The sequence below is a fragment of the Salvelinus namaycush genome, chromosome 1 (assembly GCF_016432855.1).
Source record: "Salvelinus namaycush isolate Seneca chromosome 1, SaNama_1.0, whole genome shotgun sequence".
NCBI classification, from domain to species: Eukaryota; Metazoa; Chordata; class Actinopteri; order Salmoniformes; family Salmonidae; genus Salvelinus; species Salvelinus namaycush.
In genome coordinates this window covers 19,385,141-19,457,229 of record NC_052307.1, presented here as the reverse complement: position 1 = coordinate 19,457,229, position 72,089 = coordinate 19,385,141, and the positions used below count along the sequence as shown (strand labels likewise).

The 72,089-nt window shown below is 42.5% G+C and overlaps 3 protein-coding genes across 3 annotated transcripts; all 3 read left to right on the top strand.

Moving 5' to 3' along the window:
• The first annotated feature begins 53,660 nt into the window (after positions 1-53,660).
• LOC120050841 (collagen alpha-1(I) chain-like) lies at positions 53,661-60,217 on the top strand. Its single transcript, XM_038997373.1, has 32 exons — positions 53,661-54,005; positions 54,123-54,176; positions 54,259-54,312; positions 54,608-54,661; positions 54,753-54,806; positions 54,924-54,968; positions 55,095-55,139; positions 55,489-55,596; positions 55,822-55,875; positions 56,004-56,057; positions 56,219-56,272; positions 56,396-56,503; positions 56,608-56,661; positions 56,837-56,944; positions 57,057-57,110; positions 57,235-57,288; positions 57,377-57,430; positions 57,538-57,591; positions 57,723-57,830; positions 57,915-57,968; positions 58,061-58,114; positions 58,243-58,296; positions 58,444-58,497; positions 58,620-58,673; positions 58,842-58,895; positions 59,019-59,072; positions 59,178-59,231; positions 59,420-59,473; positions 59,603-59,656; positions 59,778-59,795; positions 59,934-59,987; positions 60,140-60,217. Exons 3-32 carry the CDS (start codon positions 54,307-54,309, stop codon positions 60,215-60,217), a joined length of 1,758 nt encoding a protein of 585 aa, XP_038853301.1. The 5' UTR covers positions 53,661-54,005; positions 54,123-54,176; positions 54,259-54,306.
• A 116-nt stretch (positions 60,218-60,333) lies between these two features.
• On the top strand, positions 60,334-62,711 carry LOC120054221 (collagen alpha-1(II) chain-like). The gene is made up of 5 exons (XM_039001675.1): positions 60,334-60,495; positions 60,674-60,780; positions 60,896-60,976; positions 61,123-61,305; positions 61,442-62,711. Exons 1-5 carry the CDS (start codon positions 60,336-60,338, stop codon positions 61,598-61,600), a joined length of 690 nt encoding a protein of 229 aa, XP_038857603.1. The 5' UTR covers positions 60,334-60,335; the 3' UTR covers positions 61,601-62,711.
• Positions 62,712-62,907: 196 nt separating this feature from the next.
• LOC120054209 (endoplasmic reticulum mannosyl-oligosaccharide 1,2-alpha-mannosidase-like) lies at positions 62,908-71,059 on the top strand. Its single transcript, XM_039001673.1, has 14 exons — positions 62,908-63,218; positions 64,965-65,099; positions 65,642-65,750; positions 65,839-65,954; positions 66,080-66,231; positions 66,432-66,544; positions 66,810-66,989; positions 67,514-67,662; positions 67,894-68,082; positions 68,565-68,755; positions 69,592-69,712; positions 70,021-70,215; positions 70,384-70,515; positions 70,758-71,059. The coding sequence occupies exons 2-14, from the start codon at positions 65,004-65,006 to the stop codon at positions 70,959-70,961; spliced, it is 1,947 nt and encodes a 648-aa protein (XP_038857601.1). The 5' UTR covers positions 62,908-63,218; positions 64,965-65,003; the 3' UTR covers positions 70,962-71,059.
• Positions 71,060-72,089: the final 1,030 nt, after the last annotated feature.

Genomic DNA, 72,089 nt, shown 5'->3' with positions numbered 1-72,089 from the left:
TATCTCCGGTAAAGTTAATAACGATTCTCCGTCTTGAATTTGATCGTTTATTTACCTATTAGGGTACCTGAAGTTTGATTATAAACGTTGTTTGACTTGTTTGGAGAAGTTTATTGGTAACGTTTGGGATTCATTTTGTATGCATTTTGAAGGAGGGAAACCGGTGGATTATTGAATGAAGCGCGCCAGCTAAACTGAGTTTTTGGGGATATAAAGAAGGAATATATCAAACAAAAGGGCCATTTGTGATGTAGCTGGGACCTTTTGGAGTGCCAACAGAAGAAGATCTTCAAAGGTAAGACATTTATTATATCGCTATTTCTGACTTTCGTGGCGCACCTGCCTGGTTTAAAAATGTTTTTCATGCTTTTGTATGCGGGGCGCTGTCCTCAGATAATCGCATGGTGTGCTTTCGCCGTAAAGCCTTTTTGAAATCGGACACAGCGGCTGGATTAACAAGAAGTTAAGCTTTATTTTGATGTATGACACTTGTATATTCATGAATGTTATATATTTCTATTTCTGTCATTTGAATTTCGCGCTCTGCAATTTCACCGGATGTTGTCGAGGTGGGTTGCTAGCGGAACGCCTGCGCCAGAAAGGTTTTAACATTGGGTGAGACATTCTTACTAATCTGCTAGAGAACTATTTTGGATTTAAGTATAACTTTTGTAAGACTGAAAACTTTAGTGAGAGGTCTAAAAACAAGCTGCTAGGTGTAGACAAGGCCAAAAGCAAATAGGTAAACTGGGAAATGACTAAACAGTTAATCAGGGTGATTTTTCCACAAATAGACAGGTATTTTCCTTTCCATGGTAGCAAGATCGTATCTATTTCTGCTAACTTTCTATTGAAGGAAAAAGGAAACCGCACACTGCTCTTGATAGATTCACTGATATTTAATAAGCTTACGTTTCGGCGTCACGGCATTCGTCAGAGCTAACTTTCTATTAAAAATGTATTGTAGTGAGATAATTTCTTTCGGGATATGTCCACTTCACTGTCAGACCATTTTATTGATAAACTACACAATAATATAGTACACTTATCATAATTTAGTTGTAATCAAGAGGTTAGAACAATTATCTAGATCCTCTATGAGGCTGTGGAGGGATCCAAATTGTGTATTTTTTAAAAACAGTAATCATCAGCGTACAATGACACCTTTATTTTTAACCCCTGGATTTCTAGCCCCTTGATATTATTTTTGGATCTGATCTTAATAGCTAACATTTTGATAATAAATAGATATGCCGATAGTGGACAACCTTGTTTTACACCTCTTGACAGTTTAATACTTTCTGAGAAGTAGCCATTATTTACTATTTTACTCCTAGGATTACTATACATAACTTTAACCCAGTGTATAAGAGATTCTCCAAAATGGAAATATTCCAGGTATTTATATATAAATTCCAGTCGTACTTTATCAAAAGCCTTTTCAACGTCAGGTATGAATATCAGGCCTGGGTTCCCAGATTTTTCATTGTGTTCTATTGTTTCCAGTACTTGTCTTATATTATCTTCAAATTATCGTCCATGTAGAAAACCTGTCTGATTAGGATGAATAATATCCGACAATACCTTTTTAATTCCTTGCGCTATGCATTTTGCTAGAATTTTGGCATCACAACACTGAAGTGTAAGGGGCCTCCATTTTTAATGGACTGGATGTTTATATTTACCACTTGGGTCCTCTTTCAGTAATAATGAAATCAGACCTTTTTTTGAGTATCTGCTAATCTACCATTTTTATAGGAGTGGTTAAAACATGCTAATAACGGTCGTCTGAGTACATCTAAAAGGTTTGGTATACCTCAATTGGTATCCCATCCAGCCCTGGTTTTCCCAGACTTAAAGGCTTTATTTGCATCAAGAAGTTCCTCCTCTGTAATTTGGGCTTCACATTAGTCTTTCTGTACAGCTGTTCATTGTATTATTAATGATTATTTATTAATAGAAAATAAATTCTTACAATTAACTTTGGTTAGTGAAGATAGAGGAGAAACGAAAACATGTGCTTAAAGTTCTTTGCTTCCTCTTTCAAAATATATTTTGGTGAATCATGGGTGACTGTCTTTAGTAACAAGTTTCAGTAAATTATTTTTGGTAGCATTTTCTATGTTGAAGATAAAAACAATAATTGACTGCATTTTTCCCCATATTCGATCCAGCTCGCTTTATTCTTTTTTTTCACTCCTGCACTGACTCAATTCTATGCACACACATTGGACTCTACCCACACACTCTCACATACTTACAATGACACCCCAACGTATGAATATACACACACACACTACATACTCCCACACACACATAACACGCGCACACATGCATACTGACGCCACACACACACACTCACCAAATACACTGCTGCTACTGTCTATTATCTATCCTGTTGCCTAGTCACTTTACCCCTACCTATATGTACATAGTACCCCTGCACATAAACTCAGTACTGGTACTCCCTGTATGTAGCCATGTTATTTTTACTCGTTATTGTTATTCGTTATTCACTGTGTATTTATTCCTTATGTCACTATTTCTACTCTGCGTTGTTGGAAAAGGACCCGTAAGTAAGCATTTCACTCTTAGTCTACACCTGTTGTTTTCGAAGCATGTAACAAATGAAATTTGATTTGATTTGATTTGATTGACTTGACTATATCTTTACTTCACTTTCAACTGACCTCCATAGCCAGCCCTCTCTACAGGGCCACATTTGGTTTGTGTGGGTTTGTTACTTAAATCCTCCCTAACCTGAATTCTATCGCTGTCTCCTGGTCTGGTGGTCTGGGTCCTGACATCAGCGACCTGGCTCTCCAAACACCAGTCAGAACTGTGAAAAGCTCCACTAAGAGCTGCAGTGTCTTTTCAATTATGGACCGACGGTTCGGGCCAGGGATATCCAAGAACAACAGTTGGCTGAGCTGAGGTGCTGAATGGATTTAGCCTGGCAGGAGTCAGACAAGGGCTGGCCTGTTGGAGACTAAGGGAGATCTGTTGTGGTTAATAACAATCACTGACTTTCCTTGGCACCATTAGCTAGCTCATGGGAAACCCGAAATTCCAAGTAGGCCATTTCATTTTCTACCTTGATTTCAGATGCAGCAATTTATAATTGATCACAAATTGGTTTAGGCAGACAGAAATGACATACATTATACTATCATGATCTGCCTGCCTTGTTGCTCTGAATATACCATTTGGCATTATTTCATATTCACAACACACCAACCCCGACCCAAAACGTTTATTGACCTCTATGATGTCTATCCAGATTAAAATTAACACGACATTATTCTCAAATGTATAAAGGGGGCATATGTCAGTCTGGATTTCCTTTATAGATGCCAAATGCAGAGTATTGCTTTACTTTGCAAACACACTTGGTGGATTTGGCTGCAACAGCACTGACATTCAGACCTAGGCCTACCTCCTTGCTTTGAGAACACACAGGGCTAGTGTTCCCTCAATTATTGTTGAAACTCACAGATGAGCCCTCCCCACACACACCATTTATGATGTATACTCCACCTACAGTGAGGAGACCATTGAAATGTTTCAAGTTAAACCTGCATCTCATGACCGCATTGTAAAACTCTTGTTAAAATATTTTTGTCCAACTGCAGCAACTAGAGGAGCAGCTCAGTAGCTCTCAGGCTCACTCAGATGTAGTTATTGTCTGTGATGCGCAGTGCAATGTACTGTAAGAATGATGGATTTCCTCCTGATGGTTTTCAAGTGCACAGTGCCATGGCTGTCTGGCTCCGCCAGGGCAGGTTCTACACAGCTGGAGCCCTGGCATACTGAAGGCATGCTGTAATGTCATGTTGTGGCAGTCTGCCCCCCTAGACGCTGTCAGCCCCTGAGGAGGACGGGGCAACACAATGCACAAGGCCGGCCCTGGGGGGTCAGCACGGAAATCATGTGTCAACATCAGAGGTCAAGTCCTATAAAAATCTACAAAGTACTTACTTGACAGACTTTATGCCAGCTCCATTGGTGGGATGCTTGTGCTTTGTGCTTGTAACAGTGAACTATGAAAGACTATTTGGGTACATGTCATAAAATACTAGGCCTATAAAAGGCATTTTTTGAGAAATCCATCTCAACGGAAATGTTAAGAAACCAGTAAAACGTGATCAGTGGCTATGATTTGTAAAAAGGTTTAATAGTAAAACGTGATTAGTGGCTATGATTTGTAAAAAGGTATAATATTATCTACTGACTTGTGTAGTAGGCTAGTCTCTTGAGGCAGCCTTAAAGATACACTATGCAGAAATCTCTCTGCCATTTCCTGGTTGCTAAAATTACAACAGTTTGCCTAATTTCAGTTTATGTGACAAAACAATCAAGTAGAGTGTAGAGAATCATTGTACCATCTAAACATCTGTGAAATATATTTTCCATAACCAAATATATTATATTTTCAGCTGTTTAATGCTGGTGTACAAAACCGAAAATAAAAGACGCAAAAACAAAACTTAAGAACGGGAAGCATAGAAATAGTGCACATAGAATGTGGTCCCGTGTGGCTCAGTTGGTAGAGCATGGCGCTTGCAACGCCAGGGTTGTGGGTTCAATTCCCACGGGGGGACCAGGGTTCAATTCCCATGGGGGGACCAGGATGAATATGTATGAACTTTCCAATTTGAAAGTCGCTCTGGATAAGAGCGTCTGCTAAATGACTTAAATGTAAAAATGTAAATGTAGAACAGATCTACCACTTCTTAGACTTGCTTTCAATGAGAATGATAGATCTAGAACACACATTTCTATGTGAATTTAGACCGGTCGCCCAAAAAGTTACATATTATAGCTTTAACATTAAAAGTAGGTGATTTTGTTCTGGGTGCCGATATGAATACAGTCAAATCCAAAATGATTGTCACCCTTGATTAAGATGAGCAAAAAAATCTATATTTTCCAAAAAATGGGACAATTATATTATTTTATACTAATACAATTGCTCAGAGAAAGAGATTTTGTTTAACTAGTTTTAAAAAATCTCAAAAATTGAAGTGTCTAACTTATTGGCACTCCTAAAGATAAAATCTAACAACATTTCATTTGCATTCATATTAGCTTAAGGAACTGTATTGTGGCCTATCATGGCTTCCTATAGAAATGAGGTAACAGGCAGGTAAAAATCAATTTGTCATCCATCACCCTGGGGAAAGGCAAAGAACTCACAAATGATAAATGGTTTTTGACTTTCATAAATTAGACAATGGATACAAAAAACAAATAAACCTCAACACTATTAGAGCAACAATTAAGAAGTTTAAAACCACTGCAAAAGTGGTAAACTTGCCTGGAAGAAGACCCACGTTTATCTTGTCCCCACACACCGCGAGAAAGATGGTTTGGGAGGCAAAGAAAAGAACAAGGGGCCACAGTTGGAGAATTACAGAACTTGGCCACATCTTGGTGTCACCAAGTCTCCAAATCTACAATTAGACGACACCTCCATGCCAATAGGCTCTTTGGAAGGTTTGCCAGAAAAAAGCCTTTATTGAGAGCAATCAACAAATGTAATCACCTGGAGTTTGCTAAACTGCATTGGCACTTGGATTGGAACTGAGTGCTATGGTCAGATGAGACAAAAATAAAGCTTTTTGGCCACGCATACCAGTGGTGGGTTTGGCGTCGAAATAAGGATGCATAAAATTACCTCATACCTACTGTAAAATATGGTGGTGAATCTTTGACGTTGTAGGCTGTTTTGCTTCCACTGGTCATGGGGCCCTTATTAAGTAAGGTCAACGGCATCATGAACTCTACCAAGTACCACAATTAAATGGTTAATTGACCACAAAATCAACATTTTGCAATGGCCATCTCTGCACTAGAACCCCATTGAAAACCTGTGGTTTGAATTAAAGAGGGCAGTCCATAAGCGCAGACCAGAGCATATCAAGGATCGGGAAAGATTCTCTATGAACTAAGGAATGGTCTAACATCCCTCCCAATGTGTTCTTCAGTCTCATAAAACATTATAGAAAAAGGCTAAGTGCCGTTATCCTCGCAAGAGGAGGAATTGAAAACGGGTGCCAATAATTTGAACACCTATCTTTTTCTCAGAGCAATTGTATTAGTATAAAATAATATAATTTCCCCCAAAATATTTGGCATACAATATAGCTCAGTATTTGTATTATTTATTTTAAATGCTCATCTTTATCAAGGGTGCCAATATTTTCAGATTTGTCTGTTCAGTATATCAGCACCTTTATAGTCTTAATTTTTTAGAAATCCCCTGATTTCCTAAGAGTTCCATTAAGCAGAGGAATTCATTGTGGAAATGTACAGTACAGTGGTTCAAGCATCTTGACATGATCTCATGGTGAATGTTAATGCAAGATGTGGTGGATAGTTGAATCCCTTCCAAAAAGATAAAGTTGATATTTGGCCAGAGGCCATGAAAGAAAGCTTTTGACAGGTCGATGTCAAACCAACCGCCGCAGTCTCAAAACTCTCCATGTGTGTTCAGCACCCTGGATTCATTAAATAGGAGGAATGTGCACCTTCTTACTGTACACTGCCTCTGATTCCATCTCTCAACAAAGAGCTCGTTAATATTCTCACTCTATGTAGAGTTGAATACTTTAGTTGCAGTCAAAGCATAAGCCATGCATAAAGAAATGTGCCAGTAGGCTACATATAAATAGGCTTCAGTTGAAATTAATTGTGTTGCTGAAAAGACCAGGTTTTCTAGGGAACCAACAGGTGTTTTCTAGGGAATCAAGTTGTCATGGTAACATCTGGGAAATACATCACAAATTATTCTGACTGAGGAACAACTACCGGATGGTGATAATGAGTTGTGAATGTACATTTCTTGGCAGAATAACCTTGGTCTTTTTTTTCTTTACATCTTGAATTCTCCTTCCCTTGCCCTAGCTGGGTGTGTTCAATATGAATCACCTTTTCTCCAGGGAGTCTGGGAACAAAACTTGTGTTTTTATATCCCATTCTTCTGTTGTTTGAGATTTTTCCGAAATGTGTCTAGTAAGTGTCATCTGGCTTGTTTTCCTTCGAGCGCCTCACCCGAGAGGGCTCTGTTTCACTTGATTGACACTGAAATATCATTGCCATATTAGGGTCTCCTGTTGGACTTCCTGTCTCCTGCAGAACAAAGTTTGTGGAGACTTTTTCCCTCTTTGGCACTGTACTGTGAATCGCTTTTAAGACTTGCGATGTCATCGAAACATCTCTAAAATGGTTGATTTAAGGAATGTTGCTAGAATGGCTGGTGAGCAGTGAGTTTACATTTTGACCTTAGCATATGTGGATGTTGGGTCTGAGAGAGGCCTCTGCAGTCTGCAATCAGCTGAGATCAGCATTTGGGTTACAGTTTAAAGAATACTGTATGTTGGATGTGATGTTCAGTGGAGTCATTCCTACAGTATCTGTCCATATAGGGGAACCTCTTGCCTTTGTTCCTCGCATCTGCTTCCCAGCAGGCCTACAGAGAGACAGCCAGTGCTCCTGCTAGGTCTCACCAGTCAGACAGCACTGAGATAGACATGATATATGACTTTCAGACTGTCTCTGTCTGTCCTCCAAGTGTGGCGACACCTGTAAAAATAATATGCCAGAGCACTTATGCACAGCATGGCTTTGCTCTGTCTGTTATCTGACATAGCATTCAGCAGGGGATTCCTTCTGGCTAACATAGATGAGAACATGTTCAAAGTGACTAAAGTAGTGCATCACTGGATTTCAAAACATCCTTGTAATGTTTTCATTTGTTGTACTTAATACATGAACCATATGGTATTAATTAGTAGTAGTGTACAGAGTTCTTGAAAGGAGGCCTCTCGCTAACCTCTACTTTTCAGTCTTGGCTACTGGGCTGTGTGTGGATGTGCCCTGTGACAGACTGGACAGACAGAGTAGTGTGAGAGGCTGTGGGAGCCAAAACCAGGAAGCAGACAGACAGACAGCTGATGGATGGGCTACAGAGCATTTCAGAGCCCTCCTGTAACCCAGCGTGAACCCAGATCCAGGCAGCTTCGGAGCCATAAACCCCTCACTGCACTGCACTGCATGACCTGGTCCTGGTCTCACTGATGGACTTAACAGGACATGCCCCAGGGCTCACAGCTCATGACTCTGCTCAGGTCCTAGCAGGGCAAAGCTCAGTGCTATCCCTCATTCATTCGCCATTTGTCACAGACCAGAGGCTTTATTTATCAAAGGTGCATGTGCACAAAAAAGACTCTAAACCTCAGTTTTCACGCAGAGGTTGTTGGTATTTTTAATTGTTGAACTTGACGGGAAAGTGTGTATCTCTACGCAAATCTCAGACCATGCTTACGCACAACTTCCAGTGGTTGATCAACTGTATTGCAAGCAAATACTGTTATTTTGGGGGAAATGGAGTTGTTTGATGTACGGGAATTATAATAATGCTAGGCTAATAAAAACATTCAAATCAAACTTTATTTGCCACATGTGCTGAATACAACAAGTGTAGACTTTACCGTGAAATGCTTACTTACAAGCCCTTAACCAACAGTGCAGTTCAAGAAGAAGAAAATATTTACCAAGTAGGCTAAAATAAAAAGTAATAATAAAAAGTAACACAATAAGAATAACAATAACGAAGCTATATACAGGGGGCACCGGTACCGAGTCAGTGTGCAGGGGTACAGGCTAGTTGAGGTAATCTGTACATGTAGGTGGGTGCGAAGTGACTATGCATAGGTAACAAACATACAGCGAGTAGCAGCAGTGTACAAGGGGGTCATGTAAATTGTCTGGTGGCGATTTTTATGAATTGTTCAGCAGTCTAATGGCTTGGGGGTAGAAGCTGTTGAGGAGCCTTTTGGTCCTAGACTTGGCTCTCCGGTACCGCTTGCTGTGCGGTAGCAGAGAAAACAGTCTATAACTTGGGTGACTGGAGTCTCTGACAATTTTATGAGCTTTCCTCTGACACCGCCTATTATATAGATCCTGGATGGCAGGAAGCTTGGCCCCAGTGATGTACTGGGCTGTTCGCACTACCCTCTGTAGCGCCTTACGTTCAGATGCCGAGCAGTTGCCATACCAGGCGGTGATGCAACCGGTCAGGATGCTCTCAATGGTGCAACTGTAGAAACTTTTGAGGATCTGGGGACCCATGTCAAATCTTTTCAGTCTCCTGAGGGGGAAAAGGTTTGTCGTGCCCTCTTCACAACTGTCTTGGTATGTTTGGACCATGATAGTTCGTTGGTGATGTGGACACCAAGGAACTTGAAACTCTCGACCCGCTCCACTACAGCCCGGTCGATGTTCGGCCCGGCTTTTCCTGTAGTCCACGATCAGCTCCTTTGTCTTGCTCACATTGAGGGAGAGGTTGTTGTCCTGGCACCACACTGCCAGTTCTCTGACCTCCTCCCTATAGGCCGTCTCATCATTGTCGGTGATCAGGCCTACCAAATCAAATTCAAATCAAATCAAATGTATTTATAAAGCCCTTCTTACATCAGCTGATATCTCAAAGTGCTGTACAGAAACCCAGCCTAAAACCCCAAACAGCAAGCAATGCAGGTGTAGAAGCACTGTGGCTAGGAAAAACTCCCTAGAAAGGCCAGAACCTAGGAAGAAACCTAGAGAGGAACCAGGCTATGAGGGATGGCCAGTCCTCTTCTTGCTGTGCCGGGTGGAGATTATAACAGAACATGGCCAAGATGTTCAAATGTTCATAGATGACCAGCAGGGTCAAATAATAATAATCACAGTGGTTGTCGAGGGTTCAACAGGTCAGCACCTCAGGAGTAAATGTCAGTTGGCTTTTCATAGCCGATCATTGAGAGTATCTCTACCGCTCCTGCTGTCTCTAGAGAGTTGAAAACAGCAGGTCTGGGACAGGTAGCACGTCCGGTGAACAGGTCAGGGTTCCATAGCCGCAGGCAGAACAGTTGAAACTGGAGCAGCAGCACAGCCAGGTGGACTGGGGACAGCAAGGAGTCATCAGGCCAGGTAGTCCTGAGGCATGGTCCTAGGGCTCAGGACCTCCGAGAGAGAGAAAGAAAGAAAGAATTAGAGAGAGCATACTTAAATTCACACAGGACACCGGATAAGACAGGAGAAATACTCCAGATATAACAGACTGACCCTAGCCCCCTGACACATAAACTACTGCAGCATAAATACTGGAGGCTGAGACAGGAGGGGTCGGGAGACACTGTGGCCCCGTCCGACGATACCCCCGGACAGGGCCAAACAGGCAGGATATAACCCCACCCACTTTGCCAAAGCACAGGCCCCACACCACTAGAGGGATATCTTCAACCACCAACTTACTATCCTGAGACAAGGTCCAAGTATAGCCCACAAAGATCTCCGCCACGGCGCAACCCAAGGGGGGGGCGCCAACCCAGACAGGAAGATCATGTCAGTGACTCAACCCATTCAAGTGACGCACCCCTCCTAGGGACGGCATGGAAGAGCACAAGTAAGCCAGTGACTCAGCCCCTGTAATAGGGTTAGAGGCAGAGAATCCCAGTGGAGAGAGGAAAACCAGCCAGGCAGAGACAGCAAGGGCGGTTCGTTGCTCCAGTGCCTTTCCATTCACCTTCACACTCCTGGGCCAGACTACACTCAATCATAGGACCTACTGAAGAGATGAGTCTTCAATAAAGACTTAAAAGTTGAGACCGAGTCTGCGTCCCTCACATGGGTAGGCAGACCATTCCATACAAATGGAGCTCTATAGGAGAAAACCCTGCTCCAGCTGTTTGCTTAGAAATTCTAGGGACAGTTAGGAGGCTTGCGTCTTGTGACAGTAGCGTACGTGTAGGTATGTACGGCAGGACCAAATCGGAAAGATAGGTAGGAGCAAGCCCATGTAAGGCTTTGTAGTTTAGCAGTAAAACCTTGAAATCAGCCCGTGCGTTAACAGGAAGCCAGTGTAGAGAGGCTAGCACTGGAGTAATATGATCTAATTTTTTGGTTCTAGTCAAGATTCTAGCAGCCGTGTTTAGCACTAACTGAAGTTTATTTAGTGCTTTATCCGGGTAGCCGGACAGTAGAGCATTGCAGTAGTCTATCCTAGAAGTGACAAAAGAATTGATAAATTTTTCTGCATCATTTTTGGACAGAAAGCTTCTGATTTTTGCAATGTTACGTAGATGGAAAAACGCTGTCCTTGAAACAGTCTTGATATGTTCATCAAAAGAGAGATCAGGGTCCAGAGTAACGCTGAGGTCCTTCACAGTTTTATTTGAAACGACTGTACAACCATCAAGATTAATTGTCAGATTCAACAGAAGATCTCTTTGTTTCTTGGGACCTAGAACAAGCATCGCTGTTTGTCTGAGTTTGAAAGTAGTACCACTGTTGTCGTCAGCAAACTTAATGATGGTGTTGGAGTCATGTTTGGCCATGCAGTCGTGGGTGAACAGGGAATACAGGAGGGGACTAAGTACACACCCCTGAGGGGCCCCAGTGTTAAGGATCAGCGTGGCAGACGTGTTGTTGCCTACTCTTACCACCTGGGGGCAGCCCGTCAGGAAGTCCAGGATCCAGTTGCAGAGGGAGGTGTTTAGTCCCAGAGTCCTTAGCTTAGTGATGAGCTTCGTGAGCACTGTGGTGTTGAACGCTGAGCTGTAGTCAATTAACAGCATTCTCACATAGGTGTTCCTTTTGTCCAGGTGAAAAAGGGCAGTGTGGAGTGCGATTGAGATTGCGTCATCTGTGGATCTGTTGGGGCGGTATGCGAATTGGAGTGGGTCTAGGGTGTCCGGGAGGATGCTGTTGATGTGAGCCATGACCAGCCTTTCAAAGCACTTCATGGCTACCGATGTGAGTGCCACGGGGTGGTAATTATTTAGGCAGGTTACCTTCGCTTCCTTGGGCACATGGACTATGGTGGTCTGCTTGAAACATGTAGGTATTACAGACTCGGTCAGGGAGAGGTTGAAAATGTCAGTGAAGACACTTGACAGTTGGTCCGTGCATGCTTTGAGTACACGTCCTGGTATCCGCCTGACCCAGCGGCTTTGTGAATATTGACCTGTTTAAAGGTTTTGTTCACATCGGCTACTGAGAGCGTTATCACACAGTCATCCAGAACAGCTGGTGCTCTTGTGCATGCTTCAGTGTTGCTTGCCTCGAAGCGAGCATAAAAGGCGTTTCGCTCGTCTGGTAGGCTCGCGCCACTGGGCAGCTCACGTCTGGGTTTCCCTTTGTAGTCCTTAATAGTTTTCAAGCCCTGCCACATCCGACAAGTGTCAGAGCCGGTGTAATAGGATTCAATGTTAATCCTGTATTGACGCTTTGCTTGTTTGATGGTTTGTCTGAAGGAATAACGGGATTTCTTATAAGCATCCGGAGCTCTAGCCTTTAGCACGATGCCGATGTTGTCTGTAATCCATGGCTTCTGGTTGGGATATGTACGTACAGTCACTGTGGGGACGACGTCATCGATGCACTTATTGATGAAGCCGATGACTGAGGTGGTGTATTCCTCAATGCCATTGGATGAATCCCGGAACATATTCCAGTCTATGCTAGCAAAACAGTCCTGTAATGAAGCATCCACGTCATCTGACCACTTCCGTATTGAGCGAGTCACTGGTACTTCCTGCTTTAATTTTGCTTGTAAGCAGGAATCAGGAGGATAGAATTATGGTCAGGTTTGCCAAATGGAGGGTGGGAGTGTGGAGTAAAGGTGGTCTAGGATTTTTTCCTCCGTTGGGTGCACATGTGACATGCTGTTAAAAAATTTGGTAAAACTGATTTAAGTTTTCCTGCATTAAAGTCCCTGGCCACTAGGAGCGCCACTTCTGGGTGAGCATTTTCTTCTTTGCTTATGACCTTATAGAGTTGGTTGAGAGCGGTCTTCTTGCCAGCTTCGCTTTGTGGTGGTATATAGACGGCTACGAGTAATACAGATGTAATACAAATCTCTTGGTAGATAGTGTGGTCGACAGCGTATCATAAGGTACTCTACCTCAGGCGAGCAATACCTCGAGACTTCTTTAATATTAGACATTGTGCACCAGCTGTTATTGACAAAAAGACACACACCCCACTCCTCGTCTTACCAGAGGTAGTGTCTCTGTTCTGCCGGTGCATGGAAAATCCCGCCAGATCTATATTGTCCGTTTCTTCGTTCAGCCACGTCTCGGTGAAACATAATATGTTACAGTTTTTAATGTCCTGTTGGTAGGATAATCTTAATAGTAGGTCATCAATTTTATTTTCCAATGATTCCACGTTAGCAGGAAGAATGGAAGGCATTGGGAGTTTGCTCGCTCGCCTCCTGATTCTCAGAAGGATCCCCGATCTGCGTCCCCTTTACCAGCGTCTTATCTTCACACAAAAGGTGTGGATCTGGGCCTGTTCCAGTGAAAGAAGGATATCATTCTCATCAGGACTCGCTAAAGGAAAAAAGTTTCTTCCAGTCCGCGGTGAGTAATCGCTTTTCTGATGTCCAGAAGTTATTTTCGGTCATAAAAGACAGTAGCAGCAACATTATGTACACAATAAGTTAAAAAATAAGTTACACAAAATGCAAAAAAAATAACAAGTGCACAATTGTTTAGGAGAATGTAAAACGTCAGCCTTATGTTCTTCGGCGCCATCTTTTCAGTAATTCCAAAATGGCGGCCTAACAGATGCGTTTTCCGTTGGTAAGAAGATCGCATAGCATCATCATAATATATTGTAACAGCCTTAAACCAACACCTAGCGACCTCATAAAGGTTAAGTTGTTCGCTTGACAGTCGCTGGACCCGGGTTTGAGTCCTAGTCGGGGTTACACCTTAAATTCGCTAGAATATAAATTGTACATTTATTATATAGGCCTAAATCAAAATCATAATGCAGGGCATGTCTCTCCTTTTCTGACATGACTGGTTTATACCCGCTCATTCAATCGCCAACCATGCTAGAAAGTAAATATACTGTATGTACAAAAGTATTTGGACATTCCTTCAAATTAGTGGATTCAGCAATTTCAGCTACACCCGTTGTTGACAGGTGTATAAAATCGAGCACACAACCATGCAATCTCCATAGACAAGCATTGGCAGTAAAATCTCCTTACTGAAGAGCTCATTGACTTTCAACGTGGCACCGTCATAGGATGCCACCTTTCCAACAAGTCAGTCTGTCAAATTTCTTCCCTGCTAGAGCTGCCCTGGTCAATTGTAAGTGCTGTTATTGTGAAGTGGAAACATCTAGGAGCAACAAAGTCTCAGCCGTGAAGTGGTAGGCTACACAAACTCACAGAACGGGACCACCGAGTGCTGAATTGCATAGCGCCGTAGAAATTGTCTCTCCTCGGTTGCAACACTCACTACCGAGTTCCATATTGCCTCTGGAAGCAACGTCTCTTCCCAGAAGAGTGGAGGCTGTTATAGTATGCAAACACCATATTAATGCCCATGATTTTGGAATGAGATGTTTGACGAGCAGGTGTCCACATACTTCTGGTAATGTAGTGTAGACCAGTAGCCTAAGACAGTATGGGTAGGCTACAGTATTGCTGTGCGATAGGAGCGCGACATAATAGCCTATTTACTCTCAGAGCCTATACCAAGGCAGGAGATAGAAACAAAATCATGTATTGATAAACAAAATATTGAACAACAATTCATCTTTTGCATAGAAATGTAGGCTGTAGGCAGCATTTACTTTTAAATTGTTCAATAGACAATTAATCTTGCTGAATGCGTGGCCAGTGTTTGGCACTCGCTATAGGCAGCATGCATTATTCATTTTTTTAAAGTCACTGCTTAAGATTACAACATTCTGCCCATACCTCTACAGAAATGGGATCAAATTTGCCATTTGCACTTTCTTTTATGAACTGTCATGGCCCAGTTTCAACACCTCCAAATCATGCAGCAAATTAGGTCATTTTTGTCACCCTAAAAGGTGAATGGAGATCGTTTTCCAGGCGGGGTTGTAACACTCATTTATGATAAATGAAGTATGGCTCTGATTTATCAATGAAAACTTGTATATGTTGCGTGCAACAACAATTATTTGTTGCGCATGTGAATTCTAGAATCTCCACCACATACACCAGATTTTTGATAGAATTGTATGCATGGTTGATACTGTAAATGAGGCCCCAGTTGTTGTTGCATGCTACTGATGAGTGATGTAGTCTACTGCATTTAGAGTGGTTATGTGGATTTACTAATGGTTTAGTAATGGGTTCGTTTTGGTAAATTAATGGTTTATTGTTGTAATAATTGTTCTAAAAAGCCAGGGGCCTCATTTATAACCATTGCATACATTTTACACTAAATATCTGCGCGCGCTATTTCTGAAAAGACTGCGCACGCACAGATTTAGATTTATAAACATGGCACATGCCCTACATACACACGTTTCCCGTTATAAAGGAGACCTGTCGAAGAACTGTGCGTGCGTGAAAGAGCATTATAACTAATGCCCACTAAATACAACATGCTTACCATGAAATGCTTACTTAATTCAGGATCGGACCCGTTTTTTTCGCCTAAAATGACATACCCAAATCTAGTCGGAAGCTCAGGACGTGAAACAAGGATATGCATATGCTTGATACCATTTGAAAGGAAACACTTTGAAGTTTGTGGAAATGTGAAATTAATGTAGGACAATAAAACACATTTTTGTTCCATCATCTTTGAAATGCAAGAGAAAGGCCATAATGTACTATTCCAGGTTAGGTGCAGTTTAGATTTTGGCCACTAGATGGCAGCAGTGTATGTGCAACGTTTTAGACTGATTCATTGAACCATTGCATTTATGTTCAAAATGATGTATCAAGACTGCCCAAATGTGCCAAATTGGTTTATTAATACATTTTCAAGTTCAGAACTGTGCGCACTCCTCAAACAATAGCATGGTATTCTTTCACTGTAATAGCTACTGTAAATTGGACAGTGCAGTTAGATTAACAAGAATTTAAGCTTTCTGCCCATATCAGATATATCTATGTCCTGGGAAATGTTCTTGTTACTTACAACCTCATGCTAATCACATTAGCCTACGTTAGCTCAACCGTCCCGCGGGGGGGGGACACCGATCCTGTAGAGGTTTTAAGAGCCCTTAACCACCAATGCAGTTTTGAAAAGTAACTAAGACAAATGTGCTAAAAAAACTAAAGGAAAAATAGTACCACAATAAAAAGACAATAACGAGGCTATGTACAAGAGGTACCGGTACCGAGTCAATGTGCAGGGGTACAGGTTAGTCGAGGTAATTGAGGTAAGATTGACATGTACAGTTGAAGTCGGAAGTTTACATACACCTTAGCCAAATACATTTAAACTCAGTTTTTCACAATTGCTGACATTTAATCCTAGTAAAAATTCAGTGTCTTAGGTCAGTTAGGATCACCACTTTATTTTAAGAATGTGAAATGTCAGAATAATAGTAGAGAGAAAGATTTATTTCAGCCTTTATTTCTTTCATCACATTCCCAGTTGGTCAGAAGTTTACATACACTCAATTAGTATTTGATAGCATTGCCTTTAAATTGTTAACTTGGGTCAAACGTTTCAGGTAGCCTTCCACAAGCTTCCCACAATAAGTTGGGTGAACTTTGGCCCATTCCTCCTGACAGAGCTGGTGTAACTAAGTCAGGTTTGTAGGCCTTCTTGCTCACACACGCTTTATCAGTTCTGCCCACACATTTCTACAGGATTGAAGTCAGGGCTTTGTGATGGCCACTCCAATACCTTGACTTGTTATCCTTAAGCCATTTTGCCTCAACTTTGGAAGTATGCTTGGGGTCATTGTCCATTTGGAAGACCCATTTGCGACTAAGCTTTAACTTCCTGACTGATGTCTTGAGATGTTGCGTCAATATATCCACATAATTTTCCTGCCTCAGGATGCCATCTATTTTGTGAAGTGCACCAGTCACTCCTGCAGCATAGCACCCCCGCAACATGATGCTGCCACCCTCGTGCTTCTCAGTTGGGATGGTGTTCTTCGGCATGCAATCCTCCCCCTTTTTCCTCCAAAAATACAGATGGTCATTGTGGCCAAACAGTTATATTTTTGTTTCATCAGACCAGAGGACATTTCTCCAAAAAGTACGATCTTTGTCCCCATGTGCAGTTGCAAACCGTAGTCTGGCTTTTTTTATGGCGGTTTTGGGGCAGTGGCTTCTTCCTTGCTGAGCGGCATTTCAGGTTATGTCGATATTGGACTCGTTTTACTGAAGATATAGATACTTTTGTACCTGTTTCCTCCAGCATCTTCACAAGTTCCTTTGCTGTTGTTCTGGGATTGATTTGCACTTTTCGCACCAAAGTACGTTCATCTCTAGGAGACAGAACGCGTCTCCTTCCTGAGCAGTATGAAGGTTGCGTGGTCCCATGGTGTTTATACTTGCATACTATTGTTTGTACCGATGAATGTGGTACCTTCAGTCGTTTGGAAATTGCTCCCAAGGATGAACCAGACTTGTGGAGGTCTACAATTTTTTTCAAGCAAAGAGGCACTGAGTTTGAAGGTAGGCCTTGAAATACATCCACAGGTACACCTCCAATTGACTCAAATGATGTCAATTAGCCTATCAGAAGCTTCTAAAGCCATGACATAATTTTCTGGAATTTTCCAAGCTGTTTAAAGGCACAGTCAACTTAGTGTATGTAAACTTCTGACCCACTGGAATTGTGATACAGTAAATTATAAGTGAAATAATCTGTCTGTAAACAATTGTTGGAAAAATTACTTGTGTCATGCACAAAGTAGATGTCCTAACCGACTTGCCAAAACTATAGTTTGTTAACAAGAAATTTGGGGAGTGGTTGAAAAAAGAGTTTTAATGACTCCAACCTAAGTGTATATAAACTTCCGACTTCAACTGTAGGTAGGGGTAAAGTGACTATGTATAGATAATAAACAGAGAGTAGCAGCAGCGTATGTGAAGAGTGTGAAGGAATGTGAACTTATGTGTGTGTGTGTGTTCTGGGGTCAATATACATGTAGGTGTGTTTTGTGTGTATGTCCGTGTATGTGTGTGTGTACGTGTGAGAAAGGTATGCAGGGAGAAATTGGAATACTTATGGCAACATCACATACAGTGGGGCAAAAAAGTATTTAGTCAGCCACCAATTGTGCAAGTTCTCCCACTTAAAAAGATGAGAGAGGCCTGTAATTTTCATCATAGGTACACTTCAACTATGATAGACAAAATGAGGGGAAAAAATCCAGAAAATCACATTGTAGGATTTTTTATGAATTTATTTGCAAATTATGGTGGAAAATAAGGATTTGGTCACTTCTTCTTTAAGAGGCTCCTCTGTCCTCCACTTGTTACCTGTATTAATGGCACCTGTTTGAACTTGTTATCAGTATAAAAGACACCTGTCCACAACCTCAAACAGTCACACTCCAAACTCCACTATGGCCAAGACCAAAGAGCTGTCAAAGGACACCAGAAACAAAATTGTAGACCTGCACCAGACTGGGAAGACTGAATCTGCAATAGGTAAGCAGCTTGGTTTGAAGAAATCAACTGTGGGAGCAATTATTAGGAAATGGAAGACATACAAGACCACTGATAATCTCCCTCGATCTGGGGCTCCACGCAAGATCTCACCCAGTCTGGTGGGGTCAAAATGATCACAAGAACGGTGAGCAAAAATCCCAGAACCACACGGGGGGACCTAGTGAATGACCTGCAGATAGCTGGGACCAAAGTAACAAAGCCTAACATCAGTAACACACTACGCCGCCAGGGACTCAAATCCTGCAGTGCCAGACGTGTTAAGCCAGTACATGTCCAGGCCCGTCTGAAGTTTGCTAGAGAGCATTTGGATGATCCAGAAGAAGATTGGGAGAATGTTATATGGTCAGATGAAACCAAAATATAACTTTTTGGTAAAAACTCAACTCGTCGTGTTTGGAGGACAAAGAATGCTGAGTTGCATCCAAAGAACACCATACCTACTGTGAAGCATGGGGGTGGAAACATCATGCTTTGGGGCTGTTTTTCTGTAAAGGGACCAGGACGACTGATCCGTGTAAAGGAAAGAATGAATGGGGCCATGTATTGTGAGATTTTGAGTGAAAACCTACTTCCATCAGCAAGGGCATTGAAGATGAAACGTATCTGGGTCTTTCAGCATGACAATGATCCCAAACACACCGCCCGGGCAACGAAGGAGTGGCTTGGTAAGAAGCATTTCAAGGTCCTAGAGTGGCATAGCCAGTCTCCAGATCTCAACCCCATAGAAAATCTTTGGAGGGAGTTGAAAGTCTGTGTTGCCCAGCAACAGCCCCAAAACATCACTGCTCTAGAGGAGATCTGCATGGAGGAATGGGCCAAAATACCAGCAACAGTGTGTGAAAACCTTGTGAAGACTTACAGAAAACGTTTGACCTCTGTCATTGCCAACAAAGGGTATGTAACAAAGTGTTGAGAAACTTTTGTTATTGACCAAATACTTATTTTCCACCATAATTTGCAAATAAATTCATTAAAAATCCTACAATGTGATTTTCTGGATTTCTCTCTAATTTTGTCTGTGATAGTTGAAGTGTACCTATGATGAAAATTACAGGCCTCATCTTTTTAAGTGGGAGAACTTGCACAATTGGTGGCTGACTAAATACTTTTTTGCCCGACTGTATCTAAAGCGATTGAGATTATTCTGAACAACAGTGCATACCCCCATACCCCCACCCAGTACGAGTAATGTTGCTAATTACTATAATGACAGATGTCAAGCCCTGTCTGATAGTGCACCGCTGACCACGCTACCTTGTTGTGAAACTATTGAAACGGTACAATCAGACTATTTCCCAGATACATGCAATTTTACCCTTGAAGAGGTAGATCACTTTTTGACTTCCCTACCAAACAAAAATGCTAATGGATCAGATGTCACTCCCATGCCCTCCCATGCCCTCATGCATATCTTCGATGCCTGTCTGATTAATGGAAAGGTACCTGACTCATGGCATGGAAGGGTGCTTTTATCCACAGAATACCCAAAAAAGTCAATGTTCCAGATGATCCATCTATGCTGAACAAAAATATAAACACAACATGTAAAGTGTTGGTTCCATGTTTCATAAGCTGAAATAAAAGATCCCAGAAATGTTCCATACGCACAAATGTTATGCACAAATTTGTTTATATCTGTTAGTGAGCATTTCTCCTTTTCCAAGATAATCCCTCTGATTAAACAGCATGATCATTACACAGGTGCACCTTGTGCTGGGGACAATAAAAGGCCACTCTAATATGTGCATTGTTGTCGCACATCACAATGCTGTAGATGTCTCAAGTTTTGCGGGAGTGTGTAATTGGCATGCTGACTGCAGGAATGTCCACCAGAGCTATTGCCAGAGAATTGAATGTTAATTTCTCTACTATAACCCACCTCACACGTTGTTTTAAAGAATTTGGCAGTACGTCCAACTTGCCTCACAATCGCAGACCATGTGTAACCATGCCAGCCCAGAACCTCTACATCTGGCTTCTTCACCTGTGGAATCGTCTGAGACCAACCACCCAGACAGCTGATGAAACTGCTGAGTATTTTTGTCTGTAATAAATCCCTTTTGTGGGGTAAAACTCATTCTGACTGGCTGGAAGCCATTACTGGCTCCCCAGTAATTTCCACAACAATTAACATAAACACATGTAGCATCTCCTGGCTTCCATGCATAGCCTACAAGCCACTGATGCAGACCTTTGGAACATCTACATTTTAAAAAGTCTAAAAAATCCATTTAAAATAGCATACACCCCTCAAACTTAACTCTGGACCTCAAAGCCAGTTTCACTGCATCTTTTCATTGTTGCTCACTCTCTAGTTAGGGACTGATTTAGACCTGGGACTCCAGGTGGGTGGAATTAATTATCAGGTAAAACATAATGTTTTAGGCCCTGAATTGGCTATGCCATATGGCTGTGGGCTACACTAATTAATTTAGTAGACACGATTTGCTTACAATTCTGTGGCATTTTTTAAAATTATTTTATAGTACGAAGAATACAATTGAACATAACTGAATGAAATAGAAAAGATCTTTACTCCAAACGATTTCCAAGGAAGTGCGCACATGCGGCTATTCTGTTTTGAGCAGTAAGCAAAGAAACAGATCTTCCTATATGCGTTGGCTTATATGTTTAGATTTTTAATACATTGTAAGGCTGCATGATGCGACTCTAATGAAAAAAGTTGTATGAAAAGAATGAGCTCTGATTTGTTTCTTGTGCAGGCTGCACACACTTCATCAGTCTCTCATTCACAATTTGACAAGCACTTGATAATATTCTCATCAGGGCTCGAATTTCTCGGCGGTATCCCACTTGTGTTGCTGTAATGCCCCCTAAAAAATCCATACCTTTTCCTGGCTGCCGTGCTCCGAAGCATCTCTCACTCACATGGCTCTCTCATATATCTCAATTCTTATCCCTATATTCTTAGCCCTATATGAAACCATCACAGTCAGAAAAGGTAAGGAATTTATTCTGCAATGATAATGAAATAAATAATCGGAAGTAGATATCAAATTATTTTAGAATGTGAAGATAAAATTAATAGATTTGCGCTCTTCTTACTAACAGCAAATTATTGCATCTTGTTATTATATTTAGCTATCTGTTTTTTGTTATGAATAAGTCATCACCCAGTGCATTCGGAAAGAATTCAGACCCCTTGACTTCTTCAACATTTTGTTACGTTACAGCCTTATTCTAAAATGTATTACATCGTTTTTTCCCCTCACCAATCTACACACAATGCCCCATAATGACAAAGCAAAAACAGGTTATTAGAAATGTTTGCAAATTTATTTAAAAAAATACAACGTAAATATCACATTTATGCAAGTATTCAGACCCTTTACTCAGTACTTTGTTGAAAGACCTTTGGCAGCGATTACAGCCTCAAGTCTTCTTGGGTATGACGCTACAAGCTTGGCATACTTGTATTTGGGGAGTTTCTCCCAATCTTCTCTGCAGATCCTCTCAAGCTCTGTCAGGTTGGATGGGGAGCATTGCTGCACAGCTTTTTTCAGGTCTCTCCAGAGATGTTCGATCGGGTTCAGGTCCAGGCACTGGCTGGGCCACTCAAGGAAATTCAGATACCTGTCCCGAAGCCACTCCTGCGTTGTCTTGGCTGTGTGCTTAGGGTTGTTGTCCTGTTGGAAAGTGAATCTTCGCCTCAGTCTGAGGTCCTGAGTGCTCTGGAGGAGGTTTTCATCAAGGATCTCTCTGTACTTTGCTCCATTCATCTTTGCCTCGATCCTGACTAATCTCCCAGTCCCTGCCGTGGAAAAACATCCCCACAGCATATGCTGCCACCACCATGCTTCACCGTTCGGTCAAAGAGTTGAATCTTGGTTTCATCAGAACAGAGAATCTTGTTTCTAATGGTCTGCGAGTCTTTAGGTGCCTTTTGGCAAACTCCAAGTGGGCTGTCATGTGCCTTTTTCTGATTAGTGGCTTCGGTCTGACCATTCTACCATAAAGACCTGATTGGTGGAGTGCTGCAGAGATAGTTGTCCTTCTGGAAGGTTCTCCCATTTCCAAAGAGGAACTCTGGAGCTCTGTCAGAGTGACCATCAGGTTATTGGTCACCTCCCTGACCAAGACCCTTCTTCCCCGATTGCTCAGTTTGGCTAGGCGGCCAGCTCTCAGAAGAGTGTTGGTGCTTCCAAACTTCTTCCATTTAAGAATGATGGAGGCAACTGTGTTATTGTGGACCTTCAATGCTGCTGAAATACTTTGGTACCCTTCCCCAGATCTGTGCCTCGTCACAATCCTATCTCGGAGCTCGACGATCAATTCCTTTGACCTCATGGCTTGGTTTTTGCTCTGACATGCATTGTCAACTGTGGGACCTTATATAGACAGGTGTATGCCTTTCCAAATCATGTCCAATCAATTGAATTTATCACAGGTGGACTCCAATCAAGTTGTAGAAACATCTCAAGGATGATCAATGGAACTAGGATGCACCTGAGCTCAGTTTCGAGTCTCATAGCAAAGGGTCTGAATACTTATTTTTCATACATTTGCAAACCCTTCGAAAACCTGTTTTTGCTTTGTCATTATGGGGTATTGTGTGTAGATTGCTGAGGAAAATTTTTATTTAATCCATGTTATAATAAGGCTGTAACGTAACAAAATGTGGAAAAAGTCAAGAGGTCTGAATACTTTCGGAATTCTCCATTTGCACAAGGCTACTAGGCTAATGTTGCCTTCTTGCAATGCAATGCTTCAACCACTAGAAACTTTGCGTATGCGTGGTCTAAAGTTTACGGTAGGATAAGCACATTCTCATGTCAAGTACAGTTTTTATAAATGCCGACTTTTGCATGAAAACTGGCGCACATGTTTTGGGGCATATTTTGTGCAAACACAACTTTTATAAATGAGGCCCCTGGCAATGTCATTTATATACACACAATGCCCAGAGGTGTTGGGCTACCTTCTGGCTACTTTGGGTCACCGTTTTGTATTTAAATATTATCCTTCTGAAAAAGGGGAAGTTAGAAAATATTTGAGGGATTTACTTTTTATTGGAAGAGAATGTTGGGAATTTGAAACAAGAATTCAATAGGTACAATGTTCTGGTGAAATCTGAGAGAAGAGAGTTCGTACAGGATTAGGGCCCAGGCTCATAACAGTATAACAGATGCCATTCCATATGTGTATCATCTCACTCTGGGGAATGGTGCATAACAAAACTCCACTGCAAGCCTAAAATGTCACTCATACCATTCATAGCCATGAATGCACAATCAACAAGGCCTTGAGGAATTTGAAGATCTGATAATCTGCAAGGAGGTCAAGAGTGATGGAACCCCAATTAGGACCCATTATTAACATTTTAGTCATTGTGCAGACGCTCTTATCCAGAGTGACTTACAGGAGCAATTAGGGTTAAATGCCTTGGTCAAGAGCACATCGGCAGATTTTTCACCTAGCCGGCTCTGGGATTCGAACTAGTGGCCTTTTGGCTACTGGCCCAAAGCTCTTAACTGCTAGGCTACCCTGTAGGGACCCCACTACTAATCTTATGAACTGTGAAGAGATATAAAATAGATTTAAAGTTACAGTGTTGCATGACCGTACTGTCTTATAGGCTATCCTATGTTTGAGTTAAATAATGCCATGTGACCCAGCAATCCCATCAGAAAGTGCCCTAGTCAGCCAGTGCACTCGATCCATCCTTGATTACCTTTAAGAGCACAATTAAGGGAAAGAAACACAGCTTTTATTCCCCTTTATTCCCAAGACAAACATAATGGGTCCCACAAGACTGAACTTCAGTTAACCATCCATGTAAATGAAACACATACCAGTGCAGGGGGAGCTAATTGACCATTAAATGGCAACTGGAGCCAGACATTAGACCCCAAGGCTTTACTGAACTCTCCTAGCTCAATGGACTGAGATTACTATTTGGCAGTCAACACTGAGTTCCTGTCTACGTGTTCCTAACAATTTACTAGTAATTCAAGATGAACCAACCAGAGTATACAACCCTGGCAACAATTCCCTGTTCGATTTGCCAGACAGACATGACAACTGAAGCATGTTCTGTCCCTGTGTTGGAACATAGGCTACAAGGCATTTTCCAATAGCTCCAATCTGTCAGTCTGTCTACACAAGAGGATTGGGGTCAAGTAAACTCCTTAGGTAATAGATGTTATCCCCTTCCTCCAATGATAATGCAGCCTGCTCTCTCTCTCTCTCTCTCTCTCTCTCTCTCTCTCTCTCTCTCTCTCTTTCTCTCTCTCTCTCTCTCTCTCTCTCTCTCTCTCTCTCTCTCTCTCTCTCTCTCTCTCTCTCTCTCTCTACCCACTCTTGACACTCTGTGCTGGGCCTGCCATTGGGCCTCTGTCAGGTCTTTGAGATCTAGGCAAACACAACTCTCAAACACAACTCTGCCAATACAGGAAGTGTGGAGACAAGATAGGGTTTGTTTGTCTTGCAGATTCTGAAAGACAGTTTTAGGGGGACAGGTTTAAAACACATTATTCAGCTGAGTTTATCTCCCAGTTTCCCAGCCTAGATGTTTAACTTTGTACAAAAGCACACTCCACTCTACTGTGGTCTTTGTTGTTAGTTTGTCAGGTATTTTGTGCAGTTCCCTGTGGTGTACAGATGCGCTGTAGTGTTGGCACTGGCAGGGACCTATAATCTCCTCTCCACTTTGTTCCTCTCCTCCTGTCTCTCCTCCTCTCCTCATGTCTCTCCACCTCTTCACCATCTCATCTTTTCCCGGTTCCTCTCTCAGCACATGGACTCAAGATGCTTGTCAGAGTTTTTCCATTCCCACCTGTATGCAGGTCATTCAGTCGGCTTTGAAATTCCCTTTTCCTACTCCACAGATATGGCTGTGTTCCCTTTTGTTAGCCTGTACATGTCATACTGAGCTGTTTAAAAAGAGCCGCTGACGACTCTACTGCACTGTCTAGGTAACAGCATGGACCCACCATGTTACCTGTTTTCTCTGAGAATTGGGTTCAACAGAGAATATGGACTTCTAGACATGTTGTTCCAAAGCCCAACTAGCCAACAGGTAGTTTTCATTTGAACCTTTTCTAGCGGGAGAGACATGTTTTCAGCTGTGCCAGTATGTGGTAAGTGGGGGTTTCTCAGGTAAATGGCCTTTTCTTGTAATCTCTGATTCAGGATTTACGTTGATACGTGCATAAGAAGATGTGTACCGTTTGATAATGTTGTATTACAAAAATACATACTCCACATAATGGAACATAACAATACAGTAATCAATGGATTAGGCTTAATACAGGCATGCTGGAATGTCCAACCATAAGCACCTTGTTTTCAACACCTTGCTCTGTTCAGTACCGTGCTGTAGCTGTACAGTAGACTATATGCCCTGGTGAGTTGTGGAATGCTGAATGTGGCTCACAGCAGGCTTTTCATCACGTTATCAGAGAGTAGTCATGTGTGACTGGAGTCCTCCAGGCCTGGAGGGAGACTGCTGCGCTGCGGGCTGGTAGTGTGAGAGACAGGAGACTGAAAGATTAATGTGATCTGCAGTTAACATGGGAGTGTTTTCACCACACACACATGCACGCAGGAACACACATATGCACGCGCACACATAGTCACAGACATGCCACTGGAGGTTGGTGGCACTCTAATTGGGGAGAACGAGCTCATTGTAATGACTGGAGCGGAATAAGTGAATGGTATCAAATACATCAAACACATGTTTTCCAGGTGTTTGATGCCATTCCATTTGCTCCATTCCGGTCGTTATTATGAGCCGTCCTCCCCTCAGCAGCCTCCTGTGACACACACACACTCAAGATAAGGAACTTGTAAGTAAGCATTTCGTTGGACGGTGTATACCATGTGTATCACGTACATATGACTAATAACACTTGAAACTCAGAAAAAAAATCCATGGCCTTCCGTATGTATATCCGGGTTGTTGTGGTGTGGTATTTGCATCCCTTGCCTTTGCAACCATGAAAAACACTTTAAAATACAAATAAGTTACACATCCTACATGTTTTTGTTTATATTTAACTGTTTTTCAATGATAAAATAATGCAAGTCCCTTATACTGCAAAACTTTATGTTTATACATTGATTAATGTACTTAAGATTAGCAAATTGACTTGTCCCAGTAGTGATGTGTAGAGTTGTAGTGACATGTTTTGTGGATTTAGAGATATCTATTATTTTGAACAAAAGTATTTCATATATTGTATAGATCAATAAAAATAAAGAAGGCTATTAAAATACTTTTTTATTACTAGTATAATGTCTGTCCCTCAGTTTTATGTCATTGGTGTTATAGTGAGCATTCCCTCCAGTGTGCAAACAGTTATCGGGGGAGGGGTGTTACTCAATTTAAATTAATGGAAATAACACTGTGAGCAAAATGATTAATCATATACTTTTTATAACTTATTTTGGAAGGGTTTATGACCTTAGATTTGATCATCTGTGGCGTCCATTTAAGAAAATCCTCAATAACCTCAAATGTCTCAATGATGTTACCATAATTGGTTGTGCTACTCCTACTGGTAGCACGATATTATGGTAAAAATGATTTAAAGTCATTAAGCTGCCATATTAGTTGATTTAGAATGGGAAGATGTACCCAAAAACATTTAATAAATAAAAAATCTAGAAAAATCTAAGTTTTTCCCCACAAAAATCTAATCTAATCAAATTGTATTGGTCACATACACATATTTAGCAGATGTTATTGCAGGTGTAGTGAAATGCTTGTGTTCCTAGCTCCAACAGAGCAGTAGTATGTAACAGTGCAGTAGTGTCTAAAAATGCCATGTCCAAATGCTACCGTAATTCAAGAAGGACCCATCCACCAAGAAGAAAGGGTAAAATCTGATATTTTTGGAACTCTTGGCATTGAAGAAGGAGAACCCTGAGGCCTGTGATGTCTTGATCCTCTCAGTACACATATACGGTGCCTTCGGAAAGTATTCAGACCCCTTGACTTTTTCCACATTTTGTTAAGTTACAGCCTTGTTATAAAATTGATTAAATCGTTTTTTTCCTCCTCATCAATCTACATACAATACCCCATAATGATAAAACAAAAACAGGTTTTTATAAATGTTTTCTAATTTATAAAAAATATAAAAAACAGAAATATTACATTTATATAAGTATTCAGACCATTACCTCAGTACTTTGTTGAAGCACCTTTGGCAGCAATTACAGCCTTGAGTCTTCTTGGGTATGACACCTGTATTTGGGGAAAGGTGAACCTTCGCCACAGTCTGAGGTCCTGAGCACTCTGGAGCAGGTTTTCATTAAGGATCTCTCTGTACTTTGCTCCATTCATCTTTGCCTCGATCCTGACTTGTCTCCCTGCTGCTGAAAAACACCCCCACAGCATGATGCTGCCACCACCATGCTTCACCGTAGGGATGGTGCCAGGTTTCCTCCAGATGTGTTGCTTGGCATTCAGGCCAAAGAGTTGAATCTTGGTTTCATCAGACCAGAGAATCTTGTTTCTCATGGTCTGAGAGTCTTTAGGTGCCTTTTGGCAAACTCCAAGCGGGCTGCCATGTGCCTTTTACTGAGGAATGGCTTCCGTCTGGCCACTCTACCATAAAGGCCTGATTGGTGGAGTGCTACAGAGATGGTTGTCCTTCTGGAAGGTTCTCCCATCTCCACAGAGGAACTCTAGAGCTATGTCAGAGTGACCATCGGGTTCTTGGTTACCTCCCTGACCAAGGCCCTTCTCCCCTGATTGCTCAGTTTGGCCAGGCGGCCAGCTCTAGGAAGAGTCTTGGTGGTTCCAAACTTCTTCCATTTAAGAATGATGGAGGCCACTGTGTTCTTGGGACCTTTAATGCTGCAGACATTTTTTGGTACCCTTCCCCAGATCTGTGCCTCGACACAATCCTGTCTCGGGGGGCTCTACGGACAATTCCTTCGAACTCATGGCTTGGTTTTTGCTCTGACATGCACTGTCAACTGTGGGACCTTATATAGATAGGTGTGTGCCTTTCCAAATCATGTTCAATCAATTGAGTTTACCACAGGTGGATTTCAATCAAATTGTAGAAACCTCTCAAGGATGATCAATGGAAATAGGATGCACCAGAGCTCTATTTCGAGTCACATAGCAAAGGGTCTGAATACTTATGTATTTTTCTTCAGAATAATTATTTTTAATACATTTGCAAACGTTCTAAAAAACGTTTTTTGCTTTGTCATTATGGGGTATTGTTTGCAGAGACAGGGGACTGAAAGATTCATGTGATCTGCAGTTAACATGAGAGTGTTTTCACCACACACTCACATGCACGCAGTCTATTCTTATTTAAAATAGAAGTGACACAGTGCATGCCTCCAGCACCATTTTGTGGCTCCATTACTGGTAACGTCTTGACGGCCGGAGCTCCTCTCTCTGCAGCGGTGATGAAGTGTCTGTTTGTTCATCATCCTTCATTCAAGGCTGTTGCTGTCCTGGGCTGCTGCCCCAGTCCTCACTCAAAAATAAATGAGCAATATTAGGGCGTCATTTCTCACCCACTGTGTGCACTCAGAAAATACTGCTCTCTATGCTCCTGCTCTGCTAAATGATTAGACTGGCTCTACTGTGACTACATGTGGAGAAGTGCAGTCTTTAGGGGAGAATGAGACCCGGATGGAAACGCTGTTCAATCTGTCATGTCGGCCAGGGTACTCAGTAGTGAAAGAGATGTAGTGAATGGCTGCTGTCTTGTCCTGTTCTTCCTACAGAGAAGGTGAACGTGTTGGAGCACCTGTCCCAGCTGGTCATCAACACCACTAATGTATCCTTATCTGTGGGGACCCAGAGGTGTCCGACTCTTCACATTGGCCTGTACGCCACACTGGCAATGCCCACACACCAGGCATTTGGACCAAGGTATTATTCCAATTAACATACTATATTATATTATACTGACGTAAATTAACATTTTGTTTAAGTTATTTATATTGTGCTACCTCACATATATTGTGCTCCCTCCCAGGTTTGTAGATGAGTTCAGTGTGCTGATGGAGCTGCGTAGTGTTCAGCAGGAGGAGAGTAGCCTGGTCACCGTGCTCAGTCCCTACAGCCACATCCAGCTGCAGCTCCGTCTCAGCCCACACACGGTCACCTTCGTCTCCACTCACCACAGACATTACGAGTACGTTGTTAGTTTCACCTCCTAGTTTAGATGAATTCTGTCTTTCTGACTTTTTGTACAGTATAGTAAATGAAGCTGAGGTGCTTTGCTCCACTTGCAGCTAAAGACAATAAGTCAAGCAATACAAGTGAAGGAAATTAACCTCCCATTCCGTCCTGTCCCTCTAGGTTCCCAGTAGGTATGCTGCCTGACGGCCAGTGGCACCAGGTCTCTGTAGGTGTGTCCTCCAGCTGGCTGGCCCTCTATGTGGACTGTGAGCTGGTGGAGAGGGTGAACTGGGCCTACCCTGGACAGGACATTACCACTGATGGTCTGCTGATGCTGGGGGGCATCATAGAGGGCTTTGAGACTCCATTTGAGGTAAGGGTTTCTCGGATACTCAAATGTCACTCCCACTTTCGTCTACAGTATTCACTAGTAATGTAACAGTATATAATAAATAATAATCTGAATATTTTTCTATTCCTCATGATTTCAAGCACTAGATATGTTCAGAGAGAAGGTGCCTGCCACTCGATGGCAGTAGAGAGAAGTTAATGTCCCGTCACCAATTACTAGGCAGTTGTCAGCTTGACTTACTCGCTGAGAATGATTTCACTTAATTTGCTGTTGGTTTTCTGCAGTTGTAATACTATATATCATAAATCAAAAATTTATTTTTCGAATTCAATCATACAATGAAGTTTGTCATCTTAAGTTATGTGACAAAATGTTAACAGAAATTGTTTTAGGGAATCTGGTCATTCTCTGCCTGCTCATTAATCCTCCCAGAGAGAGTTTACTGATTATCCTGAAACCAGCTTCTCTTCACTTTAATTTAATCCAGAGCCGTTACTCTCAGTGCCAATTCATCACGGACAGACACAGGCAGGGTCTGGTTGCCATATCTGGCTCTAGTCAGTTCCTATATTACTATCACTGTACTGTCAAATTATCTGGATGATCTCAGCCTACTGTACTGCAAAGACTAAAGGTTGGGGACAGAAGAGCTGGCTGGGCTGGTTGGAAGGGATAGCATGGGAACTTCATGGTCAGGGTTGGATTTCCATGGGTATTTACACTTAGCTGCCTGTCCAATTGACCTGTCCTAAAGAAATCTCACATAGATCAGTGAGATAATCCAGTACTTTATACTGTGACTGTTGTAAGTAATTAGGCTGGGTGGAAAGTGGAAAGTGGAAGGTGAAGCCTTCCTTACTGTGTGTCTGAGGGATCTCCTCACCTTTCAGCAACAGTGTTTCAGGTTTCTACCTGTCTGTCTGTCTCAGGGTGCTCTGAGACAGATGACCTTTGTGATGGGTGACCCCGACGCAGCCAGACACCACTGTAACCTCCACCTCCCTATGTGTGACGGACCGGACCCCAAAGCTCCACGCTCCCCAAGAACACCCCACACACACCAGGTACTAACTAACTACAGAACTTTGCAGTCCTCTCTGAAATATCAAGATATTTTATTATTATTATTATTATTATATTTCATAAAAAATTAAGACAATATGTATGTAATTTATACTGGGATTAAAAACGAGACAATTTATTATACAGTATGCCATTTAGATCTATTCTTTTACATCTACTGCCTTTTAATTTTTAATTTCTTAATATTTTAGGATGCCGAGTTGTCCTCTGGTGACCTGCTAGATGACTTGACAAACAGTACAGGGAGTTTCAGAGAGAGTTCCACAGATAAAGGGGATGCTGTCATGGTAAGTACCTTTGATAGGGAGATAATTCCATTGTCATGTACAGTAGTTGATGTAAAGCCTTGTGTGTCAGCCCAATTTAGACAAAAGCCACTGATTTGCCTGGTTTTAAAGTCTTTAATCTCTTTTGAATGATAGTGCATTAGGGGATAATGGGTCCCTCACATGTGCTTTGTACAGGCTTCCAGTGTACCAGTAGTAACAGTTGTAGTAATCTATGCTTACGACACAATAAAAGGCAAATAAGTGACAGATGTAGTGGTTGGTTAGAGATATTGCCTGAACAATCTGGGAAGTGTATCATTGATGGAGGTGAGGTGAGGAAATTCCACTGATTTCTCATTTGTCCCCATAAACCCCTAGTTTTATTTTCCTAATGGGGAAGGCTGTGATTCATTAGAGTACTGGGAACAAGCCTGGTTCAACGCCGGCCACTTCAGAGCAGTGTGTGTGTGCTGAAAGCAGCGCTGGCTTTGACAAATGCCCCATCAGGGAGGGATAAGGGGCTGCCCTGGCCCTGGGTCTCACACACTAGACTGCAGCTCACAAATACATCCAGAGTACTTTTACCAGCTGTCCTCAAATGTCATTACCCACCGCGCAGGCTCTTTACTATAGGCTTAAAAAGACCAAGTGCATACTTCAGTATTAGCAGTGTATACTAAACATTGGACAAGACGTTTTCCTCATTATTGTTATGTTCAAGTTGACATTTCTTTGCTTTATTGAAATCTGGTTGTCCGTGGCAGTTCTAGACTTGATGATGCTCTGTTTAAATGGTCTTTGTTAATCTGTTTTACGTACACAGGATGTTTGAGAAGTGCATTAAGGGTTTTCACTGTTTTCTTGAACTGGCCTTGCTTGCTGAGAGTCCTCAAATGCCCAAAGTAACATACCTTTAGTATAACAATGACAATTTCACCAGTCCATACATGTCTTAGATCATCAGTCAACCACTAAATGGGGGGGAAGTACTGAGTTGTATCTTCAACTCAAAGTGTTAAGACTTGCAGTCGGCCTTGTGAGCTCCACTTCACTTGTTGAGAGGTCAAATGACACAACATTTTTCTTGTCTGACCCCCATAATACACCCACAGGATGTGTACTCACTCTCTCCTTTTAAGATGAGCGATATGGGCCACAGAAGGTGCCGAAGAGCCTCTGGATCATAATTCACAAGTACTGAAACTCAGGATCAGATAAGGTCTATTTCCATTATCCATTACCTTACAACCTCTGTGCTGAAAGTGAGGGGAATGTTGATCTGATGTCCATGCTGTCACTAATGCATAGGTTAACCTGCTAATGAACCACCATTAGAGGATTACTTTACAAAGGGCAATAGAATAAAAGGTGAGTTTGCAAGGGCCATTTAGTACAAGTCAAGGCAAAATCTAGATCAGACATCAGCCCAAGAGCAATACCATTTAAAACTTGCCAACTATTTCACGCAAACCACAACCTCATGACTCACAACCTTATGTGGTGTTTTATTACATTGTATCCCAAGTAGCAGGTTCCAAATAACATTTATTGACTGTTCTGCCATCTATCAGCATATGAGATTGGGACATTCATCCACAGGTTTGTCGCTGTACTGCATGCATCCACCTATGGTAGCTTATACTGTAAGTCACGTCATTGAAATGGCAAAAGGGAGGAACAAGAAAGAAGCAGTCATGACTCATGGTTGCCAAGCTACTGTACCTCACTAGTGAGCAGAGTAATTATGGTCCAGGCTTGTGGGAGTTCTGTTCTGAGCTGGTACTGTATCACACAGCTCTGTGTTCTCATCTCTCGTCCACATTGGCAGTCCTAGTCTATCATCTGCGACTTTGACCTCAGACCACTGAAACTTGTAATCATATTCACTGGGCTATAATTTAGTTAGCCAAATAAAAAAATATATGAGAAGAGAGGGAGGCGCTGAAAAAAGGGTTGCTTTATTACTAGCCTATTGTCTCCCATCTCTATTCACACCCTTGCTAAAATGTACATGAGAAAAATGTGTTCTCTCACCTTATGTTTTAATGGAAACCACATACTGCGGCCTGGCCTCGATGTGGTAAGTGTAGACAGCAGCTTATTCCATAGACAGAGGCGCTGGGAGCAGTTAGCAAGCCTGTGTAGATTGGTGATGGGACTGATGCAAGTTCATTTGCTAAGGGATTTTCCTCTTATGTCTCCAGTCTAGTGAAAATGGGGAAAACCTCAAGAGATTTTTCCCACTCTTAAGTAAAGCATATTCTGTAGTGGTTTCCCTTGGTTTATGCTATTGCCATGGTTTCTCATTAATACCCATAATCCCTCCTTGTGGTCACTGCTGCTTTGATTCTGAATGCTGTAGGTCTCCAGCTTAATCGTTTTCTTCAATCAAATTAGCCTCTGTCAGATCATTAGCTGATCATAGCTGTGGTTTTTTATATATTACATCTGTCTCTGTGGCCTCTCTGTGCCATTTTAACAGCTCTGAAGTATCTTTACCAGCTACAGTATGTGTGTGATCCTTCCTATTTTACCACCAAGTTATCTCATTCACAGCTTGGTATGTTTAATCATACAACATTAGTGCATACATTCATATCACTTAGTAAAGGAAGTCTAGTGGTGGAAGTCCTAAGATCCACCTGGGCCTCAGCAGCCGAGATAGAGTGATGAGGTGATGGTCATCCATCCTCTTGTCCCCTGGCTTAGCCTGGCACACCCTATCCCACCACACCCCACACCACCATCACCCCATCCCACCCTACCCCACCCATCCCACCACACCCACCCCACCCCATCCTACCCCACCCAGCCACCCAACCACCCCACACCATCCCACCACACCCCATCCCACCCTACCCCACACCACCACACCTCATCCCACACACCCAGCCACCCCATCCCACCACATCCCATCCCACCCAGCCACCACCCAACACCACAACACCCCACACCACCACACCTCAGCCCACCCACCCAGCCACCCACCCAGCCACCCACCCACCCCATCCCACCACACCCCACCCACCCACCCAGCCACCCCACCCACCCACCCACCCACCCAGCCACCCCATCCCATTCTACCGCACCCACCCAGCCACCACACCTCACCCACCCAGCCCCCATCCCGCACCACCACACCTCATCCCACCCACCCAGCCACCCCATCCCACCACACCTCATCCCACCTAGCCACCCCATCCCACCACACCACACCACACCCCATCCCATTCTACCCCACCCACCCAGCCTCCACACCTCACCCAGCCAACCCCCATCCCATCGAATCCCAGCCACCCCACACCACCACACTCCACCCACCCACCCATGCCACCCCACTCCATCCCACACCACCCCACCACACCGAGCCAGCCTACCCAGCCGCCACGCCACGCCACACCCCACCACACCCCATCCCAGGCAGCCAAGCCGAGCTGTGGGTGGGAGACTGGGAGTGGGAGCTCAGCCCAGGGTGTGTCTATGTGTTCCTGCTCACGGGGAAGGCACTGGGAAAGAGCACTGCATACTCTGCCAGGGAGGACTCCTGTGGACTAGGAGGGGTGTAGTAGGAGTGGTGCTCTCCTATTGTAATGTACTGTAGCCATGCAGTGTTTTACCTGGATACTGGGCTGCTTAATGCTGGATTCTTTCCTACTTGGATTGTGTTTGGAGGGTCAATGGAGAGCATCTTACACGGTAGGGAACCATCAGACCATTTAGATACTGTAGGCAGAATTCACTAGTTCATAGTTGTGATGATCAGGTTGTAGACTTTAATGTCAAATACATTTGCTGCTGTGCTCACTACAGTAACACTATTGTCCCCAGGTGATAAATACAGAACTGCTTAGGAATCCCACTATTGTGATTGTGTTGATGTACTGTAGCACAGTGTATGTATGTTCATCCTGGTTATTTGCCCATGGTTTGTTTACTCTACGTCTATGATAGACATTGACATGCTTGTTTTTGCCGTATAAAGATTTTATTTGCTGTTATTTCGTTCATCATGGGATATTATACTTTAGCCAGAAGACAGAGACTCCTCTAAACAGATCCATATGAAGCAAGGTGCTTCATTGCCAGCACATGTGGGTACATCCTTAATAAACAAAGGTTTTCTTATGGCCTTGTAGAACATCAGAAATTCTGTAATCTGTAGTGATCTATCCTAAAAATAGAATGTGACAACAACAGAAGACACGGTATAGAAATTAAACTCACAGAACAAAGGGAAACGTCAAATATACATGCACCTTATTAATTCTAGGAACCTGGAACATATTTTGACCCCACTGTTCCTGTATCCTTCCTGTATTACATCATGTGTTCACTCTCTTTTTACTCATCTGTAAATATCCCATTTCCCGCTCTACTAATTCTACTACAGGACACGTCCTCGTAACATCTCTGATGACTATATAAAGCTGGGGATGATGGAGTGTATTTGCCCAGCTGCATTTTTAGACACATGGCCGGTGAAGATCATCCTCATACCTGTGTCTAAGCCTTTGATTTATGGTCCTCCATCATAATGTACTGTTAGGTCAGCCAGTTGGATACAGATTCCCCCCTGCCTGGGGGCCAGTGAGCTGGACCTTCCTTCAGGAGTCTTTCACATGGTGCTCTGTCATACTAAAGTCTCTGGGTGACATGGTCTTTGTTTATATCTTCCAGTCTGACCCGTAGCGATGACCTTGTCAGCTACACGTCATCCCCCTAATGAAACCATTTTCTGACTGCAGAATGCACCGGTCCACATTCAAACCTCACTGCTACATGATACAGGAATGATGCACTCATCTCATCAGTCAACCATTGTTCAGGAAGCATACAAATAGCTAGATAGGTTTTGTTTCATTTATATGTTAAATATGTTTAGCTGTTACACAAATGATCTGTCAGCAGTGTTTTGTGTTTGTTTGCACTATTGGAAAAGTTAATTGTATTTGATGGATTTCTAATTCTTTGTGTGTCTATCTGGCAGGATGTGTTTAGAGATACATGCATGATTTCTGACTTTATAATCAATGTGTTTGTAAAGTATGAACTGTATTATACTGAGATGAATACCAGGGATCCATTATTGCCCACTGCAGAGATCAAAGAGTCTGGACTATAGAGTACTGTATTCCCTGGCCACATGCTCACCTCCAGTTCACACTGTAGAGCAGAGCTCCAGCCCAGACCCAGAACCAGAACCCCAGACCCCACTCACTCACTGCTGCAGCCACTGGCAGTGGGACAAGTATGGTGTCTCTCTGTTAGATGTTAACAGTGTATTTTCCCTTAGTGTTTCCATACGGCATCAAACCTCCTAAAGTAAGATTGTGCCTGATGTGTGCAAGGCTCTCACTAGCAGTCTCGTTCTGTTAGTGCCCTGCCTCCTCCTCCAATACAGTGCTTCCACTCTAGGGCTCAGCCTGGGGATGAAAGGCAGAGCTATAGGGAGGTTGGGGAGATTAGTTGGACAAATAGTTTCAGGCCCAGGGAGATCAAGTATCCGCTCATCAGAGAGAGAGAGAGAGAGAGAGAGAGAGAGAGAGAGAGAGAGAGAGAGAGAGAGAGAGAGAGAGAGAGAGAGAGAGAGAGAGAGAGAGAGAGAGAGAGAGAGAGAGAGAGAGAGAGAGAGAGAGAGAGAGAGAGAGAGAGAGAGAGAGAGAGAGAGAGAGAGAGAGAGAGAGAGAGAGAGAGAGAGAGAGAGAGAGAGAGAGAGAGAGAGAGAGAGAGAGAGAGAGAGAGAGAGAGAGAGAGAGAGAGAGAGAGAGAGAATGCTAGCTTATTACAGATAAAGGCCCATTGTCTGCTGTAGGTGAGGCCAGTGTGAGGTAGACTGGGTGCACTCACCTGGGTGCAGTTATCTCTCTAATGTAATCCCAGCTTCTCTTTGAAGTTCATGGTCATTAGGCCCAGACTTAATAACCAATTTGTATACTTATGTAAGTGATGCATAGCATTGTTTATAGTAAAAAACGACGAGTACTGTTTTTAAATCATTTAAGTACTGTTTTTAAATGACCATTATAAATAATGGTCATTACAAACTTTAGAAGCCTTTTTAAAACTCAAATACAGTATAACTATGCATTTTCTGCTGGAACAATCTCAGCAACAAAAGAGTGATCAAATTAAGATCCTACATCTGTATGCACCTTTTATGTTGAGGTGAAAAAAGGAACATGTAATTGTGGAAATGTCTACCTATTTAAAGCTGTTTCAGTCATTTGTTGTAGTTCATTTGATGGAACTGTTTGATAGAGATGTATCATTCTGCAACCATTAACCATAGTTTTCTCTTTCTCTCTTTGTAGAATCCCTCCCTCCCAGAAGGCAAGTCTCCTATCTCCCAGCACGCAGCCACCCTACAACAACAAGGGAATGTGTTTGTGGGAGTTGATGAGGCAGACCCCTCTATCCTCACCCTACACCACACGGGTACAGGTGCCCGTGGCAGCAATTCCCCCTATACAGTCACTGCCTTGGATGAGAACATCACCACAGATGCAGAAGACAGACCACAACATGACATCATCGACCTGGACTCCCCCGGCCCCTCCCCCAGTTTCCAAAGGAAAGGCTCTGGCCAGAAGAGCCCATCCCAGTCTAGTCACCCTGACCCCAGTGTGCTCATGGAGGAGAACCTGTTGCCTCCTGCGGGGTCAGCAGTGGAGCAGGGAAGGATTAGTAGTGGCTCTCTCACACAGAGGGGCCAGGGGAACAGTGAGGGGGTCGGACAGGCTGGTTCTGACCACACAGGCTTGCTGATAGTGGCACCCAATGAGGGTGATGTCATAGTCGGATCTGACAACAAGATTTACAGGCTCCTGAGTGGCCCTCCAGGGCCAGTTGGCCCTCCAGGAGAACAAGTAAGAATCTCTTAGGGACAGTTTTTAGAGTTAGAATGTTCATAGAGGTATTTGTTTTCAAAACTCAGATCTTTTAAATATCACTAGGACTTACACACCACATAGAATCAAAGTCAGTGATTTCATAAAACCAAAGTGATTTTCTGAACACATGATTTTACAGAGAGAGGAAGCAGAATAAACTGAAATATGAGTGGGTGTCTTAGAATAGGGAATAGTCATCCATTTGTTCCTCATGAGAAGTACTGTATGTCTTCACGGGTTTATTCAGCTATGGTTTTCTTGTAAAACAATGATATCTTTGTCTCTATTGGAAAATGAAAACATCAGTGGTTTAATAACTGTCTTTAATTTGAATTCAAATATTCCCCACTGCAGCTCATGTAATGCAAAAAAAACCTCCCTTTAATCTTTTGATTTTTTATTGCTTATAAGTACAGGTTACGGAAATACTGTACAAACGCTGTGGTTAAATCTACCCATATGACATGGACACAGACTGATTCATAAGCATTCTACAAAATTACAGGAGAGAAAATAAACATCTCAAAAGATGTGGCAGTAATATGCTACTGCAGACCAAAATGTACACTTTGCCACTCTGTTGCATCATCTTTAAGTTCTATTGCCAAACCGTGATCTTTGCCTGTTGTTCCAGTATTATTATAACTTCCTGTAAATATCTATCCCTATGTTCACCACATTGTCGTGTTTACAGGGATGTGCTGGCAAAGAAGGCTATATTGGGTTCAAGGGAGACATGGTAAGGGAATAGATCACTGGTGAAATAATTGTTTTGAAAATGTTTCAGTAATGCTGCTGAATGATGAGTAAACCCCAAATGACTTATGGATGTAATTTTTATGGTAAGTACAGTATGTGAATGAGTTTTTTCAGTGTGTGTGTTTGTTCTATACAGATGAAGGATCTTAATTTCAGCCCATTTTCTACAGCAGTAAAATAATCCTGCAGCAACAGAACATTTGAATTATTATGTGGATTATAATTAATTAAGATTTTTGTAGGGGTTGATACGTTTTTCGTAAGGGAAAATCGTCTGAAGTTTCAAAGTGGAAATTACAAACTTCAGAAGCCTTTTTAAACCTCAAATACACCATTTTATATTTCCTGCAAGGCAGAACAGTTCTGCAACAGGGTGATCAAATTAAGATGCTACATCTGTACCCGTTGGGACTTGTACTTTGTTGATCACAGTGGTGTAAAGTACTAAAGTAAAAATACTTTAAAGTTCTACTTAAGTAGTTTTTTGGGGGGTCTGTACATTACTTTATTATTTATATATTTGAAAACTTTTACTTTTACTTCACTACTTACCTAAGGAAAATAATGTACTTTTTACTCCATACATTTTACCTGACACCCAAAATTAACATTTTGCATGGCTAGCAGGACAGGAAAATGGTCCAATTCACGCACTTATCAAGAGAACACCCCTGGTCATCCCTACTGCCTCTGATCTGGCGGACTCACTAAACACAAATGCTTTGTTTGTAAATGATGTCTGAGTGTTGGCGTGTGCCCCTGGCTATCCATAAAAAAATATGTAAAAGAAAATGATGCCGTCGGGTTTGTTAAACATAAGGAATTTGAAATGATTTATACGTTTACTTTCAATACTTAAGTATATTTTAGCAATTACATTGACTTTTGATACTTAAGTATCATATATTTAAAACCAAATACTATTAGACTTTTTCTCAAGTAGTATTTCACTGTGTGACTTTCACTTTTATTTGAGTAATAATCTATTTAGGTATCTTTACTTTTGCTCAAGTATTACAATTGGGTACTTTTTCCACCACTGGTTGACCATCACTCTCTGTCATAGACTGCTCTCTTATCTCTGCTTTCCTAGGGATCTCAGGGTGTCAGAGGGCAGGAGGGCAGAAGAGGTGAGACAGGCCTCCCAGGTCCTCCAGGCCTACCCACCCTCTACCTGTGGAGGAACTCCCAGGAGGATTGGACTGACTTCAGGGTGAGATTCGTTCTGTCTGTCCAGTGTCTACCCATATCACAGCAGCCTGCCTGGGAGTATTATAAAACATACACTGTTTTGGCGTATGTGCTGTGTTGTCAAAGAATAACTTGATCTCCCAGTTCACCTGGATATGCTTTTGGAGGCTATACAGTTGAGCAGCAGCCACCGCCGCCCACTGCCCTGGTTCAAATCAAATCAAATTGTTTTTGTCACATGCACCGGATACAACACCTTACCGTGAAATGCTTACTTACAAGCCCTTAACCTACCAATGCAGTTCAAGAAATAGAGTTAATAAAATATTTACTAAATAAACTCAAGTAAAAATACAAATAAAATCAATCAAAAAGTAACACAAGAAATGTACATAACAATAACGAGGCTATATACAGGGGGTACCAGTACTGAGTCAATGTGCAGGGGTACAGGTTGGTCGAGGTAATTTGTAAAGTGACTATGCATAGATAATAATCAGTGAGTAGCAGCAGAGTAAAAACAAAGGGTGGGGGGGCCGTCTTATGGCTTGGGGGTAGAAGCTGTTAAGGAGCCTTTTGGACATAGACTTGGCGCTCCGGTACCGCTTGCCGTGCGATAGCAGAGAGAACAGTCTATGACTGGGGTGAATGGAGTCTTTGACATTTTTTTGGGCCTTCCTCTGACACCGCCTATTATATAGGTCCTGGATGTCAGGAAGCTTGGCCCCAGTGATGTACTGGGCCGTTTGCACTACCCTCTGTAGCGCCTTACGGTCAGATGCCGAGCAGTTGCCATACCAGGCAGTGATGCAACCGGCCAAGACGCTCTCGATGGTGCAGCTGTAGAACTTTTTGAGGATCTGAGGACCCATGCCAAATCTTTTCAGTCTCCTGGGGGGGAAAGGTGTTGTCGTGCCTCTTCACAACTGTCTTGGTGTTTTTGGACCAGTATAGTTTGTTGGTGATGTGGACACCAACTTGAAACTCTCGACCCGCTCCACTTCAGTCCCATCGATGTTAATGGGAGCCTGTTCGGCCCTCCTTTGTCTTGCTCACATTGAGAGAGAGGTTGTTGTCCTGGCACCACACTGCCAGGTCTCTGACCTCCTCCTTGTAGGCTGTCTCACCGTTATCGGTGATCAAGCCTACCACTGTTGTGTCGTCAGCAGATTTAATGATGGTGTTGGAGTTGTGCTTGGCCACGCAGTCGTGGGTGAACAGGGAGTACAGGAGGGAGTACAGGAGGCTAAGCATTCACCCCTGAGGGACCCCGTGTTGAGGATCAGCGTGGCAGATGTGTTGTTACCTACCCTTACCACCTGGGGGCGGCCCATCAGGAAGACCAGGATCCAGTTGCAGAGGGAGGTGTTTAGTCCCAGGGTCCTTAGTTTAGTGATGAGCTTTGTGGGCACTATGCTGTTGAACACAGAGCTGTTGTCAATGAACAGCATTCTCACATAGGTGTTCCTTTTGTCCAGGTGGGAAAGGGCAGCGTGGAGTGCAATTGAGATTGCGTCATCTGTGGATCTGTTGGAGCAGTATGCGAATTGGAGTGGGTCTAGGGTTTCTGGGATGATGGTGTTGATGGTGTTGATGTGAGTCATGACCAGCCTTTCAAAGCATTTCATGGCTACAGACGTGAGTGGTACGGGGCGGTAATCATTTAGGCAGGTTACCTTTGCTTTCTTGGGCATAGGGACTATTGTGGTCTGTTTGAAATTACAGACTCGGCCAGGGAGAGGTTGAAAATGTCAGTGAAGACACTTGCCAGTTGGTCCGCGCATGCTTTGAGTACACGTCCTGGTCATTCATCTGACCCTGTGGCTTTGTGAATGTTGACCTGTTTAAAGGTCTTGCTCACATCGGCTACGGAGAGCGTGATCACACAAATAAACCAAATCATTTTTATTTTGTTAAACATTTGGTTTTCAGTGTGTGAATAGTGTGGATTTGACAGTGAAATGGTTTTGTGGGTGATGATATGTTTGCTCTGTGTCTTTTCCCTACAACATTTATCACTCCAGATTTGACATCTTCTATACAATATTTAGTCGCAGTTTTATTTACATAAAATAATTCAATGCTTTGTTTCTTGAATAAAGTTGATTGCTGCAATTTTGTAAGTGCATCAACGTGGCAGATAAGTTACTGGAAGTATATTTTAAGGATCAATGAATTTGTCACACAGCATAAAAGTTGTATCTTATAATCATACACACATACACAAGACTAGTATGTATTTTATACACAAGAGCCACCTGTATCTTATATTCAAATGGATACGTTGTATTCAAACTTTACTTTCTCGAGTCGTGTTTATCTCCCATTTATAAACATCTTGATGTGTGATTAGATTAGGCAAGTGCATGTTTTTCCATGTGTAATGAAAATGTAAACCTAGGCAGGTTTTTATACACTCAAGGCCCTCTGTGATCCTTTGGGGGTTAAACCTGCTTCTATTTCAAGGCTGGCTTGTTTAGTCCTTTCCCCCAGTGTTTTCTAGCTACAGCCTTAAAGCCTGTTTGGTGGCCACAGCTGAATGAGACTGAAGCAGGTCTCCAGCTCCATCATGAACACTCTCATGTAGCTAACTACAGTAATGAGGCTTGATGTGAGTATTGTAACTGAAACGGCCAGTAGGATGCAACGGTCAGCCCATCTGCTCTGGATTCCCCCTCTCTCTCCAGTGATTAAAGGCCCTGTGCTGTGTGAATGGTCTACAGTGTTGCTGGCAGCTGGGAGCACACTGGGGGCTCTGACAGCCTATTAACCCTCACTCACCCTCAGTTTAGCTAGGCCAGTCTGTGGAGACCCAGGTTTAGGGGAGGTCCAGGCCTCTCATCCTTTCTGAGCTTCACCTTAACTGGGCATGCAAGGCAAGCCTTCTGCCCTGGGGAGCAGAACCTGAACCGGAGCTCTGGGCCAAGACAAACACTACCCAAGCGGAGGCAGCCAAGGCGGTTTCATATAACCAGCGGTCCTATGTGTAATTCTGTGGGAGTCAGTTGCCTCCAACTTCCCCAGCCCACAACGTACAGTGACAGCATGCTCTGTGCCAATGCCACATCCCTTATCTACCATCTGAGCAGGCAGGGAGACTGCATGGGGCTCTCAACACTTTGCCCTTATTTCATTTGGCTGCATCTCAATGTAACGACCGTAAGTGTTACAAGAAATTACGGTTGAGATTTGACCTTGAGCAAACAGTTGCGTGTTTCCCTTTCAGCAGTATCTGGGTGAAGTAGCTGGCACTTATTCCATATAATGTAATAGGGTTGCAGTAGAGCCTGTATGAGCCCAACTCTACCTTGGAGCTTAACACATCTGTTCTCCGTAAAAAAAAGAACTACATTACCGTTCCTGCCATTATATACAGGATAGCAGAGTCTGCATTACAATGTAGTTTTAACACGCTGTTGTTAGCTAGACATGGGGAAGTTGTGTTATTGTTGTAAGACAGGTTTCGTTCCCATGATGTAACTACTCTCCGTCCTATATTATACCAATGACCTCTGCTTGTTTTTTCCAGCGATCATCCTTCTTCCATTTGCTGCGTGCAGGCTGGCCTGTAAGTATCACAACTCAGTGATGTGTGCCAACTGTACTACAGTGGGTCAAAGATGCTGTGTGTGCCTGAGTGTGTTACTGATGGACCTCTTCCTATTAAATCCTCAGACAGAACAGGGACCTACTGGACCAATAGGGGAAATGGGAAAACCTGGCCTACCAGTGAGTGATATATTAATTTACTGTACACTAATCACAAATAAACTATGGTCATATGCCCTTGCATGAACTTATCAATGCAAAGACATTCATGCAAGTGTAGGTGACGTTGGGCTAGTAACTGAAAGGTCGCTGGTTCGAATACCTGAGCCAGTGAAAAATCTGTCGATGTTTCACTGCACCTATCCGGTGTATGTGACAATAAAACATGTTTTTATTTTTTTCTGCAGGGCATTCCTGGAGATCCTGGACACAGAGGAATGCCAGGACACAGGGGAGACATGGTAATCTTAACAATACAACTAGCAACTTGTTATAAAAATGTTCTCCTAGTGATTAATGCAAATTCAAGGCTCAGTATTGTCTACCATCTGAGATCGCCTAGTCTTCTCTGAGGTTTTGTTCTAAGCAGCTAAATGTATGAATCATGCCTGGTGTTATGTCTGTGCCAGGGTTACCCTGGACCGAAGGGTGTGTCAGGTCGAGGAGGGACCTGGGGCATAGATGGCGGGCATGGCCTGGATGGACAGCCAGGGCCACCGGGATTCCCTGGGCTTCAGGTAACACCAAAGACATTCACATGATACATTATTTACAGTCAATCTATACATTTTAACTGAGTAAAATCAACTCATACAAGACAAGATTTGATTAGAACGAAACAAGAAAGAAAGTATGGACCTCTATGACTATAATGACATGGCGGTGGTTTCTATTTCAGGGTCCTACAGGCTATAAGGGAGAGAATGCTCCTCCAGGCGAGAGAGGAGATGAGGTGAGATTACCAGTGTAAGGTACACTACATGTCTGTATGGCAAAATGTCAGATTAGTGCAGGGAAGTGGCTGTCAAACAAGCACCCTTCTCCAAACTGTGCCTATGGTCAGATCTCACAGTTCATACACTATACCGAGTCAGTGGAAACAACCAGCACGACTGTAGGTCCAGGAGCTTTTCCTGACCACAGAACCTGGAAAACCATCTGACAGGCTCTAGTAATAAGCCGTCATCATCTAGAGTCTGTTAGTTACTGTGTTCTATTCCCCTGTTATGATGATGACCGATTCCACATTTGTGTGTGAGCTGCCTGGACCCCAAACATGCCACCAGTCACCAGCTGGTGGCATTAGGGGACACCACAAACCCCATGGTTATACATGTTGGTTTATAGCAGGGGTCTCCAACCCTGTTCCTGGAGAGCTGGCCTCTTGTAGGTTTTCACTCCAAACCGAGTTGTAACTAAACTGGTTCAGTTTATCAACCAGATAATTATTAGAATTAGGTGTTCTAGATCAGGGTTGCAGAGAAAACCTACAGGACGGTAGTTCTCCAGGAACAGGGCTGGAGAGCCCTGGTTTATAGTAACATCACTGGCATGTCTCCTGTGTCTCTCTCCTCACTGAACTACAGGGTTTCACTGGCGAGATAGGGCCATGTGGAGACAGAGGGAAGACTGGAGAGAAGGTAACTTTTTAAATATCAAAATTGCTGCTCTTTAAACCTTTTTTATTCTCAAAGTGGAAGTAGGCTAATGTTGTTCTGCACATGTCCACAAAGTGTTATTGCACTGCTCTCTAGTGGATGGAAACATCAATGGCTGCTTTGCTCAACACCAGACATGGTTTCTTTTCAACTCATCCAAGCCTGTTTGGAACATGCTTGTATTATTTTGCACTTTCACTATCAAAGGCATACTTAGAATAATTGTATATATTATATTATATATATTAATTCACTTTTCACGATCATGATCATCTGTAGCCTATGCTTATTAATGTAGTTTTCCCCAAGTGTAGACATATTTCTTGCTATGTTCTCCAGGGTTCTAAAGGAGAACCAGGGGAACCAGGTTCTGTTGGCCCACTTGTGAGTAGAACACTTTTATCCTCTGGCCCTAATTCAGCTCTCAAATGCTGATAAGTGCTGATGTATTGACTGTCTGTGGGTAATACAGATGTGGTTTATTAAGCTTGTGCATCATACAATAACTGTTTTAATTTCAGGGGCCGGTTGGTAAAAGAGGAGTCCAAGGGTTTTTAGGGCCACTTGGGCCTCAGGTAAGACTTTGAATAACAATCAATAATCCTAATGGAACACAACTGTGTTACAATCCATGCAGCCACACTATTTGATGGTGTGGTGTTCTAGATCAGTGGTTTCCAACTCCAGTCCCCCAGTAACCTCAACAGCACACACGTTTGTTGTTGCTCTGGACAAAAAACAACTAGTGCAGGTGTCCCTATCTCTTCTGTTTTTCAGGGTGATTCTGGGTATGATGGCGCCCAAGGTCCACTTGGGCCAATGGTGAGTGTAGGAGTATCATTCAAGCTCTGACGGTTACTATCACATCTACCTACTTTACTACCGCAGTCAGAACACACTTGACAAATCAGTGCATACGTACCACTTGCACAGGAAAACAATGGACGTTGTTTTTTTATGTTTGCATATTCACATATGCATTGTATGTGCCCAAACAGGGGGCTCCAGGTGTGACTGGTATGATTGGAGCACAGGGGGTGAACGGCTCAAGGGTCAGTATACTGTATTTACCAATGCACAGTGGACAGTGGATTGATGATTGATTGGCACAGACCAAAATTATGTAGCTGGTCTGCACTCAAAAAGGAGATTCAAGGTTTCTATTTTGTATTTATTTCATTCAGGAGTGGGTAGATTGGCAAAAAATTTGGCCTAAGCCTTTGACAGTGTCATCCTCCTAAGATGAGATTCTTTATTGTGAGCTCATTAAGGGTAATGACCAACAGGTACATTCATGTGTGCTCTCCTGGAACAGACAAACATTTTACCAGTCAAGTCTGTTAAGATCAAACTCTTATTTTCAATGACGGCCTAGGAACAGTGGGTTAACTGCCTTATTCAGGGGCAGAACGACAGATTTTTACCTTGTCAGCTCAGGGATTCGATCTTGCAACCTCTCAATTACTAGTCCAACGCTCTAACCACTAGGCTACCTGCCGCCGCTCAATAAGGCATCTAAATATACAATACATAATCTAATATCGAACAAGTAACTTTCTTTAATGCATTGGAAAAACATCAATGTCTATAAATAGTTACAGGAAAATAGGAATTAACATTAGAAGCTAGGTTCAGAACCCCCTGCAACAAGCAGCCTGGTCACAAAAAAGGCACCAAATCCAACTCCACATTAAGTCCACCTGGGTATAGTGTGCGTAATGGGAAAATCCAAAAGGACTCTCTCTGCAGGAAAGTTCTTTCAATATTGCCACCTCTACGTGTAGCCCAAACCTTTTCTATACCAATACACTGTCAGTTCTATGGCCCACTTCCATAAAATGTCTGGCAACAGGAGAGTGCGGACCAGCTACACAATTTTGGAATTATATTACATTTTGATCAACGAACCTGAGCGCAGTGGTCACAACAACTTTGATTGACATAGACTGCATGGTATTTCATTTTATTTGGCAATTAATGAAAAACAGCCATGTACAGTAACAGTCATCCTGTGTAAGGGTTTGTCCTTCTGCTGTGTTCCTCACAGGGAGAAGCAGGGCCAGATGGACCAGTTGGCCGTAGAGGGCCCCCAGTATGTGTTTTTGTTTTATTTCTGTCATTGAGACTTCCTTTTTTCTTTCAGATATTTGTTCAAAATGAACAGTCATTCTTCTGTGTATTGTCTTTCTCATAGGGTCCCATAGGATTGTCAGGACAGAGAGGCTCTCCTGGACTTCGAGGAATCCAAGTAAGCAGGGGAGGACTTGGCCCCCACACCGGACAATTTTAGTCCTTGAGGCCCACATTATTAGACAGATAATGATCATTTTGCGCAAAAATAAAACTAGTTATAAAGGCCCACTAGGCTAAACATTTGTGATGGAAAAATATATAATATCACAATATTTTTTGTTGACGATATTATATTGATATTTGACTCCAAGTATCAATTTGTAGAAAATATCTGTATATATATTTGCTTCTGTAGGTAGCGTTAGCTAGCGCTAGTCGGCTGTACCTGCGCCAAAATTCCGGTATTTTTCATTCAAAAGCTTGTTCTCCATTGTCTTTTCGCACTGAACACAAATATAAACGCAACATGTAAAGTGTTGGTCCCCTGTTTCATGAGCTGAAATAAAAGATCCCAGACATTTTCCACATGCACAAAAAGCTTAATTCTCTCAAAGTTTGTGCACACATGTGTTTACATCCCTGTTAGTGAGCATTTCTCCTTTGCCAAGATATTCCATCCACCTGACAGGCGTGGAATATTATATCACAACACAATGCTACAGATGTCTCAAGTTTTGAGGGAGCGTGCAATGGCATGCTTACTGCAGGAATGTCCACCAGAGCTGTTGCTGCCAGAAAATTGAATGTTAATTTCTCTACCAACGTAGTTTTTTAATTTGGCAGTACGTCCAACCAGCCACACAACTGCAGACCACATGTATGGCATCGTGTGGGAGAGCGGTTTGCTGATGTCAACGTTGTAAATAGAGTTCCCCATGGTGGCGGTGGGGTTATGGTATGGGCAGGCATAAGCTACGGACAATGAACACAATTGCACTTTATCATTGGCAGTTTGAGTGCACAGAGATACCGTGACAAGATTCTGAGGCCCATTGTTGTGCCATTTATCCGCCGTCATCATCTCATGTTTCAGCATGATAATGCACGGCCCCATGTCACAAGGGTCTGTACACAATTCCTAGAAGCTGAAAATGTCCCAGTTCTTCCATGGCATGTCACACCTTGAGCATATTTGAGATGCTCTGGATCGATGTGTACGACAGCGTGTTCCAGTTCCCACCAATATCCAGCAACTTTGCACAGCCATTGAAGGGGAGTAGGACAACATTCCACAGGCCACAATCAACAGCCTGATCAACTCTATCTGAAGGAGATCTGTCACGCTGCATGTGGCAAATGGTGGTCACACCAGATACTGACTGGTTTTCTGATCCACGCCCCTATCTTTTTTTAAGGTATCTGGGACCAACAGATGCACATTTGTATTCCCAGTCATGTAAAATCCATAGATTAGGGACTAATGAATTTATTTAAATTGACTGATTTCCTTATATGAACTATAACTCAGTAAAAAAAAAGAAATGTTGCATGTTGCGTTTATATTTTTGTTCAGTATAAATAGTGAGCCAACATATTTTTCGCAATACATATTGTATTGGCACCTAAGTATCGTGATATTATCGTATTATGAGGTCCCTGGCAAATCCCAGGTCTACTAAAAATGGACCAGCCCATCTGTCATTTGCCCGAAATTCCAGATGGCCAATCCGCCACTGCAAGTAAGACATGCCAGCTAATTTGCACAGCAAATACACAGGCTCTGTGGTTATAATATTCACTTGATCATTATGCATTTTGATATACTGTGGCAGCAAAATTGGTGAAATTATATGATTATAGATACTCATTTTCAGTTCATACAATAATAGCACTGGTGGAAATCTCAATGTTCTTGCCAGCTACAGTAGATCTAGGAGGTTACTTGTTTTCCTGGTATTCTCTCAGTAAATGTCCAGTTGAGTTTGGGGCTACCTGTTTAGTTTTTGGCGTGGTCTAGTCCTAATGACTGCTCCTGCACACCGAACGCTGGCTCCTGGCAAGCAGAGCAGACAATGGGGCTCTCCCTGAAGCCTAGTAAGACAGTGGTGTAGATGTGAAAACCTACTTTTTAAATATCCATGTCCTGGCTAGTCTCAGTCTAGTGAAATATTAGCCATATCCAGATGGCCTCATAACCATGTGATTCAAATCCTGGGACTTGTCACGTTCGTCATAAGGAGTAGACCAAGATGCAGCGTGGTATGTTTCCATCCTTTATTATGGAAGAGAAAACTTCAAAGAACAAAACAACAAAACGAACGCTATAATAATGCTCACAGGCAACTAAACATAGACAAGATCCCACAAAGCACAATGGGAAAATGGCTACCTAAATATGATCCCCAGTCAGAGACAACGATAAACAGCTGCCTCTGATTGGGAACCATACTAGGCCAACATAGAAATACAATTCACCTAGATAACCCACCCTTAAATCACACCCCGACCTAACCGACATAGAGAATAAAAGCTCTCTATGGTCAGGGCGTGACAGGACAGGCCTTATAATCATATTGTTCATTATTGCAATCATACTGTATGATGACTTAGATGTACTTTATGACCTATTTATAAACAGGCTCTGACATACACAATGTGTATGCATACAACTGGTCTACTTGCATATAGCCTCATCATACTTCAACATTTTATTTTGCTGAAACAGTATTGAATGTTCTCATGTATTTTGTTGTCAGGGACATCCAGGGATGTATGGTCTTCCAGGTCAAAAAGGTGACATAGTAAGTTTAGTCACGTTCATCTTCTGTTTAATAAAATTAATCTCTTGTCAAAACCCACATAGGCCCAGTCATAAATCAACCCCTGCCTCTATCCCCTAGACACTTGCTGATGGCACCTGGTAGGAGTTGGTTAAGTCTATTTGATTATGTTTGTCCATTTCTGATTCTCTAAAGGGTGAAGTCGGGCCAATGGGCATGAAGGGTTTACCAGGCCTTGAAGGGCCCATGGTGAGTTCTTTGTGGATGAGCTGCACATTACTCTACATTTTTATTTGGATAGACATGTGGCTGCAAACACGTTTTGGGATAAAACATAAACAGCATTCTGCATGGCATAATCAACATGCCAATATAGACTATCGTGAAAACTGATTCTAAAAGCTGTTTTAAAACTGGGTCATCAGAATAAAAAAGGTTTATTCGCCAGCTTTGTTGTTTGACTTATGGCCACACTGCAGCAATAAAGTTCTTTAAAATCACAAATCTCCATGTGTCTTGCATCTCAGAGCTGACTCTGGCTTTTATACAGAAACACATGAGTTGACTTCTCACTCATTTTACAACTCTGCCAGCTGGTATTTCACTCACATGTTTTAGCTCCTGGTTTTAGTTCAAGCTCTAAAACAACAGAAATGGAAAACATATTTTGGATATGGCAATCTGTTTTACAGGGGTTTCCTTATTGGGATGAGGGCATACCTATATTTACTCTTAACATAGTATATAGTAAAAGGGTCCCCACTTAATCTCACCAAACAATGGGCCTGACATCCGATCTAGCTAGATACACTGGGATACACTGTAGTGTACAGAATCTAAAGCATCTGTGTGACTTTATGAGTGAAACAAATCCACGTCACTGTCTCTCTACCTCCTCTCCTCTCTCTGTCTATGTATCTGTCTGTCTTTTAGGGGACTGCTGAAATTCCAGGTCTGAAGGGGGCTCCAGGTGGCACAGTAAGATGTATATAATTATTCTCTTGTTTATTAAACAGGAGTGACATCTTTAGAGAGGAGTGAGGCTCTATTCTATGAATCCTATCTGAGCAGATCTGACGTTTCCTATAGGGCTTCAGAGGACTAGATGGAGACAAAGGAGATGCTGGACCCAAAGGAGACAGGGTAGAGACTTGATTATGGGTTTGGAAAGCCTTTTCTTGGATGCAGTAGTACAAGAATCATGACTATCACAAAGGTCATGTTCATGAAGATCTCGTAAAAAAAATGTTTTTGTGAAAACCTTCATATCATATGGTGTTTTGATACCATTAGTATTTTTTTCCCTCAGGGTTCTGTTGGTGCGTCAGGGATCCTAGGCCGTCAGGGTGAGAGGGGTCAGAGTGGCCTCTTAGGCCTTCCTGGTGTCAGAGGTCAAGCTGGCCCCCAAGGCATTCCGGTAAACATCAGGATGACACCTGCTATTCACAGCCTTTATTAACATACATTAATAACACTCTCCCCATCTTCCTACTGTACCTCTTCTGCCGTTACATACTGATACATGATTCATGTAAAATGTATGAAGAATTATGTTGGATACCTGTAGTTTGTGTTTATGAAATGGCACGGCTCCTTTGAACCTTTGATGAGAGAGGCTCTGATCCCTTTCTCTCCCATGCAGGGTGAAGACGGAGAGGTCGGCCTCCAGGGAGTGGTTGGAAAGGAGGGGTCAAAGGTCAGCAGAGTTTATCACTGTCTGGTGGAGTGATTACAACAAACTAGACTTAGAATTAGAATTACTTTATTTTTCCTGAGGGAACAACTAGAGCTCTTCTGGTAGACCTCTCCTTTGTTCTAGTCTACATGCAGCTGTATTCAATGAGCTCATATTGAATGGCTAGCTTCCCAAAGATGTCAAAGTCTTATAACCCGAGTTTCAATATAATACAATATAATACTGACAGAGTTATGTCATGCCATAGTCTTGTATCACATGCCATAATACAGACTCATAATCTTAATTTTGAATGTCTCTCTTTGTTTCCACCTAAGGGCCACAGGGGAACTCCAGGCCATAATGGGAAATCAGGACCTAAAGGACCCAGGGTAACTGTCTCCTCAAATACAGTGTTTCCCAACTCCAGTCCTCGAGTACCCCCAATAGTAAACATTTTAGTTGTAGCCCCTGATAAACTCACCTGATTCTACTCATTGAGGGCTCAATGATTAGTTGACAAGTTGAATGAGGTATGCTTGTTCGGGGCTACAACAGAAATGTGGGGTACTGGAGGACTGGAGTTTGGAAACACTGCTGTAATAGATCATCTTTGTAGATACATTACTATACCCTCTGCTGGAAGATGTTGTTGTGACTGGGGGAATAATCACATTTTCCCTCTGATATTTTCTATTTCCAGGGTCGTACTGGACAGCCTGGTCTTTTTGGTATACCTGGAATCCCGGTAAGAGAACAGTATTCATTCTCATATGAATATTACTTGACAGACAATCCTTGATGGATACTGTAGCTATAGTAACAATCAGCTGTCCTTGTTGTGTGTGGTATGTATGCCAGACGTGTTTGTGTCTATGTCTGTGTGTTATGTTGCAGGGTTTTAGAGGCCTCATTGGGACTGAGGGTGCAGAAGGAAAGCCTGGTACACAGGTTCCCATTTTATAACTTTTAATTTTTTAAATATCACTTATTAGGATTTTCTACTGACTCCTTATTGTCTACTGTGCATTGTCAATGCAGTTCCTTGAACAGGTACTAACCCAGCTATTTCAATCATTATTGATAAGTAGGTTTCAGGATAAGTTCTGTGTACAGATAGATAGATAGATAGATAGATAGATAGATAGATAGATAGATAGATAGATAGATAGATAGATAGATAGATAGATAGATAGATAGATAGATAGATAGATAGATAGATAGATAGATCGATCGATAGTAGGATCTTAATTTGTTCATTCTTTTGTTGCAGAGAACTTTCCTGCACAACAGGAAATGCAAAATTGTAGTGTATTTGAGTTTTAAAATGTCCACTTTGAAATGTCAGACTTGATTTGCCCCTACAAAAATGTCCATTAATTATAATCCACATAATAATTCAAATTTCCTTTTGCTGCAGGATTATTTTCCTGCTGTAGAAAACTGATTGAAATTAAGATCCTACATCTGTAGAGAAAATAAATGTATGGCATGATAAAAACAATATGTGTAATGTTTGTGTTGTGTGTGTGATTGTAGGGTGAGCTTGGTTCTGCTGGTATTCCTGGAACTAAAGGACACAGAGTGAGTCACACCCCTTTAACCAATCAGCTCTAAACAAGTAAAAGTCAACAGTAAAAAGAACAGAAACACAAATGGCTCAATCATTGCTGAACTCTCATAAACCACAGCAATAAAGAGAGGTGTGATTGGTTGCTTATCAGATGATCCTCCTTAGACACAGATATAACCGCCTGCTGTGGGCCTGTGGTGGCTATTGCTGTCACAGCTCTCCTGTTTATATGAGCACCTACATGTCAGACAGACAAGACTAGATAGTGTACCAGTAAAGAGGTTTACAAGGCCCTGACCATCCCCAGGGGTTTGTAGGCTCAGTCAGTCAGTGTCTTTGAAAGACACATTCAGCATGGCACAGCCAGGGATGATCTGAGGTCCTCAACACTGCTTTGTAAAGTTTTGATATGTGATGCTGGTAGTGCACATTGAATTAGGGTATACATTTGTTGCTACAGTACATGGTTGTATATTCACGAGTCAATGTGTGTTTAACCTCTCTGTCATAAATCCAGGGATTTTCAGGTCTGGGGGGAGCACCAGGACGAGCAGGTCCCCCAGGTGCTCAGGTATGTCCAACAATAAATGTCGCTCACCTATCATTGCTGGACCTGCACATTCTGTCACCCTCCTCAACCTACTCATTCTTACCCTCTATGTTTGTATCTATTTCATGATTTCAACAGGGTCCTCCAGGAAAGTCTGGGCAAGACGTCAGTCCTGGGCCACCTGGTGATAGGGTGAGTACTGTAGGCCAAAAGCCTCTGTCTCCGACCAAAATATTACCGACATTTCTCGTTAATGAGTCTCTCTGTTCTCTAGGGCTTCACAGGGAAAGATGGCTTGGAGGGTCGCCAGGGGCCAGTGGGCATGTATGTAAGTGTTACCTGTCCAAACCCAACAAGGTGTTAGAGTGGGCTAGTGGCCATAACCAGTCTACATTTAATTTATTTTAATGTGTTTAGAAAAGTATTTTTATAATCCCGCTGTGAGAGTTCATGCTCTGTAGGTGTTACTGTAATCTGTTATTTTTTCTAAGAAAAGTGTAAAAGATAGATGTTTAAACCAATTATTATCATCTTAGTGCAGTGGTACCTACTACTGCCAACAACCAACTTTGTGTGGAACAACCAACTGTAACCGTAACTGTGGAAACCCATTCCTTGTACAGGGCTACCCAGGAGCAGTGGGTTTAACTGGGAGACCTGGTCATTTTGGAGAGAGGGTAAGAAAATACCCCATACAGTTCTACCACATGTTAGTGTTAGTATAGTTGTTGATTTCATTGAATGCCACCTGTCTGTGTCTAATCTCAGGGGGAACCTGGTGTGAGAGGCCCCGCTGGTATCCCTGGGAAGAGTGGACCACCAGTGAGTACACTGTACTGACACTCACATTATGGAAAGAATAGTGTAAACTAATTTGGTGGAAATATTACACATTGATACCTTTTATTACCACGTTGATGTTTTTGATCTGTCCTATAGGGGTTAAAGGGATTTCACGGAGAGAGAGGGCCCGCTGGACCTCAGGTAAGGAAGCTCACTCTTTAAGACCATTTTACTCATACAGACTAGCTTTAGACACACTGGATGAGGTTTCCCCCTGGGGTTACAGCCTGACTCTGCCGTGATGTTTTTCTGGTTTATCCACCTCAGGGTCGTCAAGGAGACTCTGGGCTCAATGGCATACAGGGGTCACCAGTGAGTAGCACTTTTAAATCATGTCCTTGTCCTCTTGTTTGGTTAGATGGCACTTTGATGATTTGGTCATTTTGTTTTCTAGAGACAGATTAAGTTATGAGGTCCATGGTTGGCTGATGTGAATGCACTATGGTCCATATTTGTCTTGTGGTTGAATCAGAAGATAATACAAAATATATGTTTTTATTGTTACATACTGTATATCGGATAGGTGCAATGCAATGTGTTTTTTACAGGGGCAGCCCTGGAGCAAATTAAGGTTAAGTGCCTTGCTCAGGGCACTGGTATTCGAATCAGTGACATTTAGTTTACTGGCCCAACGCTTTAACCGCTATGTAACTGGTTTTAGGGTCCTCCAGGCCTACCAGGGCCAGAGGGCAGGACAGGAAAGCCAGGCCCCCCAGGAAGCCAGGGGCCTCTGGGGCCTCAGGTGCCAGCCGGGCCCACCGGGTTTCCAGTGAGTGGGTACTTTTCATCTTTCTCATTGTTTCATTCCAATAAAAAAAAGTAATCAGAGGCCTATCTGTATATTAGTATTATATTAGTATATTATATTATTTTTGTATTATTCTATATTCTGTTGATTAAATATTTTAATGAACATTACAGATATTAAAATGTATTATCAATACATGTATAGTCACTCTTGAGTCTGATAATGTATTTTATCTACTGTATCCAGGGCACTCCTGGGATGGATGGAGTAATGGGGCAGATTGGAGAAAATGGATTGCAGGTGAGTTCAATGTCAGCCCTAGCTCTTGTCTTTTTCTATTTTCCAATGATAGATTGAAAGGAATAAAGCATGAATCATGATAGTCAGTAATGCATTGAGTGATGTACTGTACTGTTGTGTCTGTTTAGGGAGCAGCAGGGCCTGTTGGGGACAGTGGGCCATCTGGACTGGATGGACAGCAGGTGTGTGTCTGTTCTTAGACAGTCGTATACCCATCCACCTCCATTAGGACTGATGTTGTGTTTTTTGCAATTTTTTGGTGTGGTATATCATACAATACTTTTGCAATAGTCCTATCATGGCTGACATTGATGACCCTGTACTGTATTCTCCTGCCTCCCAGGGTCCCCCAGGAACAGTTGGTGAGGAGGGGCCATCTGGCAGGAAGGGGGAACCGGTCAGTGACATCATCACAATAGGATTTCCTCCCCTTTTCAGTAGTTCAGTTCAAATGTGTTAATTAGATCGCTCACTACTCTATCCCCACCTCTCTGACTCCATCTATGTTGCTGTGAGACAGGGAGCTCCAGGTCCCTTTGGAAAACCAGGGCCGAATGGACTACAGGGAGAGCCAGGGCCACAGGGCTCTCAGGGGCTGCAGGGTGAGCCTGGGCCAAGGGGCAAAGAGGTCAGTTGTATTACCCTTTCTACCAAGCTCATCCACAGACACAGGCTGCCATCATTATCAGCTTGGGATGTGGTTTCATGGTTTCCTGTGATTGTCTGTTGCAGGGAGAGATGGGAGGTTTCGGCAACAGAGGATATCCTGGTCCTAAAGGACAAAAGGTAGTGGGATTAACAGAATAAAGAAGGCCTACTTAATATATGCTTTATGTGTGGTTCTATATGTATGATACAATGCCTGTTAAGATTTTCAGAAGTCTTTGAAAAATGTATTCTTGCTCCTCTGCCATACAAATCCCAATCTGATACTTACCATATTGTTGTTTTTCCTCTCCAGGGGGACATAGGACCTCGTGGATTTTCTTGGTCGGAGGGGCCCTCAGGAGCTCTTGGGGACAATGGGAAAAGAGGAGTGAAGGGAGAGAAGGGCTACGTAGGACTACGAGTAAGTGACTGATAAGGTGTATTCTATACTAATGTTTGATGGTTTAATAGAGGTGACGTGTGTGTGATATGTAGATTTGGCGCTTCAGCGGTGTTCTGTTTCTGTTCATCAGGGCCAGGTGGGGTTGATGGGGGAAGCTGGACCATCGGGCTTGTCTGGACTGGAAGTAGGTTTGAAGTAGACTGGAGTGTGTCTAACTTGATAGTTAGAACATCTGTTATTACTCAGTAATGGCAATGTCTCTAATGGCTTTGTAGAATACTATGCCTAACAACCTGTTATTGTTCCAGGGTGTTCCAGGACCTTTTGGATTGGCTGGGGCTGATGGACCACAAGGGCAGAAGGTACAGTATGATGTTGAAATTCTCTAATCACGATCGGGACAATGATGCCATATAGCTGTACAGTAACATGGAGTTGTAATTTCTCTAGGGGGACAAAGGCCCTTATGGTATGACTGGGAACCCTGGAAACTCAGGCCTTAAGGTATGTATTGCCAGCAAAATTGTTGTTCATTTTCATATATGAATTATAGAGAGTAATGTAACTGTAGGCTTGATTGGTTTTATTGAGCTGTTGTCTTCTAATGACAGGGGGTGTCAGGCATCAGAGGAGTGAATGGTGACATGGGGAAACATGGACCAAAGGTACCTAGTATATCCAAATCATCTGCCAATTTATATTGATAAGATTGTAATTCAAACCATATGCACAGCATCATTGATTGCACTTGCATGGTCAATTTCTGTCATAATTAAATTTTGTTGGTTTATTGTAGGGAGTGGGGGGAGGCATGGGGAGACAGGGAGAGATTGGTCCAAAGGGTTTCCCTGGACTTAAGGGGCCTAAAGACGAGCCTGGAGATAAAGGAGAACCAGGAGAGCAGGTGAGGCTGATTGATATCTTTCTTTCTAGAGAACATCTAAATTGTTCATTAAGATGACTGTCTGAATGTCTCTGTCGGGTCCAGGGGCCAGAGGGTCTTCCAGGCGACAGGGGGCCCCAAGCGTCTCCTGGATTGGAGGTAGGAACACAGACACATGTGAACTGTGGTGTTGGTATGTCTTTGGCAACATGACATAAGTTGGTAAACATTCTACTCATCCCTACTCTTAGGGTTTGCCTGGTGAGGTGGGGCCTCAGGGAACTGTTGGCCCACCAGGACCTTTGGTAAGTGCTACAATAACGTGTTAGACCTTATATACAAATGAAACACACATATTCCAATATCTTCACCAGAAATAAATGTCTACTGATGACGTTTTAGGATAAGTCAACATTACCTTTTTGCTCTTCAGGGACCAAAAGGTCAAACAGGCCCTGAGGGAAGACTAGGCCAGAAAGGTCAAAAGGTCAGGTTAAGCTTCACCTTTCACCTGTCTTTACATCTACATATATAGTATTTAGCACTCTGTCCCATTCTGACATCCTACCTGTATCAAAGGCCATATCATAATGTCCACTTAGTGTATGTGATTGTAGGTCTTTCTTTTTGTCAGGGGTATGATGGTCGAAATGGGTATCCGGGAAAGACCGGACACATTGGAAGGAGGGTGAGAATTACACCATTGCTTATTCAGTCTCTCTTTTTCATATGTTAAAAATGTATCGTTCCAACTAATATGGATCTTGATTCTTCATTTGATTCTAAAAGCTGTTTTTGTTTCCATGTAAGGGGAATAGAGGAAAAACTGGAAGCAAAGGCTTAGGTGGAGAGAGAGGAGAAAAGGTCAGTAATCACTATTGACCGTGAGAAACTCTGGCCCGATTTTGCATTCGCCATAACATACAGTATAATGTTTCTTCACCTTGATAATATTTTGCAGTGGTGAGAGTTTGTGTAAGGTCAATAGGGCATCAGATTTTAATCAGGATTTGACCTTTCTATGACCTACAGGGAAAGAGGGGAGATTTTGGTTCAACCGGGCCTCCAGGAAGACAAGGGCCTTACGTAAGTTATTTGATCTGTTTTGGAAAGGCTGTGTGCACTTTTCAATGCCAGGAGGATTAGCTGTATAACTCAATCACTGGGTCCCCAAAACTTAGGAAATAACGTCCCTTGTTTCTCTCAAAGGGGACACCTGGCTTACAAGGAGAGAAAGGTCTAATGGGTGGACCAGGTATAGAGGTAAGACCTTGACTGAAGCCTCAACAGGATTACGATATGATTGAAGAAGTACAGCACTTTGAGCTCAGTTTATGTGACACTAATATATTTCCCCTAAACTTACAGGGAGAGAAGGGGAAGATGGGATTAACAGGTCCTCCTGGAGGTCAGGGGTTGAAGGTACTTTTGAGCTCATTTATCCCAAGAAGCGTATTACACTCGAGTCAGATGTACTAAAAATTTAATGTAGATTCACTATGGATGCATTTTGCCTCCATCATTCCCATGTTCATATCCCTATACATTTCCTGTATGTAATAATGGACCCAGTTCCATGATGTATTAAGTCAGTCGAGTGTCTGTTTCAGGGGACACAAGGCCCTTTGGGACAGACAGGGAGGGCTGGCCTAAAAGGAGAACAGGTAAGATGCACCTTCTAGTATCTGTCCGTCTAGTGTGTTCCGACTCAGTGTTCTGTTAAGTATTCTTCATTAATCGTGGCATTGCTATTGAGTTGTATTGACAGTGATTTATGTGTTCTGTCTTTGTAGGGAGACATTGGTCCTCATGGGGAATGGGGGACCCCAGGTCTACCTGGACTGCCTGTAAGTTGTCCTTTTTCAGAAATATGGTACTGTTATTTCCCTTGTATTTCTGAAAATATAGTAAACGTACTTATACAGAGAAAAAGTAAATGCTAATGTGATGAATTTTCTCTTTGTATAGGGTTTGTTTGGAGAAAAGGTATGTGTATAAAAGTTCTCTAAATACAAATACACACATTTGTTCCGTTTTTTATGCATACCTTTGTGTCTTGTCAATGAATTATTTGGAGATTGGGGGATTGACTGAGGGCACTGACTAAATTTGCCTAATTGTCAGGGTCTAAAAGGATTTGCTGGAACAGCAGGTCCTGTTGGAGTGAGAGGGCTGCCTGTGAGTATGACCCTACTCACATCACAAACCATTATAGTACCAGCCACTTTACATCTGTTTAATGAAATCAAAATAATTCCTGACCCAATCTGGCAACCCAGGGCAATGAGATTAACTTTCATATTGTGTTTGTTTTTCCTTGTTTATGTCAGGGCCTCCCTGGACCTCCTGGCCCCCCTGGAACCTCTCTGAATCTCACTCTGGCACAACTCAAGGCAAGTCGTTGGTAATCTATCCAAGCACATCCAAATACTTAAATTTTGAAACTAAAGCCATTTCAGCAAATTTAGCCATAACTATTTATATTACAACACCTCCTTGTTTCACCCCCTGCCTGATCAGGACCTCATGTACCTGTCAGACAAGCCCAACTACCTCCTGATCCAGACTCTGCTGGATTTATTGCACCAAGACCTGCGCTTGCTCATAGATCCACCAGACGGCACCAAAGAACACCCGGCTACCACCTGCTTGGAGCTCTGGCTCTCCCAGCCCAACTTCACTAACGGTATGGGCTTCTTTCACAATGTGAAGACTTCTCTGTTATATTCTAACACCACAATATTGGTATCAGATATTTTAAAGCATTTTAAATGTACAATACGCTTATTAGATTAGCGGTTGTACAGCAGCAGAGAGATTGAACCCTGCTCAGTTTCTGATGTAAAGGTTGTTACATGTTCCAGGGATGTATTACATTGATCCTAACCAGGGCAGCCCAGCTGATGCCCTTCTGGTGTACTGTGACTTCACTGCAGCACCAAAGACCTGTCTGTCTCCGCTCCAGCCTCAGGTACTTCTACACACACTTCTGGCTCTGGGACCCACTGAACTATAGATCTTATATAATGTGGTAATAACATATGCTAAATGTATGTAATAACATATGAAATACATTCAAACTTCAGGTGCCAGTAAAAGCATGGCTGAAGGATTCTGGGACAAATAACTCATTTCATTGGTTGAGTTCAAAGGAAAAAGGCTTTCAGGTAAGCCTCAATTCCATTCATGATTCTCAAATCGAATCAAATCAAAGTTTATTTGTCATATGCAAAGGATACATGTGGTGTACACAGTACAATGAAATGCTTTTGTGTTTCTGGTTTGATTTCCTTCCTTCCATGCCCTCTCCCAGTTTGAGTATTTAGGACCCGACGTGGTGCAGATGAGATTCCTGAGGTTGAACAGCAGGCTCACCAGTCAGAACATCACCTACTCCTGCCAGCCTGGGAACATACAGGGACTAGGCGAAAGAGAGGTGAAGTTCCTGGCAGACACACAAAGACAGAGTTACCTGGGGACATTACAAGATTGCGTGGTATGTTTTTAGACTACCCTATAATGATTACCATGTACTGTATTACATTATGGTGGTGGTGGTGGAGGTGAGGCTGTTGAGGGATGGTGAAGAGAGTCACTTCAATACTTAATGTACTTTGTGTTTCTCTTGGCAGCCCTCTGAGGAGCTGCATTCCGGAGGCCGTCGTGAGGCGGTGTTCCAGTTTGAGAGTGAGGACTTGGATCTGCTTCCCCTGAGAGATTTGGCAGTGTTCGGCAGCAGTGACCTCACACAGGAGTTTGGATTCACTGTTGGGCCTGTGTGCTTCAGCTAAAGGAAGAGAAACACTCTCTAAGGACTGCCAAGAGCAGAGATAACAATGAGACAACCACCAGCCAGTGGGGAAATGACCCAGAGAAATGGGAGAGAAACAGATACAGAGAAAGACATCAGCATCTCTCCTCTTCTCATGACATTCTTGTTTATTGCTAAGACAAAGTAGACGTACCAACCAACGGGAAAAAGTGTCTCTTTTCTTTATCCAAAGGTTGACCAGTTACAAATATGAACTGGTTAGTCTATCCATTTTCAGAAGCCAGTGATATTCTTGAGAGAAATTATCTTTGTATTTTGTTTACACTGATTTAATTTGTGATATTGAAACATGCTTATTTATGTAATTGGTTTAAATGACCGAGGTTTCTTTAAATGCTAAAGGTTGCTATAATAATTTTTTCACGTTACCCATACTTAATTCAGGTATGTTCTTGATGAAGAGCACTGTGGTTTACACATTAACCTTCACTGCTGCAATTTAACAATGTGGCCCAAATTGGAGACATAGCTACATCTCTATTTTATGAGCTCCGTGCACACTCTACGTCATTATATACACACTATACCCTTACATCTGCAGTTAGAAACTAAGAAACATTCCAATATTGATCCCTTGGTCAAAAACTAGGAAGACTAATAATATTATGACTATTATTGGGAACTATGACAATGAATTCTGTCTGGTGATAATATTGTATGCATTATTGCATCACCTGATAGATGCAGTAACCTAATCACCATTTCTACCATTTGTGAAATTGTGATGTTTTGATTTCTGTTGATACAGAGGAACAATGCAGTACTGTAAAAAAAAAGTGTTTTTACGTTTTTCTTCAGTTTCATCTTTGTTTCAAGATATGTATTTAATTGTGTGATTTACTTAATTTATATGCTGGCCATTTTCTTTGATGTTTTTCTTTTTAAGTTTGAATAAATAGCAATCATTCATATTCTCATGTTTTGTATTGTGCCCCCGAGATACTAGTACTTTTGTTGTTAGACGGAAATGTATGAATAAATGAAGGGACTGTACTAATTAATTCTTAATTAATTGGTATTGTCATATGGAATATTACACACAATTTATTGAGCACCCAAACAAGTTGAAAATAAGCTATTTTATTTTCAGTAAAACTTGAAACAATTGAAAACGATGTGATTTGACTAGATTCGAATGAAAATTAACTACTGATGTTTCATTAAAAGTAATCGGACGAAGTGTTGATTTGAGAGAAAGGTGTGTATTTACAATGTATCATCCTCAGACTTGTATCAACGAATGTATTTTGTTGCTTCCGCTCTGTTCGGTCAGGTTACTTTTTCTAGCACTGAGCGCGTGGCATGTATAGATATTGCATCGCTGCTCTTGGGTAGAGAATCGTTCTCTTCAATGTATGCAATCATTTTAAACGAACGCTTGCCGTTTTCCTGTTAGACATGCTCCTCGTTTGTAGTAAATTAACTTTACTCGTGTAACTGCTTGTTTTTAGGCTGTAGGCCTCGTAATGCCTCGGTCTATAGTCGCTTTGTGAATCGGTCAAGCTTCGCTCAAGATCCAGGACATTGGAATTGTGAGCTCTGAAGAGCACGAGAGACCATACACTGTTGACTAAAAGGTAAAGTACATGTATTTCTAAATTCAACGTCATATTTTAGTCTAGGTTTTGATTGTGTTAGCTTGCACATTGTTTTTGTTTGCGAGGATGTTTTCAGTCGTAATTATCAGGGGCGTATTCATTACGCAGATTCTGTTGGATAACGTTTCTTAAACGGAACGAAACGGGGAGGGACCTGTCTGAATTTGTCCAATAGAAACTCTTGTTTTGCTCCCGTTTTGGTTCTTAAACGGTAAACTGTTTCCGTAATGAATACATCCCAGCTGTTGCGAGTAGACTTCGGGCATAGTCTCCTCTAGCTAGCAGATTGTAACGGGCTAATGTGACGCTCCAGTAGCCGTTACAGGATAGGTACTGTTTGGAGAAGCACAGAGCATTTTCGACCAGCCTTTTTTGGGCCAAACATGTTTTTTCGCAAATTCCCGTGTCCAGTTGCAGATGGTTCGTTTGAATTTATAAAATGCTCCGATATTAAAATACATGTTTTGTGCCAAGTGATCCAACAATGTGTACCCAGCCATCTTGTCTAATTCAAATATTCTCTCTCATTGATCAAAACAACAGTGTCATCATGGCATGCAGCACTTTGGGGTGGTCATCCACATGTCTCAATGAGGTGATTTGATTAATCTGAACCGGGTAGGCGTTTCGCACCGGGTGAAAGTTGATTGCGTTCATTTTGGCACCGGGCTACTCCCTAGCATGAACAAGGTGCTCTGTTCAAAGCCCACAGTCTGCTCAACACAAACGTGACGTAATGAGTAGTATTTTGTGTTTTCTCATGCAAAAGTGATTTGCTTTTGAAAAGAAACACTTTATCTGCCTTCCCAATGAATGGATGTTCCCCAATGCTGGAAGGGGGCCGGAGTGGAAAAAGTTTGGGAACCAGTGGAGGCTGCTGAGGGGAACGAGGTGGCTGTGGATTTCAGCGCACATATGGGTGCACACAGTGTTGAGAACCAGCTGAGCACTCGCTCATGTCCGGATTATGGAATCTATACAACACACCACTAAAACTATAGAATACAGGTTGGCCAAGCCTAACTACAGTAATAGATGCATGAAGAGTGTGTCCCTACGCCGAACAGTACCTACCCTGAGCATCACGTTAGCCCGTTACAATCTGCTAGCTACCTCTCGTCAGCTGGCATACAGTATCTTAAAAGTAATTTCTTTCCTTTCGAAGCTAATTTGACCTGTTTGGGGAACAAATGTAAGCAATATTTTCAATAGTTAGGACAATTGGCAGGCTGCAATACGGAAAGACCGTGACAATAATGTAAATATAATAATAATATGCCATTTAGCAGACACTTTTATCCAAAGCGACTTGTGTGTTTACATTTTACATATGGGTGGTCCCGGAAATCGAACCCACTACCCTGACATTACAAGTGCCATGCTCTACCAACTGAGCTACAAAGGACCACTCAAGTACTCACTAACAATAATTGGCTGTGATTGACAGGAATATTTTCAAACATGTCATAATTATCAATAAAAGGTTTGTAAACGAAACTGCATTGCTTTGTTTTCAGATATTATGCTTTATTTGTCAATTGAAACAAAATCATAATTGTATGCTATATCCTACAAACATTTAGTCCTATTTATGTGTCCTCAATATTCAAAGTAATTTGGTCTAATAAAGCACATCTCTTTACAGTTGAGTTTGTATAATTAGAGAAGGGAGTTTGTGTTGCCTCTGCTGTAATTTCTCATTTGCAGCTTACTTTCCTCCTCTAGCATAGAGTCTATGACTTCACTGTGGGGTAGGCTGGAGACATGCACTCACCATCAAGGAAGGACTTTGTGTCTTTAACCTTCACTGGAAGTGGCAACTATAACAGCAAACAGTGGAGAAGACAGTCCTGCTGGAGGGTGAGTGAGTGCTGAAGGAAATCAACCAACCTACTTATCTTAATCACAAACTCTGATCTGATGACTTACTATGTATGCTTTACAGTTGATTGATAGGCTATACTATATATCCCACTGAATGTTTTATACCGCAAATATAGCATGACATTTTTAATGGTTTACTAACTTCAATGAAAAAATGCCCCGAGACACAATTATCATATCCATAATATCATGTGATCGTCACTCCAACAGAAAATGACTAGCTCAGACCTGTCACTGTCAATCTGTGGAGATATGACACCAGGATGGTGATGTTTATCTGAAGAATATGACAATGCAGTGCCTCTATAGTACGTAGCAGCATGGTACTGACAGTTGATCAGACATGTTGCACTGTGTGTGACATTCAGTGGTTCTTCTGGATTTCTTTCTTAGTGTGACTTTCTCTCCTGACAGACAAGCTGGTGCAATCAATTGTAGCCGAGTGTTGGTGTTATTTACTCTGTGCTTACTGCTTTGTCATTTTCGATCTCATCCAATTTCTACCCATTTCTCCCCAGAAATGGAAACAGTTATCCAGATTGCAGCGCAACCTCATCCTCTTCACCGTGGCTCTCATGTTAGTTTGTGGGATTGCCACTTACCCCACTGTCACAGAACACTTCAGAGGTAAGGCCAGAAAAAAAATCTAATTGTGGTGGTGACTCTGTTTTTGAGGCACCAGAGACTGAACATCGTCCCCTATGTACCTCCCCAGGCCTTACTGTTGTTGTGAAGGAGGATGAGGGCCATGTTCTGAAACCGGTCATCCCTGAGGTCCTACCTGAGTCGGATAAACAGAACCAACCACTAGTACCAGAGCCACCTTCAGAGGTTGGTACATTCCACTCCTCTAATACTAAAGCTAGCCTTTGGCTGTGAGAAATATGTGCAGTGATACATTCAGTAAGCAGTGTTTTTGAATTGAAGCACTTCCCTTAACGTGTCTCCTCCTTCAGAAGCAGAAGAGGGCACCCCACAAGCGGGGGCCACCCGGCCTGCAGAACCGTCTGCAAAAGAAAGGCACCGGGTCAGATATCCAGGTGGAGGAGAATCAGATTCAAGAAGCAAAGAAAGCTGACAAAGAAGAGGGAGAGAAGCCACTTGTTAAGTAAGACTAGTCTCTAATCAGTGGAGATGACTAATGGATAATGAAAGTCAATTTCTCTGATACATAAGTCTTTATTGCATGCATGGGTTAGGGAAGCGATTGTGAGGAGTACTCTGAATAGAAACTAAAACTCCATTCCAAACATATAAACATGTTTTCTGGTCTTCTCATCTTGACTGACACCTATGTGTGTTTAATAGGCGTGGGGCCTTGATTGAGGCTAACCAAGCCACTGAAGGAGGAACTGCCAAGGAAGCAGAGAACAGGGTGAATGTCCCAGCGGTTGAGCAAGAGAACCAATCACACGAGCCAGGTCTGTACCATGTTTCTGCCGCTTCTCTCTGTGTGTGTGTGTGTGTGTGTGTGTGTGTGTGTGTGTGCAAACCCTCCATAGCCCACCCTTCATGACCATTAACAACAGTTGTTTATTATTAAGCACAGGTTGAGTTTGATAGAGGGCAACTAGAGCTTTGAGAGGACATGTGCATGGTCTGAAAGAGATTTAGTTATTTGAAATGGAAGTAATTAATTTATAATTCTTTAGATGGTAGCTAATTATCTTGGCGTGTGTGATTCAGAATTCGATAGGCTTGAGGCAGTACGAGATGCTTTCAGACATGCATGGAAGGGATACAAAGAGTTTGCCTGGGGCCAAGATGAGCTGAGGCCCATCTCTAAGTCCTATGGAGAGTGGTTTGGCCTGGGCTTGACCCTGATTGATGCACTGGACACCATGTGGATCCTCAACCTCAAAGAAGGTACTTCAGTGTTTCCCCTATGATTGTTTTTACAGCAGCGATGGCAAAGTGAGCTGTTTTTAAAGCTAATTTCCTGCAATTCTACACATTTTGCCATGGGGCTGAGTGAAATGTGATTGTTATTTCTCAAAGATATGTATCTCCATTATCTTTTCTACATACTTTATATCTGGTTTTAGTCGTTTAAGTTGACACTGAAAATGTTTTACCATCCCGAAAATTATCCCCCCCAAAAAATATATACAATATATTATATAAATCATATATTACAGTATATTATATAGAGTATATAATTATATTATTATATAAATCATATTACAGTATAATTATATACAGTATATTATTATATAAATTGTATATTTAATTTGGCAGCCACAATTTAGCAGCGCCGGTGTGCCGCTGCTAAATGCATATAGGGAAAACGCTACTTATATTCATGGTCCAACTTTTCTTTTGTATCTGCTATATCATAGAGTTTACATGGAGTTAGACCACTAAAGTTGTGGTTGGTCTCTTTTGGACAGAGTTTGAGGAGGCTAAGACCTGGGTGTCAACGGAGCTCTCCTTCAATAAGAACGTTGATGTGAACCTGTTTGAGAGCACCATCCGTATCCTGGGTGGCTTGCTGAGCACTTACCATCTGACTGGAGACACTCTGTTCCTGGACAAGGCTGTGAGTCACATGCAGAAAGCGAGACATTCAGAGAGCTGGCTGTTACTGTTACTGCTGCTGGGCCATTTCCTCTTCCACTCCTGCCTCTCAAAGACCCTTTCATGGGATACTGCTAATGCCGCTGCTGGTCTTATGAGTTCTTTCGTGAAATAACTCGTTTTTCTGTGGGAGGGGGTCTGGCTAGGGAAACATATTGATCGGCCTTCTGTTGTTCTTTTGATGACCTTGCAGAAAGATATAGGAACGAGGTTAATGCCTGCCTTCAACACCCCGTCCAAGATCCCCTACTCAGATGTGAACATTGGAAAGGGTACGGCCCACCCCCCTCGATGGACGTCGGACAGCACTGTTGCTGAGGTCACCAGCATCCAGCTAGAGTTTAGGGAGCTGAGTCGCCTCACTCAGGACACACGCTACCGGGTAATATTCATAAGCAAAGTTCTAGTGAAAGGACTCGATTAATGTCAGCCTTTTGGACAACGTTTGATTCCACAGCACTTTATCAATAATCTCTGACAACACTTTAAGCTAGAATCCTTAGTTGCTACATCCATTTCTGGATTTATAGATTAATGATGTATACCTAATTTGATTATTGAAAAAGATAACTTATAAATGCCTCATGAGCTTAGTTCAGCTGTCTTAAATTACTCCATCAGAACCCCAAATATAAGCTTGTTTTACTCCAATGTTTGTACATAAAGAAAATGTAAACAAACACTGTATATCCTCAACTTCTCCTTGCATCCATAGCTCTGTCTATGAATTTGAGTGGTTACATTTCCCCAGGTGCATTCCTCAGCTTTGTACCAAAACAGAAGCAGGGTGACTGCTTTGTTAGTGTTTCATTTACAGATTCTAGCTTTAACTTACATATCCCCCCCACCTACTTTCTCATCCAGGCTGCAGTGGATGAGGTCATGCAAAAAGTCCACAAGCTGGAAGGGAAGCAGGACGGCCTCGTCCCCATGTTCATCAATACCAACAGCGGCCAGTTCACCCATCTGGGGGTCTTCACCCTGGGCGCACGAGCAGATAGCTACTACGAATACCTCCTTAAACAGTGGATACAGGGAGGCCAGAAGGAGACAGAGTGAGTTGGAGTGGGTTTTCTAAACACTTTTCCTGTCTACTTTTCTCGAGGCTGTCATGAGGTTGAGGCTGACACTAATTCACAGAGTCAGGTCTAGCCACTCGATTCCTACCCATCTTGTCTAGGCTCCCTGCTAAGTACTGGAGGCAGGCAGCAGAGTTGTCGCTGTTCTAGCTTGCTGTCATGTTTGACAGTCCTAAGCTTGATCTCCTCAGCTCCCTTGATGTAACTGACACGACTTAAACAGCCCGTCTCTCTGTTACCTGCAATTCTGTGTGGATGTGGCTGAATGGCTGTGTGCCGTATCAGGCTGTGCACAAGACTATTCATGACTGTCTAGTAATATTTGCTTAACTTAATGCACAACTAGGTCTTCAGAGCTATATATAAAACATTTATCCTCAGTTGGAACAGCTCTCACAGACCCAGCGCAGCTTGAGGACTTTGATGCTTGAGGACAGATTTGGTTCTTGTGCTATTTTTAAAGTACTTGTTTGAAATTGTATTTTGATTTAATTGGCTCAGTGCTCTATCAGTTGGTGTTGACACTAGATTCTATGGGACACTTATCAAACAATAATAGTAAAAGTACCATTCAGCTGATGTTTCTCAGTATTTGTACAGTTATTAGCCATATTCCTTTGTCAAGCCAGTAGTGTTTTTATACAGAGCAGTACACATGGTGGAGGTACTGTTCTCCAGTGTTTGGCTGTAACGCTGTGTCTGTACGTGTGTGTTTGGCTGTAATGCTGTGTCTGTACGTGTTTGGCTGTAATGTTGTGTCTGTACGTGTGTTCTCCAGTGCTTGGCTGTAAAGCTGTGACTGTGTTCTTCAGATTGCTGGACGATTACCTGCAGGCCCTAGAGGGAGTGAAGAAGAACCTGCTTAAGAAGTCTTCTCCTAACAGCCTGACCTTCGTAGGGGAGCTGTCCCATGGTCAGTTCAGCCCCAAAATGGTTAGTATACGAACTATGCACACCAGATGAGTGTGGGTGAAAGAGCTGATGTTTTCTCTAAATCAAAGGAAGCTCAAGATTTTCTTTGAGGGAGGTTTGCACCCTGTTTAATGTTGGGCATTTGAAGCCCAGTTTCACCCAATACTTAAATGTTTCCAATATCTCATGTATTGCTTTGATGAGTCAGACAAGGGTGTCAACCCCTAACCAGCTGTAGTTCCAGTCTTTTCCATTAAAAGATTGTGCTCTCTATTCTGCAACATGGACATTCTATTGCTCCAATGACTCCCCAACCCTCTGTCTGTCAGGACCACCTGGTGTGTTTCCTCCCTGGGACCCTGGCTCTAGGGGCCCACCACGGCCTGCCAGCCGAACACATGGAGCTGGCCAAGCAGCTGATGGAGACCTGCTACCAGATGTATGCCCAGATGGAGACTGGCTTGAGCCCTGAGATCGTCCACTTCAACATGCACGAGGGAAGCATCAGAGATGTAGACGTCAAAGTGGGTATACAGGGGTGTGCACTTCCCCTGCAGAGATATTATTAAACAATACACTACTGAAGTATAGTTGGGTTTCTGACCCTTTATTTTACTGTTGTGAAGTTTTTCATGGATATGGTCAATTTCCTATGTGATTGTTTCTCGTGTGTGTATCTGTCCTCTCCTCAGCTTGCAGACAGACACAACCTCCTTCGCCCTGAGACGGTGGAGAGCTTGTTTTATCTGTACAGGTTCACTAAGGACAGGAAGTACAGAGACTGGGGCTGGGAGATCCTCCAGAACTTCAACAAGTACACCAAGGTGAGAGAACACAGTCACTACCCAGCCTAGGCTACTGTTGGTAAATTAACCAGCCTGCTCTCACATCTGTTTGACGTGACAAGGACCATAGGAGTTGGCAAGACAGCACAAACTGATCTGAAACCAGGCTACTGAGAAATGCATTGTTAATGAGATATTCAGTACGTGGTTATTGAGTATTTCCCCAGAGATTACAGATCCTTCTCTTATAGCGTGTGTTGTGTTGGTCTGTCTCCCTTCAGGTTTCTACTGGTGGCTACACATCCATCAACAATGTTCGGGACCCAGAGTACCCCAGCCCCCGGGACAAGATGGAGAGTTTCTTCCTGGGGGAGACTCTTAAGTACTTCTACCTGCTGTTCTCAGATGACCCGGAGCTGGTCAGTCTGGACAAGTATGTGTTCAACACAGAGGCCCACCCCCTGCCCATCTGGCCTGCTGAGTGAGCGATACACCAGCCAAGTCAACGGGATACATACACTACCGTTCAGAAGTCTGGGGTCACTTAGAAATGTCCTTGTTTTTTTAAGAAAACTCTTTTTTTTTGTCCATTAAATTAACATCAAATTGATCAGAAATACAGTATAGACATTGTTCATGTTGTAAATGACTATTGTAGCTGGAAACGGCTGATTTTATTTTTATGGAATATCTACATAGGCGTACAGAGGCCAATTACCTGCAACCATCACTCCTGTCTTCCAATGGCACGTTGTGTTGGCTAATCCAAGTTTATCATTTAAAGGGCTAATTGATCATTAGAAAACCCTTTTGCAATTATATTAGCACAGCTGAAAACTGTTGTTCTGATTTAAAAAAGCAATACAACTGGCCTTTAGACTAGTTGAGTATCTGGAGCATCAGCATTTGTGGGTTTGATTACAGGCTCAAACTGGCCAGAAACTGCCTAGAAGGCCTGCATCCCAGAGTCGCCTCTTCACTGTTGGCGTTGAGACTGGTGTTTTGCGGGTACTATTTAATGAAGCTGCAATTGAGGACTTGTGAGGCATCTATTTCTCAAACTAGACACTCTAATGTACTTGTCCTCTTGCTCAGTTGTGCACCGGGGCCTCCCACTTCTCTTTCTATTCTGGTTAGAGCCAGTTTGCGCTGTTCTGTGAAGGTAGTAGTACACCGTGTTGTGCGAGATCTTTAGTTTCTTGGCAGTTTCTCGCGTGGAATAGCCTTCATTTCTCAGAACAAGAATGGACTGATGAGTTTCAGAAGAAAGTTTTGTTTTTGGCCATTTTGAGCCTGTAATCGAACCATGAATGCTCAACTAGTCTAAAGAAGGTCAGGTTTATTGCTTCTTTAATAAACACAACATTTTTATAGCTGTTCTAACATAATTGCAAAAGAGTTTTCTAATGATCAATTAGCCTTTTAAAATTATAAACTTGGCACGTTGTTAGTTAATCCATTGGAACACAAGGGTGATGGTTGCTGATAATGGGCCTCTGTACACCTATGTAGATATTTCATAAAATATCAGCCATTTCCAGTTACAATAGTAATTTACAACATTAGCAATGTCTACACTGTTTTTCTGATCAATTTGATGTTATTTTAATGGA

Bases quoted from the DNA above. Each gene is read 5' to 3' on its own strand.
- LOC120054221 (XM_039001675.1), top strand. From the start codon at position 60,336: ATGTACCTGTCAGACAAGCCCAACTACCTCCTGATCCAGACTCTGCTG. The intron at 60,496-60,673 runs GTATGGGCTTCT...TACATGTTCCAG, and splicing joins CCAGCCCAACTTCACTAACG to GGATGTATTACATTGATCCT. The intron at 60,977-61,122 runs GTAAGCCTCAAT...GCCCTCTCCCAG, and splicing joins CAAAGGAAAAAGGCTTTCAG to TTTGAGTATTTAGGACCCGA.
- LOC120050841 (XM_038997373.1), top strand. The intron at 54,662-54,752 runs GTAAGAAAATAC...GTCTAATCTCAG, and splicing joins CTGGTCATTTTGGAGAGAGG to GGGGAACCTGGTGTGAGAGG. The intron at 55,876-56,003 runs GTGAGTTCAATG...GTGTCTGTTTAG, and splicing joins TTGGAGAAAATGGATTGCAG to GGAGCAGCAGGGCCTGTTGG.
- LOC120054209 (XM_039001673.1), top strand. From the start codon at position 65,004: ATGCACTCACCATCAAGGAAGGACTTTGTGTCTTTAACCTTCACTGGA. The intron at 67,663-67,893 runs GTGAGTCACATG...ATGACCTTGCAG, and splicing joins CTCTGTTCCTGGACAAGGCT to AAAGATATAGGAACGAGGTT. The intron at 70,216-70,383 runs GTGGGTATACAG...TCCTCTCCTCAG, and splicing joins TCAGAGATGTAGACGTCAAA to CTTGCAGACAGACACAACCT.